Source organism: Dunckerocampus dactyliophorus, chromosome 4 (genome assembly GCF_027744805.1).
Source record: "Dunckerocampus dactyliophorus isolate RoL2022-P2 chromosome 4, RoL_Ddac_1.1, whole genome shotgun sequence".
Taxonomy (NCBI): domain Eukaryota; kingdom Metazoa; phylum Chordata; class Actinopteri; order Syngnathiformes; family Syngnathidae; genus Dunckerocampus; species Dunckerocampus dactyliophorus.
In genome coordinates, this window is record NC_072822.1 from 10,370,690 (window position 1) to 10,442,778 (window position 72,089).

The following is a 72,089-nucleotide window of genomic DNA, read 5'->3' on the forward strand; positions in this document are numbered from 1 at the left end:
CTTATTGCAGTAATGTAGCGACCAAAGTGGTCTGCGTGCCTCTGCCCTGGCTGCTAAATACAACACGTTATCTTATCAGTTACTTGGCCTTAATACGAAGAGACAAATCATCACAGAAGTTGCCCATGTCTGCCTTAGAGGTGCCAGCGTATTTACTTTTACTTCATGGCTTCACGTTTCAACAATGTTAGACAGACAGCATATTTCAGATTTAGAGACATGATTTCATCCCATTTCCAATGGTTTTCAAACGCATCACAGTGCCGATTGAAGATCTGCTCTGCTGAGACAAGGACACCTGTTGAAGGGGCCCACTGGGCCAAATATCCAGCAACATGTCCGATTCTCTGATTAACATTCCTGGCCGGGACTCATTTAGTAAATCTGTCAGCAGGTGGACGGAGGTGAAACATGCAGGAGATGCACTAGCACGATAATTGGAGGGAATTCTCACTGTGTCCTTCATCGCCTCTAATAATGAGACAGATGAGCACAACCTGGTAGTTTCCCTCCTCTTATCCATGAGAACCAATGGGACAACAAGTTCCACTGGTGGAGGTTTAAAAGGGAGTAAAAAGGATTTTTTTCCCCTTTGCAAGGACTCCGGGTTCAGAATCCTGTGAAAGCAACAGCTGTTGTTTCCTTTTCTCCAAACAAAGACCGAGGACCCACTGGAAGCTGATACTCAACTGAGGGGCGTTTGTAAAGTGAAACGGCCACAGAGGAATGACTCAGTTCTTCTCTAAGCCATGACAATTTGTCGCCTCAGGCACAGATAGTCAGACGAGAAGAGATCCTTTTTAGTGCGCTGCAAAGACCTGAGAGCCTGGTGCGGGCGAATCATGCCTTCAGCAAGGTGCTGCAACAAGAATCTCCTTATGGGTTTTGTCGACACTTCCCAATTGCTGTGGAGGAAGTCGTATATCTCCTCCCCAGCCAATGCCAGTCGCATTTTAAAAAGTAAACCCTGCATTAAGTGTTTGGTTTTGAAAATCTGTCGCTGATTTCCTGGTCCGTAAATCGTCTCGTCGTAAAAAATAAACACAGGAGTGTACTGAGAGTTGAGAGTAGTGTCGCAAATCATCCCACAACGCTGACCGGACTGACGCCGATTGTTCAGTTGAAATAGTCAAAAGACTATCCCTGTCTGCTGCCATGCGAGCAGCCGTAGGTTCACACAGCGATCTAAATATTTGCATCCGCCGCTTGACATGTGCCTTTATATATGACTGTCTTGATGGTTTTGTGGCTGAAAAGACAATAGAGAATATTCCCTGGGGTGTTTCCTTAAATTACACATTAGGCTGAAAAAATGTAAACAGAGGTATAAGTCGATTTTTAAGGAATTTTTCATAGCCTGCCGAATAAGCAGATCTTCAACCTTTATTGTGCCAAAAGACAACCTTTTCGACCCATTTAAAGCAGGGGTCCCCAACCACAGGGCAGTGGGAAGCTTTCAGGCGCGATCATAAAAAAAAACACTTTAAAAAAATACATTTGTAAATAACTACATCAAATTTTATGTGAATGCATATAAAAAAGTAATATGCAGTTAGAAATCTCACAGTTCTTGCATGTTTATGGTGTCTTGTTTCATTGTGTTTCGGCGAGCGGTGACCAGTCCCACACGCTGCACAGATAGACTACTATACTGTATTTTTCTCGTTTTTCTTTCACCTCATATTTGCTCCCAAATGTTGATACTATATGGGAATGCATCAAGGTAAGGTTTGATGACATTATGGAGCACTAGCGTGCAGTGTTCTGCTGGTTTGACAGGGCACTAGGAGCTCTTTAAGATATACTGGTGTCTGATCATGTAGTGCTTTTCTAAATTTTACAGGTAAACAGTGCAGTGAGGCTAATACGGGTGAAATGTGATCTCTTTGTCTGGTTCCGGTTAAGACTCGTACAGCATTGTGGACCAACTGAAGGTTTTTACCTATTAACAGAGAGTTACAATAATCCAACCTGGACGTCACAAAAGCATGAAGAAGTTTTTCGGCATCTGGTAGTGGCACAAATTTTCGGATTTTTTCAAATGTTTCGTAAATTAAAGAATGCATCAAACAGCGAGTTATAATCTTCTCTCTGAAAAAACCCCCCCAAAAAACTCCATGTTGGTACTCGTGGATTGTGGGTCTGTATTTATTTATTGCTTTTAATTTGATGTCGCTTCTGTCTTAGTTTTACACAATACAGAATAAATAAATAGCATTACGTCGCTATAACGTCAGATAATGTCCGATGAATTGTTAAATGATGGACTGAAACACTTCAGTGACATCGCCAGCCTACTGACACTAGGCAATTCAAACTGTGCTGGATATGGGTGCGATTCCCCTTCCCTCTCCTGGCCCCCGCTGCATCTCTGTTCTGTTTGCTTGTGCTATCTCTTCTATACTGCTGTATTTCTGCAATTTTCCTAACTTTGTGGATTATTTTCAGTTTTCAAGTGAGGTGTTCTGCTTCTTTGTATTGTGCAAGGTGGTGGTTACCACTAACAACATGCACAAGGGGCAATCACATCATTATTACTTGCGAGTGAGTGAGATGGGTTTTGACTTGGTGGATTATTTTGAATATTCCCATTTATTTCTATTATAAAATGTGGCAATTATTGGAAATCTTCCGACCTTTGCCCTCTTATACGGCGCTTCTGATAATGTGATCACTCCTTCCGCCGGTTATTAATGACAAACATCATCTTGCATGATAGAAACAGAATGCCTCCAAATAAGCCAAAGAGTAAGTTCTTGTATAATGAAGTGATGGCACACAAAAGGATTAAAGCCCAAATGCTGGAGAGCAGTGTGAGTTGAATATTTAGTTTTAATCTAATTTGCACTGAATTGGCTTTGAACATACCATACATTATTCACAGCATGTCAGTATGATCAGTTAATATTATTTGACTGGCAAATTACATATCTTTTTTCCGTCTGGGAGTCAAGGTTCGGTCGCTGAGAAGAAGCAGATGCCTCCTGAGGGGCTTGCCTGCTGATGCTGACCCTGAACGGTCTACCTGATCCACACCAGGAGCCTCAGGAGTCCCGCAGCGTGTCTCCTTTACTTTAATCCCCCCCCAAAATGATATATAAAATGCATTCCAACTGTTTTTACACATACCTGTATGTAGGCCCACATAACCCACTTACAGTAGCAATAAAACAACATACAATATATAGATAATGTATATCAGACGGAAGCTTTGTTAACAATTCGATCGGTTAGTAAATAAACAGATGGAAAGGCGACTCCTAGACTCTTATCTCACATAACTCTTAGCCAAAGCCAGTTTTTAATAGGTTTAAGGTTCGGGTTGGCTAACATTAGGGAAATTAGCCTTTATCATATCGTTATAATGAACTACTCTACACTGGCAACATATTAGGCATACTCATTCCAGTACTACTTTACTCACATGAACTACAACTTGTTTAAGAATGGAAACATAGAAAAGTAAAGTCAAGTTGAAAATAGGTCATATATAAAGTATATACTGTCTATACAATATACAGTCGTCCGTCGCTACATCACGGTTCAAACATCGCTCCCTCGCACTATCACAGTTTTTTAAATATTAATTGATGAATAAAGAATCGCTATTTCATGGTTGACTGTGGCCTATTCGTAGTCAAAAAACATTGAAAGACTAGTCAGATGCAATATTCTGGTCATTACTCGGCGGTTACATGGTGAGACATTACCTGCATTAAGTCAGCCATAGATGAAGAGTCCGACATGACAAAGTCAAAGTTCTCCTCCCATTCCGTGTGGCAGCAGTACCTTTTTGGCTTCTTACATTGTCTCTCCTCACTCTCCACTCAGTTTCATACCTATTCTTAATTTTAGAATAAATACATTGGAGGCTAGTTAGGATGGATGATAGGTTGATGTTGATCTGTTTTTTTCAAATATTACTACAGCAAGAAACTTTCCCAATGCTAAGAGTGAGTTATTATGTCATATTATTGCTTATCATGTCTACTATATTAGGTAATAGGAGTGTAAAGGTGACTGTAGGAGTGTTATTTAATGTCTGTAGGTGCTCTAATAATGTCAAAAAAACATTTTTAGAAGGTCCTAAAAAGGTTTTCTATGCTCTAAAATTCTATCTATTAATATTGAATCCTACTTTGCGGAAATTCACCTATTGCTGTCGGGTCTGGAACCAATTAACCGTGATAAACCAGGATGGCTGTATGTTACTTCTGCAAGATGCGTGTGTTCAACAAGATGCTGAGATGATTCTTGTATGGTTTTGAAGCTGTTTCTATCCAAGCTTAGCTAAAATAAGGAAAGATAAGTGTCAACTGTGTACAATCTTTAAAATGTGTCATACTGTAGGACACAAACATGGCCATGGATTTTTTTGACTGAACACCACGTGTTCTCCATCTCTGTGCTACTTTCTGCTGACGAAAAAAAAAAAAAAAAAACAGCCTCCTTCATTCCACAATTTCAGTCTGTTCACTTTCACTCCTGCTCGTCCTGTGGTACCCTCCCCCCCCAAAACACACATACACACAGACACCTTCTCTGTTTCTTGTTCTAGTCATTACCAAAGCCCTGTTTTATGGTGCCTCTTCGGTTTCTACGCCTATAAAACTCCAACAAGCAAAGATAGCGCAGTTTTGCACTATTATTCTAATTTGAAATTGCTGTGCATCTAAGTCATCTATTTAATTTGAAAATATTTATCATATATTTTTTGAATATTATGAATTATTTTTCAATTTTTTTGATTTAATATGCATTTTTAAAAATAATTTACTAATTTTGTTCCCGAAAGGATTTCCATAGTTGCCTTTGCATTCTAATTTTTGTTTGTGCATTAATTTAATCAACTCAATTCTCCCCTCTCTCCCAAAAAAGAGAGAAGAGAAGCAGGGACATGTGAAAACCTTGCTGCTCTATTGTGAACGCAAACACAAAGAAGGCTTTATTGATGACCCTGAATCAGCGGCCTTGCTCTGGGCTGCTTCTCTAAACTGGACCATTGTGCGGCCCTTTTCCAGCCAAAAATAGGGATTATTCATTATGTGCTTTTAGCTCTCATGTCAGATGCATCATGTTTTTGTGCCACTGAAAGTCACAGTTTAGGAAAGAAAAGATACAAAAGTCATTCACAATTGTACAACTCTTCTATTATATGTCGTCCATCTTCTCCAATGTACCTGTAAAAAAAAAGTGCACGTTTCCCTTGCACTTGTGAGACTTCAAAACAGACACATGCTCTCTGCTCTCAAAAGGTGAAGTGCAGCCGGCGGACGGCTTTAGGATATGTTTGCTCTTGGGATTTCACTTGAAGATGTTTACAAATGCCACCGCAGGGGGAACACAACAGGAAGAAAACGTGACCTCAGCCTGGTCCACTGAATGGACTCCAGTTTACAGCAGCTCAACGGCTAATCTGCTGGATACATAGATTACTTACCATCACCCTAAAGGACACTTTTCTTTGAAATAAACATACTTTTTAGTAGCTACTTGGTTATAGTCGGGCAAATATTGCAGATGACATAAATGCTACTACTATTAACTACTGTAAAGCTTCATACGTTTTCTGCATTCCATATTTACTACAAAGTCACAGTCATCACTCGCTTATGGCGGTTAACTGGTTCCAGACCCCACAGCGATAAGTGAATTTCCACAAAGTAAGATTCATTATTTAATAAATAAATACAAATAAAAATTAAATAAGACTTGTGGTTTTGTGTGTTGCTGTAAATGAAGCAGACAGGAAGTGATGTCAGGGGTTCAGAGGTGAGTTGAGCTTTGTGTGATCGGCCGCAACAGTAGCCCGTGTTTTTATTATAATTGATATTTACATCTACAATTCTATCTGCCTTAAAGGCCGGACAGGACAGGGGACTTCATTCTCATCATATTGTGACATTATTCACATAATATTATCATTTTTTCCCCATCTAATTTGACAAAAATTACAACTTGTAACTTGTGTTTCAAACGTTTTTTTTCTCCATGTCTGCTGTTGTTTTTTATTTATTTTTCTAACTATTGAAGCTTTTTTCTTGTAAAAGAATAGAAAAAAAGAAAAAAGGAAAAAAAAGAGAAAAAAATATGTGTAATTTGCTTAAAAATGCATATTTTTTGACTAACTGCAGGCTGTATTCAACCATGAAAAACAACCTGCTTTAATAATTTACTTTATTATCGAGTGAAACTGCAAAATTGGTCTGTCTGATGTCTGTCTGACTTTTGAGTATGCCAGCTCTCCCTGTCCTTTCTGTGCTCTATGGTACAACAGAGCCCTGTGCCCAAGTAAAAAAAAAAAAAGCGAACATGACAAACATCAACATTAGTGTGCCTAAAATTGTATTTCAGTTTTCAGTCATTTCAATGAAAAACACACTGTTTGGGTGATTTAGTACGTTGTCACTGGTAGACAAATTGAAAGTGAAAAAAAGATTATCAAGTAAAAGTGGGTATTGCATTATTTCACAAAAGTGAATATCCATCCGTCTTATCCTCACTGGGGTCGCGGGTATGCTGGAGCCTATCCCAGCTGACATCAGCCAAGAGGCGAAAGGTGGGGTACACTTTGAACCGGTCGGCAACCAATGGCAGGGCACATATAGACAAACAACCATTCACACTCACATTCATGCCTATGGACAATTTAGAGTCTCCAATTAACCTAACATGCATGTTTTTGGAATGTGGGAGGAAACCGGAAACCCAAAAGTGAGTATATCCACCACATTTCAGCAACTATTTTATTACTTTATATCTTCTCAAGGGGCAATACAATAGAAATTAAAGTCTGATATACTTAGAGTAGTCAGTGTACAGCTGGTATAGCAGTACCATTACAGTATAGTCTAAATAGTTGTGGATTATTCAGATATAAACATGCCCTAAAAGGGAGTACCATAGTTTTCCTAGCCTCCCTAGGTGGTTGGTACAACCACCAGTTTTGTTCACATAAAACCACCACTGTTGAGAAGAATGGTTTCATGTGTGATGTCATAGAATAGCGAAGCATTAACCCAACAGATAAGAAATGCTATTAAACATTTAAAAGGGATGAGAGTCCAAATAACACACAATCTCCAGTGAAACTTAACTCAGCTGTGTGTTGCGATTCAAAGCGTCTTCTGTCCCACGCCTGCCTTTTCATTAATTACTTTGAAGGCTCCCGTTTGTGTTTGGAGTTAACAAAGCCGCCTGAGCTCACACACACCATGGCCAACATATTTATGACCTACAGTCTGTGCAAGAGGCCGGGCCTGCATGAGCCCACGCTCCTGCCTGCTCTGCACTCACACAGGCAGCATAAAGGAGGAAATGAATGTGTGAGGGATGAATGCGTGGCCCTGGGGGTCAGCTTAATGGAGTGCGACCCTCAGCCCCTATTGACTTCCACAGCCAAACTATTAACTCCCCGCAACTCCCGAGCTACGGCCTCATTATTCATTTGAGGCGGGGTGAAAGACCATTCCGCATTTACATATTTAAGTTTGGCAACTGCTGCTGTCACGGAAGAGTTTGAACATCATCATGACATCATTGGAGTTAGCTTCAGCAACTGACTTGACTGTCAAAAATATTAAATACAATGTCAGTGACACCTTCAGTGGAAAAAAACACAACTTGTACTGCAAAAACTCAAATTTAAATAAATGAAATGGAAGTCAAGTGAATATAACAACGTATTTTTTCTTATCAGGCACTTTTAATGATAGAACATTCTTGATATTATTCTCATAATTCTCATAATATGTACTTAAATCCCAGATATACTTCTTAAAATAAGCAAAGAAATATGACTTGCCAAAATGTTTGAAACAAGTCAAATGGCAAATTTTCTTTCTGTTTTTTGCACATTATTGTGCTTATTTTAAGGAATATGATTCAGATTTTAGTGCCCATTATTTAAAATAAGCAAATTGGTCTGGCGTAAAAAAAAAAAAAAATCTTGTTAGTTAAAAACAAGACACTTTTACCTCCATTCAGATACTTAATTTTGCCTAAATTTATGTTTGCAGTGCGGAAATGCCGACAAAGACAAAAAAAGCTGTTTACATTAAAAAAACAAAAAACAAAACAAAACCCTGTTTTGCTCATTTTCCTATAAAGTACCACAATGTTGTTTTGGAACGTAAACATGCACTTTTAGATAAAACTTGGGAGGACACACAGTGAGACACAAAGTGACATCACCAACTACTGGCCTGGCATGCAATGGCTATGCCACATTGTGCTGCCCATGGCAGGAATATGCCACAATCACAACATTTTGTGTGAAAACGTGATAGGCTCCCTTACTCATAAATGGAATATTTTCATATTTACACCATAGAAAAACTGTCTACATTCTAAATACGATTTCAACATTATTAGAGCCCTCTAGACATGAGCTAATACCCCTATAGTCACCTTTACACTCGTATTACCAAATATAGCAGACATAAGTATCATCAGTACATAAGCTATTTAAGACATAAATAAGACTAATTCTTATGTGTGTTACTATAAATGTGTTCCCTAGGGGAAGTGAGTAAGAGGCGGTCAGGGGTTCAGAGTTGAGTTTCAGCTCTGAGTGGCCCGTGTTTTAATTATTATTTTTATTATTTATTGGGGATTATTGTGTCTGTCTGTAAGATCATTATTGCAGCAAACCTGCAATAAAAGCCTGTTGTTCTGGCAATCAAGTCCGGTCCTTGCGCGTCTCACCGAACATTACAGTTACATTACTGACACCGAGTGACACGTGTAGAATGTTACATTTCATCTTGGAATGCGTCTTTTGAAAGCCTTATACAGTATTTCAATTTTTTTCATATAGACATTTTTAATCTAAAACTGTGATAAAGTGAAATTGCAAAATACGAAGCGCTAAGTGGCAAGGGATGGCTGTATTGTGGAATTGTGACCAAGTATTCTTTCCCAAGCATTTGAGCTGTGTGACTCACCTAGAGTCGGAGAACATGGACTATTATTAATGTTTATCAGACACTATATTAGGGACTGCCTTGCCATCATTCCAACTACTACTATGATTTATTTATTTATTTATTTATTTATTTGTATTATTTACTTGTATTAATGTCTCTTCTGTTGTTGTTGCTTAATTTATTGGTATATATGTTTATGTGTTTATGTTTCTTATGTTCTTATTCTTTCTTGTGTTTTCCTTCTTTTCTTGGGAGAATGAACAGAATAAGATTTTCATTGCATGGTATAACTGCTGTTTTACTATGCACATGACAATAAAACTCTCTTGAATCTTGAATCTTGAATCTTGATAACGATAAACATTGTGAACTGAATGTGAATACAGCTCTTGTATTTGATCTGACTGAATTAAGCAGGTGTGTGCATGGAACACAACACATGATTCAGTCATGTTGTTTAGTCCCACTTCCTCCTTCTTAAACTTTCCTCTAATTTGTCAACTTATGTAAGCCTGGGTGAGTGGGTGGGGGGGAGTGGTGCCTATATGCTTTGTGGGCATATTGTGTATATAAGGCAGATTAGCATAGATACTCAAGAAGGTTGTTATTGTAATAACAATGTACAACGCACGTTAATATGAGACATGAGGTCCGGAACTCAATCTGAGCACTGCTGTCACAATATCGACATAAATCTCCATTTTATGACCATCCCCTTTCATTTTTGGGCGTAAACCCATAGTTAAAATTCATCCGAAAAGTGCTATTAAGAGTTTATGGACTGGGTGAAATGTCTAAATTTATTAACTTAATTCAAAAACTGAAAGATGGCGACTCTAAATTGTCCATAGGTATGAATGTGAGTGTGAATGGTCGTTTGTCTATAGGTGCTCTGCGATTGGCTGGCCACCAGTGCAGGGTGTACCCCGCCTCTCACCCGAAGTCAGCTGGGATAAACGGCATTGAAAATGGATTGATGGAAACTTCAGACTTATGTTTGTCTGTTTTGCACGACCTGTGATGTTTCGAGGTTTTAGCCAATGATCCATAAAAAAGATGGAACCCACTTTTGCCACAATTGGCGCTGTTTAAAATAGCTTTGCTCAAACTGTAATGTGATATTCATACATATTTTAATGGCCTCTGGAGACAGAGTCAAGGTCGTTAAGAAATTCCACAGCCTTCAATGATGTGTGTGTCATCAATAACAAGCGAGAGGGGTATGTTTCTTTAAGACAAGCCCATAAATGGTGGCCCGGTCAGCACCTCCTTCAGTGGGAATGAGCTGGCTGCAGTTCCCAGTTTTCCTTGGCGGGTCAAGCCTGCCATTGAAGTGTGAATGGGCTGCCATGGCAGATTACACCGCACAGCTGTCCCCCTACCGTGAAAATTAAGTTATGCCCCGTGTCAGCAAGTTTTGTGTTTTCCTCTCTTTCTCTCATCCCTGCACCCCCACTGCCATTATCTCCTCCACCCCCCTCCCCTCTTATTCCTTCAAAAGTGGAGGCCTCTCACAAGGGTTAGGGTTAGGCTAGGCTATAGGATGCAGGGTTGGGTTATGGGCTGGGAGGGAGGAAAAAAACAAACCACTAATGCAACACATGATGACATTTAAGCAGGCACAAACTTCTAGTGATGCACAAATACAACACAAGGCTTCAAACAGAGTTGGCCCTGACTTGGTGTGCATCTTGGATTGCTGCTCGGCGTGTGGCATCTGACTCATCTTTTGTTTATCTGTGGGTGTAGCTGCTTGCCTTGTGGTCACAGTGAAAGGAAAACACTGCACTCCTCCTCTATAGTGACGTACAGTACAGTCGCTATGAACATCGCTCCCTCAATCTATTGCGATTTATTTAAAAAGAAATTAATAAACAATCACTTTTTTGTGCTTTACTATGGCCTGTTTTTAGTCAAAAAATATTGAAAGGCAAGTTATATGCAGTATTGTGGTCACTAGACGTCAGTAATGTTACATTGATGAGACATGACATTATATTACATTACCTTCACACCGCACGTAGCCAGCCAAGGCATGTACGACATGATAGAGTGAAAACGTTTTTCTTCCATTCGGTGTGGAACTGGTCATTTTTTTACTTCTTAATTTGTCCTTCTTCTCAGTTTGGAACACTTTTTAAGTTTAGAATAAGTAAATTAGAGAGGCTAACTAGTTAGCTGACTAGTTAGTCAGTTAGTTAGTTGACTATGGGGAGTTATTTCATTTTTACAGAGATCTAATAATGTTAAAAACTGTATTTCGAGAGTCATAAACAGGTGTTCTATGCTCTAACTACAAAAGTATTCAGTTTAAGATTAAATCCTACATCGCTTATCATGGTTGGATCTGGAACCAATTGATTGTGCTAAACACCCAGACATTAGTGTCTTATTATTGCTGGCTACACACAAGAGTTCACCTGTGTGTTGATTCAAATTATGTCAATATGTAGTGTTAGCACCACTGTTATCCAGTGCTGCCTTAATCCTCTTGGGCATGGAATTCAGCAAAGCTGCCTCTTCAAATCCTCCATGATGACATCACTGCGCTGGTTGGTACTGTGCGCTCTTCCACCTTCCTTCTTTCCACTTGAGGATGCCCCACAGGTGGAGACATACATGGCCACTCCATGACCTGTATCTTCTTCAGCAAGGCGCGTGTGATCTTGGAGGTGTGTTTCGGCTTGGAAAACTGCCATGCAGCCCAGTTTCCCAAGGCATGAGATCATGCTCTGCTTCGCAGTGTCACAGTACATGTTGGAATTCATTTTTCCCTCAGCTCTCCAGTGCCGGCAGCACTCATGCAGCCTTAGTCCATGACGCTACCACCACCATGCTTTACTTATGAGGCAAAACACAAATACTTTTGTCAGCTATTTAGACAACATTGTCTGTTACTACCCTAAAGTATATCCAAGTTTCGTTTTTATAATATTGTCCCTTGAGATGACATACTGGAATAAAAATGGCTGCTGAAATGTGAGGGGTGTACTCATGTGAATAAATGATGTTTTAACAATAAAACAACTTGAACAACATTAGATTTCTTTTTTTTTTTTTTTTTAATCTGAGAACTTTTTTTAGACAATGAAAAGCAGAGTGCTACCCTTTGAGACAACCCTTTAGGCCCCAGTAACATTTTCAACAGGGAATATTAGAAATGGCTGCCAGCACCAGTCAGGTAGCAAAGCATTCCGCTAGTGACAGTGGGATTAGTGCTGCAGGTTTTTCTCTCAGGACCCGAGGAGTGGGCCTGCAGCTTGGGTAACTGGATTACAGGCCTTTTGCTCATTTCAAAGGGTTGTGAACCCAGCAGTGGTCTTGCGTGATGAAATCAAAGTGGCAGCTGAAATAGAATGGAGAAAAACAAGGCTTTCTAGAAAGTCCTCTGGCAACTAATGAGAGCAATGCAGAATCAAGTGATCTTTGCATCGTCCTTTTTTGGATAGCCATTCAGCTCAGAGGGCAGTCTTGAAAGCAGGGGGGATGAGGAGTGCATCCTCTGTAGAAATTAAATAAATCAAATTACAACCACAAGTGAAAATCACTGGGAAACATGAAGAAACACACTTATTTACAAGCACCCTTCAGCAAATGTGAGCTATCGCGAAAAGCACACAGGGGGTCAAGTTGGAGCCCATTCCAGTGGATTTCCAAATCCTTTCAAATGAACTTTCCATCTCAGTGCCTTCTCCTCCTCCTTCTCAGCCATTCCAACTGTCCAACCTTTTCCACATCACTTTCTGTACGTGCTCTCACTGAGCCACAGCCCTAAAACCGCCTGTGAGAAAGAAATATGGTCAGGGGAACACTTCAAGTGGGGAGTAGTCTAGTGTTCTGTGGGTAACACAGTGGAAGTTGTAGGGTCGAACACATTCTGTTGCAGGATGCTGGCTCCGATTTGTTTCCCATAGAAAATAATGAAGATAAGAAGGATCCATTCCAGGGTTAAACTGTCACTCACATAACTGTACAGTCAAGTTTGAAGTAAGAATAAGTTTACCATTATCAGTAATAAGACAGAAAATAGGCATGTCAGAGCAAAACAACATTTAACCGCCCGTGCCTCTACAGAATTACCCGACAAAGACGGGTATTGCCTGAACTATGTGTGGTTTCCCACAGCTTCATGCAGTCAGATAAGTAGATGCGTAACAACGTCAGCCCCATCGTCTGGTCTGACGTACTGTATACAATGCTTGATGGACGGCGATAACTGCTTCCAACACAACAGGATGGGAGATGTGACTTTCAGGGACTAAACTATATTCACACATAAGCCATCAAAGCAATGCAATGCAAATCAACTTAATTCATAGCTCATAGACAATTTTGAGCTTCATACCTCAGCTGACCAAAAATACGCCTTTCATTATCAATCATCTGCGCTAAGCAGTGACTGGCTTTCCTCTGCATCACATCGTGTCTCCAATACAAAGTGAATGGAAAAGGTAAGGTCTAACTTTGAAAGACAACTCTGGTTGTCTTTCAAAGTTTGGGTGAATGTGTAACTTTCAAATCATTATGAAGTGGAGATACAGGGTTTTTATTGTACAATATGCAAGCCATACTGTGTACAGTCATGGCCGAAAGTGTTGACAATGACACAAATAAACATTCTCACAAAGTCCACTGCCTCAGCTTTTATGATGGCAATTTGCATACACTGCAGAATGTTATGAAGAATGATAGGATTAATGGTAATTCATTGCAAATTACCTCTTGGTCATTAAAATAAACTTAATCTCAAAAAACATTTCTATTGCATTTCAGCTGTGCCACAAAAGGACCAGCTGACATCATGTTAGTGATTCTCTGGTAGTGAGAGTGTCAACAAGAACAAAGGCTGGAGGTGACTCTGTCATCCAGACTGAGTGAGAATAACAGACTAGAAGCTTTAAAAAGGGGGGGCTGTGCTTGAAATCTTGTGTTTTTCCTCTGTTAACCATGGGTACCTGCAAGGAAACACATGCAGTCATCATTGCGAAGCACAAAAAGAGCTTCACAGGCAAGAAGTAGGATGGCACCTTAAACCAACCATTGATCAGATCATTAAGAACTTCAAGGAGAGAGGTTCAGTTGTTGTGAACAAGGCTTCAGGGCACCCAAGAAAGTCCAGCAAGCATCTGGACTGTCTCAAAAAGCTGTTGTAGCTCCAGCATCGGGGTACCACCAGTGCAGTGCTGGCTCAGGAATGGTAGCGGGCAGGTGTGAGTGCATCTTCTGCACGGTGAGGGGAAGATGGCCTGGTGTCAAGAAGGGTGCAGAGAAGCCACTTCTCTCCAGGAAAAACATCAGGGACTGACTAGCATTCTGCAAAAGATACAAGTATTGGAATAGTGAAGACGCTGATGAATCCCGTTTCTGATTGTTTGGGGCATCCAGAAAAAAGCTTGTCCAGAGAAGAAAAGGCTCCTGTGTCATGCCAACAGTAAAGCATCCTGAACTCATTCATGTATGGGATTGCCTCTCAGCCAAGGGAGTGGGCTCACTCACAATTTTGCCTTAGAACAATGGCATGGATAAAGAATGGTACCAAAATAACCTCCAAAAGCAACTCCTCCCAACCATCCAAGAACAGTTTAGTGACGAACAATGCCTTTTCCAAATGCAAAAGTGATAAATAAGTGGTTTAGGGAACAGCATAGCAACATAGTAACATCTGACAACAACTTCTAAAAAGACTGAAGGAGCATACTCTGTGAAAAACAATATTTCATTCACCAAACATTTGGCTATGACTGTATGCAGGGTTCATCTTAAGAGAACAAACTGAAACACCTTGGACTTTTTAGGGGAGGGGGAGCAACAAGTTCCTGCTGAGATCACATTCCATGTCAGTTTTTCATTTACCTCAATAAGAAGGGTGAAAAAAAACCCACCACCCCAACAGATGCCAAGACTTAAGTGAAAACACTGCAGGGAAAAGTGGGGCTAAGGTTAAATATTCCATGCAATAGCATATCCCGATGAGTAATAAAGTCGATGTAATTATTTTTCCCCTTGTCCTCAGGCAAACTTATTGAGCCGGGATCAACATGAAAACATGAATTTCAGCTCGGACTTGCTTTGACAAAATGGACGTGGGGATTATTAAAGTTCTTTATTAGAAGCAGGACTGCATGTGGCTTCCAACCGCAACATCGGTGGCGAGAGACCACTGTGGTTTAGTAAACACTGTCCTGCCATAGTAGGCTGGAGGTAAGGGGGGTTGAGGAGATCTGCGTGGGGGTGAAGTGTGGGTCGTTTTGTTCGAGGCCAAAAAGAGAAGTGAACGGCGCAAACTGAAGCAAAGTTGATATCAAAGATATTTCACATCGGCGCAAAGAGCTGGAACACAAACAGAGAAACATTAAATGAAACCAGTCCACCAAGTGCTTTTTAAAGCATATATTTGTGTTTTTTTCTGACTGAATCACTCTCCCACAATCATAACAGACCTTGCCAAGATAGTAATCAGGCTGATAAACTTGGCAAAGGAGGTTAGGTTTATGTTTAGTTGTTTGCAGGACGGCAAACAAAAAGAAAATACTTTCAAATTGCAATTTATTTTATCGTCCATTTAGCAACTTGATTAAGTACTGCATGGAGGGGCGCTAACTTTCGAATGTGCCGAAAAGTATTATAGCCCCCCCCTCTTCCTCCTACATTGCAAGCCACGCCCCACGTAACAAATTATGTTTGTTGTCAGCTAATAATAGCAATTTCACGTTTGAAGTTTAGCTACTAACGTCAGCTATCATTCAATATGCAGTCGTCCCTCGCCACATTGCGGTTCGAATTTTGCATATATGAATTCATAAATGATGCTGTTTCGTGGTTAAATACGGCCTATTAATTTTAAAAATCTGCATATTTAAGCAAATTGTACATAATTTTTACCTAAATCAAACATTATTGGAGGTTGAAATGATCTCACAACAGGCACAATAATAATAACATAATAATAACGCAGGCTACTGTGTACGGCCGTAACTCAGGTTAAGCTAAAACTCAACTCGGAACCCCGATGTCACTTCCTGTCCTCCACATATCTGGAACACATTTACTGCGACACACTCGAGCATGAGTTTTATTTATGTCTTATTTTGGTTAATATGAATGGAAAGGTGAAAATAAAATAGTATTATACTGAAATGTCATTATTATATATTATTTTTTTAATGTAAAAAAAAAAACCTGGTAATGTTCTACCATCATTTTTGTGAGGGTGCATTCCCCTTAATTTCTCAGAGAATTAATGAAGGAATTATATTATTATTATGTTGAGGTGAATCTATTAAAATCTATAATATATAATATCATATATGAATGAAGATACTACAGCTAACCTGAGCTTTAATGGACATTGTAATGTAACCATATGTGTTACAATTATTATGTTGTGCGTCTACTTTAAAACACACAAATATTTCTAAATTGTGGCTTCCAGTCCTACAATCCGTCCTTCCAGTCACATACAATTGACTTTCAAATGGCGCATAAAAAAACAACTGTACCAAACTACGTCAATTAAAGCTGAAATTCTCCACTTCAGTCACATTTAGTTTTTAATTTAAAATCCAAAGTGATGGTGTATAAAAATTATTGAAATTCTGTCAATGCTACGACATTTGCAGACCTAACTGTATATTCATTTTGACAATTCTTCAGGACAGGACAAGTGCCAGACCAGTTTGGGGAGATTTTCTTTCCCCACATTCATCCATTTGCACCCTGCGCATTATTATGTGCATGCTGTGCTTTTTCTAAGTGCCGAAACTGCCTGAGCGAGTGTGAGAGAGCAACAGAAAGGCAAGGAGGAGGAGGTGGTAGAGGGGAGGACATGCTGGGTTCCTGAGCCTTTCTTCTACTGGAAAGCTGCACGGCAGACTGCACACTGATACTACCACGACAACACTGCTGGCTGTTTTGGTACTTTTTGAGAGCAATTCAGTCTATGATAAATTTGGTTGGATAATAACACACACCGGTGATGGAAACCTGCTTTTTCTAGCTTAGTTTTTCTTGCACCTCATGGAGGCAGAAGGAGCAATTACTCATGGAAAAGATCATTTCACAAAAGCACCTCTTGTCAGGACTTTCCCATGTTTTCTTCCCGGGGCTGGAAGCCCGGCGGCCCGAGCAGCAGCAGCAGCAGCGGCAGCAGCAGCAGAAAGATTGTTCCCACATGATTCCCTGTCGCTCGCCTCTCCAGAGGTGTCAAGCCAGCCTGAAAGAATGAAGTGCCTCCCCATTGTCCTGCTCAACTATTATGTGCTTAACATTTCCATGACAAAGACGCCACTCGACTTCTCCTCCATCCATTCAGCTGGAGGGCCCTCGTCCCCCCGCGCCTCTTCTAAATAAAACATTTTGCAGCAAATCATTGACCAAGGACAGACGTTAACACAATTGTACACATGCAACATGCAAATACACAACAAATGCATGCTTTGTACGATTAGTAAAGTAGAACATAACCATTCAGGAAGAAGACTATAACTCCACTCTGCAAATAGAATCCTTTAAAATATAAGACCCGAGTTCAGACACCTTAAAAATGACGTTCCCTGTTAAAAACACACACTGACAGTTTGTCAAGGTTGACACCTGAGTGCAAGCAGAGGGCCAAGAGGGTGTTTTGTTGATTTATGGTGACAGTTGCGTTTGACAACAGCCAGCTAAATCAAGACATAGTAGGTCACGAGGCTATCAGTCGACAAAAAGGGAGTGCAAACATATGATAAGAATGATCATTATTGTCTCACACATCAAACATGCAAACTACATCTCAAAAAAGTGCTATCCGATTCATTTGTTGGGTTGTTTCCAAAATTCTGTGTTTGCTGACACCGTGTCCTAATGTCCTATAGTTACTTACACCGCAGTCTAAACTATGCAAAATCTGCACCTCTAAGTCTTTAAATCACTCTCCAAAAACAAGTCACAGTCAAGGGTGATATATTCAAGTTTTCCTTTTATGCCTTCTATAAAAGTATATCATTAAGGCAAACCATACAGTGGATTTAGACATTTCTTTCTATAGGCTACACACAGTGAATAAATCAGCACATAGCCGGCACCATATAAGATTCTCTGAAGGAAAAAAAACTATATTGGCTATAGACATATATACAATGTACAGTACAAGAGAATACGCACAACAAATACCTTCCCTTTAAAGCTGGAATTTTCAGTCTTTTATTCACCGCATTTGGATATGACTGCATGAAATAAATTATCCTCTTTAGCCTTTCTGTTATTTACAAGTTTTTAAATTCCAGCATTAAATACTTGTAAATCCTATGCCTCCCAGGAAAGGCTGTCATATAAAAATATTTAATATCTTATAGAAAAAGATTGGCAGTGCACAGCATTGTTCAAACACTGCTCTGGCTCCATCACATCTTGGCTATATCAGGCTCTGTGAAAGTACAACAGTCTAATTTAGCTTATCGTGTGCAAGCCAAGCATCTGGTGAGTGTGGCTGCTTTTGGTAAGAGAGCAGACATCTCCCAAAAAGTAGCCCCTCTGCTGCCATTTGCATAGAAAATAATGCACTCATTCAAATGTTCATGCAGTCTTGGTTAAAAAGTGGTGCTTAAATGAGGGGCAATAGAGCCAACATGGATGCCAGCATGGTCAAAACATAGTGGACCTCCAGAGGAGAGGTTCCATTTTCAGGCTCTTCCCTGTAGTAGGGGTCCGAGTCGTCCTCATCATCCTCCGAGTCAAAGCTGTCGTGAGAGCCGCTGCTCTCCTCCCTCTCCGGGGTGTCAAAGCAGAGCGTCTTCATGCTGCTCTTGACAAACTCACAGATGGCCCTCTCGGTGCCATCGCACATGCAAGTGTCCAGCTGCTGACCCTTAGGGATTTTGCGCATGTTGGCGATGACGTTGCGGCAGGCATTGGTGCAAACAGCCCCGCTGAAAAGTTTCCCACAGTGGTGCAAGTAGTCGCGCATGGTAGAGCTGCACTGCTGGTCCCGCTCGCACCGACGCCGAGCCTCCGTGCAGCCGGTGCTGGTAGTCCGGGGTAAGCAGGGCTCGATGGCCCGCTTGGTGCGCGTACACTCGAGGTCGTGGCCGCAGCTGCAGTCCTCCAAAGCGGGTCCGTTTCGGGTCATGTTAAGCTGCACCAAAGAGGAGATGCAGTGGCTGGGGCACTTCTTCCTGTCGCCGTTTAACACCGGCCCACAGGCGCGTATGTAGTGATCGTAAGCGTAATTGCACTCGGGCTCCGTTTGGCAGTTCATGATGGCCTGCCAGCATATAAGCCTCCGGCCGTGGGACGGCGAGGCTGCTGATAAGCACGTTAGCAGCAGAAGCACACACGTTAGTGGGCAAAGTGCTCCACAGAAGGTCCGTGCTAGCGAGCAGAAGGTTGTCATGGTGGGTCTTGTGAGACGCTTAAACTCACAGCAGATTCATATGGCTAACTTCAACAGCACTTCCATGGAGACTCAAAAAAGTTAATCCGAAAATGTGGGCCTGTGCGAGGTGGGGGCGTTCAACAGGCTGCCGTGGAATCCCGGCTCCGTGAACCCATCATCAGCGTGCATTTCTCACCCATTTACCGACACACTGAAACGCCACAACTTGTGTGTGTGTGTGTTTTAAGGAGAAATCATTCCATCTCCAGCCCGTAAATCCCCCCGCCACCTCCACCTCGGTCCGAACAAAAAAAGCAAATCCAAAGAGACATCCAAGTCAGTGGATCGATCATTCAAGAGCACAGAGGAGTGCAAAGAAACACTGCAAAGGTTCGGAGGAGAAAACAACCAGACTTGAGGCTTTGCAAAAGTGTTCCACCGCTCACTCGCCTTTGGGCATTTTTGTTTCTGAGCTCCCCGGCCCCTCTCCACTCATGATCCCGCAGCAGCTCATTGGTTGGCCCCATTGTTGTGACTTTGACGTGTGGAGGGCGGGAGTATGGGGAGGAAGATTGTGGGGAGGAACATGAGGTAAGGGGTGGGAGGTGGTGTGGAGGGGCGTAAAGACCGACAAAACTCGGAGCTGAGGTCAGAACTCTTAATTGATTGTCTGGACATCTCCACTCACTGGACATTACATTAGGATCACCTGCAACAACACAATGAGCTCTAATCAAGAGATGTAGCAACAAAAACTGTCTTTACAAAGGATAATAAGACTCAGCTTTGATTGGCATGTCAGACATTCATTTCACAACATGTTACAACAGTGGTTGTAATTTTTAGTGGTGGGCAGATTAGTGCTGCATCAGACTGAGAGCTGTCTAATATTACAACACTCTTAAGTAGCTAACCTGTGCATCTTTGCGGCAGGCAGTTTTTTCATAGAAAACCCAACTTGTTCACCCCAAATTGGGAATCATTTAAAAATATATGATAATGAAGCATAAAATGTACTGCATAATAATACAGCACACACGTATGTAACAAAATGGCGTAGGTGTAAGATGGCAGTTCCCCGTGGGGCTACAGCAGCCCTCGCTCTCTTACAATCCGGCCTCAAAACCCGCAGCGATATGAATGCGATGTATATTCAGTTAATATATGAGCGTGAATTGTTACTGAAATGACATCAGGCCAGCAGTGTGGCTTATTTAGACGAGGCAATGGAGGAACGCCTGCAGTATTTCCTGTAGAGCGGCGTAGACGCTTTAGAGGGAGATGGAGGCAGGGCTAAAAGCTGCACTGTATTTGCGATTCCATCTGTTCTCCAGTTGATCATCTTTCATTATCATTCATTACTGGTGAGTACCAATACAGTTTATGATTTATTTATTTATTTTTGTTATTTTTTTCCTTTGCTTTTCTTTTCTTTTTGACATTTTACGATTTAAAATGCATTTAATACACGTGTGGGGCATATTATAGGGCTTAGAGTGTCAAAAATAGGCAGTTTTATGGATGATTCCATTATTCACGGTTTTACCTGCGTCAAAACGACAGCACACGCAACACCGACACCGACCTCTAAAGCCCCCGGCGTCGAATGACACGCACCTCCAGAAAGATGTAACTTTGTGTCGTGGCAATGCGGACTGTAAGAACTGTGATTGGTCATCTTTTAAGACATCATTTCCTGTGTGTATATGACTTGTGGAAAGGGGGTACCTAACTGCTTTGGTGTTGTCTGTAAAAACGTTCCAAAGAGTCCAATAATAAGCCCTTTGGGGTACATTAGAGAATAGCTTGTACCTAATAGGGCAGAAATGTTGCCATGGCATAACCCTATTTCTGACACACAATAATAAACATCATTATTACGGTACCTGTTTGACAGTGTCAATCAAAACCAATCATTGTAAAGGTAGACCCTTTGATACACTATCTCACAAAAATAAGTGCAGTGATTTAAAACGTCACAGCACATGGTGGAATTCGTGTTCCCCTTCATTGAACTGCAGCTCCTTGTCATGGTCTGGGGCTGCATGAGCCCCAGACCATGACACTAACACCACCATGCTTGATACATTGTCTTATTACTTGTGTTGCCAGCTATTTAGACAATATTGGCGTGTGTGTTAAGTTATTTACAGTAGATGGTAAATCTATTCTGCTGTACAAGCGGGACACTGACTACTCTAGAGCAGTGGTCCCCGACCCGGTACCGGGCCGTGAGTCATTTGGTACCAGGCCGCACAGAAAGAAAAAAAAAATTACATTATTTCATTTTTTAAATGTTTTATTTTGAAAAGTGGCCGGATTGTCTCTGTTACATCTGTCTCACTTGACGCATGTCCATGCTGCGTGTGCTAACTTTATCTCATGCCGCACAGATAGACTACTAGTGTATTTTTACCATTTTTCTTTCACCTCATATTTGGTGTCAAATGCTGATACTATGTGGGAATGCATAAAGGTAAGTTTGGATGACTTTTTGAGTGCTAATGTGCACATTTGTCTCAAGTTAATTCATGCTAGCACACTGCCTTTTCCCACACACGTCAAACAGGGATGTAATAATCTCTCTGGAAAAACTTGGCTGGAACTTGAACTGGTGGATGGTGGGTCGGCATTCATTTTGTGCTTTTAATTTGATGTTAATCATGTCTTAGTTTTACACAATACATAATAAATAAGATTACATTAGATCGCTATAATGTACGAACTGCCACCCCTCCCCCCGGTCCGCGGGAGATTTGTGGGAACACAAGCCGGTCCGTGGGTCAAAAAAGGTTGGGGACCACTGCTCTAGTTTCATTTCTATAGTATTGTCCCAGGAGAAGATATACAGTATCAGAAATGGTAGCTACAATGTGGGGGCGTACTTACTCTTGTCATGTCTTGTTTTGTATGTCATTAGTATTGTGCAGGTGTACCTAATATTGTGGTCAGCGGTGTAAGTTTAGTATGAGATGGGAATGCCTCAATAAAGTCAACATTGTCTTCAGTAAAGCAATGGGTAATTGACAATGACAACAGATGTCCCGCTGTCCACTGCGCTCTTCAGCTGCTGCCCCAATTATGGTTTAATCATCCACATCCGATTAGCTTCTCATTCACAGAGCTGACATTAATAGTGGTGCGACATTGATTTCGGTGTATATGAATTCCTAGGAGCATACATTATGGCTTTGATGTTGTTTCTTATTGACACATTGTAAGTTGCAAACCCGTGAAAATAATAATATCACTGACGGGCTGTAGCGGCGATGCCTTCCATTTAACATGTACTGTATCCTTGTTTATTTGCTCTGACAAAAGATCAATCAAATCTGACAAGCGTTTGTTTTAGAAAGTGTCTTGATTTCACAGTCGCTCTGAAAAAGCCCAACATTGTCACCATCTACATGAAAAATGAGTGTGTAGTGTGTATGTACGTATATGTTTGCGTGTCCATAGGATGTAAGGAAAACGATAGCCCACATGTTGACACACGAGCCGGAGGAGGCAGTTTAGCCGTGGCTTGATGTGGATGAGGGAGTCACGGAAAGAGAACATCGAGGGCACAAAGTCTGTTTGTGTTTCTGATCTCTGGAATGTACCTTCAGGCCACGGAGCTGAGCTCCCCGTTGCAAACAATGCACTCAATGTCAGTTACGGCTGGATTGTTGCGATGCTGCTGGCGTTCCTCCAAGGTCCCAACTCGTCCGAAATGATGGATACTCGGGAACTCAATACCTTGCGAGTCCCTCCAGCACAACAAAGAATGGAACCTCGGGCAGAAGATTTCTAAACATCAACACGGCCACCCTTTCAAGTGCTTTTAACAAAGAGAGTGGGGACTCCACTCAAGTGACTTCAATTTATTCATTCATACATTTAAACCCATATATCACATACAACAACGTGACATTAAGGAGTGGGAAAGGAGGACACAAACATTAGCAACAGTAGCACATCAATGTGAGCTACGATGCTAACATTACGCTCACATTTTAACAGCAACATCATGCTCGGTTAACCTATTGGCTGAAGAGAAACAAAAGGACCAAACTTAGCGCCTACATCTGTTGCTGACTGACAGAAAATTTGCAGAGCTCTATGCTTTATTTTAAGACGTGTAGCGAAACCTGCTTTTTTGCAAATCTGTCCACAGCACAGGACATTCCTGTACAGTAGACCAGGGGTGTCTAAACTAGCGGGCCACATACTGAAAAGTGAAAGGATGCAAGGGCCACTTTGATATTTTGTAAACCAACACAGAGATATGCTAAGAAGCTATATATAGCTCAAGAAAAAATGCATTTCAACTTTGTAGTATAGGTGGAATGCTGCTAAAAATGAAGTTTTTTCCATAATAATACGAGTTTATTCTTTTAAAAATGCAACTTTTGTTCTTCATTCAATTATGACATTTTTTCTTAATATTTTGACTTTATTCCCGTAAAATTACAGCTGGTTTTTTTCCATTTCTGCGTTTTTTTTTCAACTATTTCATTTCAGCCTTCCTCTTGTAAATTTTTTCTTTTTATCTTTTAACAAGAATGTATTTTTTTTATTTCAACATTGTTACTAAAATGATATTTTTCCTCATTTGAGAAGTTTATTCTCATAAAAAATTGAAACTTTTTTCTCATTAGAAAACTAGTTTTTAGAAAACTTGTTTTTTCTTAAGTTTCCTTGTTAAATTCCATTTTTAGACTGTGCTGCGGGCCAATACAATCACAGCCGCGGGCCGAACGAAACATCAGAGGGTCCCATTCTTGTGCAGCTCGCTGAAGTTCATTGGCCATTCTCACCCTGGTTGCCAAGCGATCAAGTGTTAGTCCATCCTCCTCGTCTTTATCAACACTTGTGTCCTCTTCTTCCTCTTCTCCCTCATCCCCACTTGGTGGATTCGTCATCCCTGCCTCGTCTGCATCAGTCAGCAGTTGTGAGTGGGCATCAATCAGGGCATGAATGTCATCAGGAGTCATATCATTAAAGCATTAAAGTCATGTCGTCGCCATTGTGAGTTTTGTCGGGGAAAAAACTTGCAAACATACAGCACTAAAGAGCCACACTGCTAGCGATCGAACAATTATGTAAATTAGGCAGTCTCTACAGTCCCTACAGTCCCTTAGCCAATCGGGATACAGAACACAATGCGTGTTCTCCATTAGCGAATCAGGACGCAGAACACAGTGCGCATTCATACGCTGCAAAAAAAAAACGTGTAACAGCGAGGCTGCATAAAGTGAACCGCGTTGTAGCGAGGGAACACTGTATACTACTTTTCAAAAGTAAACACCTTTTGTGAAAGTGTACTCCTGTAAAAATCATAACATTTCTATTCAAGTTGAATGGTTTGACATTTATATACATTTATATACTGGTTGAAAATAGTCCTGTGAAAAATTCATCGTAAAGTTGATAAAAACTTCATATAAAAGAATTAATGGAGAAGTTCAGACATTTCATCCAAAAGAACTCTGGTTAGCACACTGGTTAGCACACTCATTTAAACCCTGCCTCTTAAACACATCGGTGCCGTGAATCATTAGGAAACGGAATCGAAATGAGGTATGTGAATCGGAATTGTTCAAATTCAAACGGTACCCAACCCTAATCAGCAGAAGTGTGTACTCCAACAGTAGAGCTGGGCACGGTTTGCATTTTCCGTGTTTCCATCTGAATAGCATGCTTTTGTTGGTGGCTGAAACAGTAGGATGGGACTAGAAATGCTGCTGTCCATTGATTGGTTGAAAAAGAAGTGTTAAGGAAGGAAAACGTCAAAGGACAACATCATTTAAAAACATAGTTACAGTACAGTAGTGGTAGAAATGCAGTTCTGATTAAGGCTATGTCCACATGAATAAGGACCTTTAAAAAACTGATATTTTTCCATGCCTTTCGGCCACATGCAAACGCAGGTTTTTGTACTTAAAAAATGACCTTTTGGTGAAGATTTTAGGAAACTCCGGCTTCAGCTCGGAGGACGCGGCTGCTGCTGTTTTGCTCTGTAAAAGTAAAACTGCCACGACGCTCCCGACAACGACAGCGTTTTGGAACAAGACCCGATCGTACCTCTCGCTGATGAGACAACTTCGACAAGTCGTTATTTTGGAAGAATGTTTGCATGGCTAGGACATTGTGACTGAGCTGCTTCACTGAAAGCCTCCCTGTGATATATGCCTGTTTTGGAGGGAATTTGCCAGACACACAGAACTGTTTCAGCAATGATAGTGTCACAGCTGATGGAGTTCTGTCTTTACCAATAAAATGAACTACACTTCACAGCATGGTCGTCACAACCAACGTCTGCTCCATTTTAATAAAGAACATATGTTTCATACAGCTTCGGTTTTCTATTGGACAAATTTTGCTGAGAAGTGTAAAATAAACTACTGAAAAGTAACTTCCCTAGCAGTTCACACGTATCTTCTCCTGCAAATCACCATGTTTGCCGTTGTGCCGTCTACGAAAAAGACGTCATTGACGCTTCTGGCTAAAATGACCTTAACAGTCCATGGCTTCAGCACCGCCATTGCTTTGGCATGTGCATAACAGCCTGTGCATGTGTATTCTTGTGGACAGAACACCACTGTATGGATGAAGATATTTATCACACCGTAGAGGCGCAAACGTACGTTTTTGAAAATATCGTGTGGACATAGCCTAAGAGTTATCAAACTGAACTGGACTGCTTGGTGGCTAAAGAGTGCTGAAAAGTGTGACAGTGCGGTTTAGATATTTCAGCATCTTTTATAATGGAATTGCAGCAACATGTGCACTGTACTAAAGGGTACTGCATGATGGAAACAGGGTTTTTGAGGAGAAACAGCCTCTTAGCTACAAATCTTTCAGACCTAACCTTAAAGGGAGGACTGAGACGATGGAATCTTCCAGTACTTTGGTCCTTGCCAACAGCTGTCTGAATAAACCAGATGTGCTGCCCTAACCTTTAAAGGGATAGTTCGGATTCTTTTGACATGAAGTTGTATGACATCCCCATCAGCAGTGTAGTCCATTAAGCGCGACGTACCCCCCACTCGGTCTCCTAAGTCCAGTTCTGGTCGGATTTCGGTGATGAAGAACGTAGTTCCGCTTAGTTTCTGGGGCCATTTAAGTAAAGAGTTTGGCTTCTCAAAACAATATGCGTTCAAAAGAGTAATACATTTGCGTCACAAAAACGCCTCCTCAAAAAAATCAGACCTCACAAAACGCTCAGCGTTATATTTGTCTCATTCACGTGGATGTGATGAAGACACTCGCATCTTCTTCCTCTGTGCAACACGTACATAAACAAGATGGCCGCGGCGCTCCGTCACGGAAGAAGATGTGTGTGTGTCCATCACATACACGCACAGGTGGCAGTGCGCAGGGATACGCCCGGAAACAAATGTAGCGCCAAGCGTTTAGTGAGGAGTGATTTTTTTGAGGAGGCATTTTTGTGATGCGAATGTATTACCCTTTTGAACGCATACTGATTTCAGAAGCCAAACTATTTACTTAAATGACCCAGCAACTAAGCGGAACTACGTTCTTCATCACTGAAATCCCACCAGAAAAGGACTTAGGAGAGCCAGTGGGGGGTAAGTCGCTCCTAATGAACTACACTGCTGATGGGGATGTCCTACAACTTCATGTCAAAAAATACAAACTATCCTATCATCATTGAAGAAATGTTTGAGCATAGAGCAAGCAAAGCATAGAGTTTATCAACTATCACGATGTCACTATGTGGAAATATCAAAAATACAGGAAATGACTTTGCAGGAACCATCCATTCAAATGACTTCCTCCTAGGGATTTCAAAGCAGTAATAATGGCAAGTGATAAGTTATTTGGAACAGAACCAAGCAAGATTAAGCATTCATTTCCTTCCTCATGTCTGCCTGTTAATTTGCCCCTGCGTGTTCCGTCCTCCTTCTGGAGATTTCCGCTGATCTGTTCGGCTTGGAACTCCCGAACGATACATAAGAGATTAGAAGTTGCTATGTGTTAGATGGGGAAGGCTACAGTTGATACACACAGATGACTTTGCATGCAACAAACATAGTGACTCGCACAGTCTATGTCTGAAGTTTAAAAGTATCCCTTCTTCATAATCCTACTAAATGAGTTTAGTGTTAAACGAAGTGTTATGAGGGTGGTGTGTGTGGAGGGGGTGTTCTTAATCAGTTTGATTAAAGTCATCCATCATGTCAAATAGGCACCAGCCCTGCTGACCCTTATTAACACACTCCACTGAACTGAACATTGTTGTGCAAGCATAGCTTAAGGTGCCCCAAAACAACACATCGGATGCACATACTAATCTATGAATTCATTTGAAACAATAAGTCTCCTGATTCATAACCAAAATAAAAGCTCACTCAAAACCAAAATGCATGCTTGTAGGTAGGAATGGACGATATGGCAATATTGTAGTATACATTGCAGCCTCTTGCCATAACGATATACATTTTGGGTCCCAACTCTAGGTTCGAAGTAAATGTTACATTGCATCTGCCCATAAGCCAACAATCCTGCTCAACTTAGCAACATTTTGTAGAGACGCCTCATCTGCATTCCAATCAGTAGAATATTCTGGAAAAATGTCCAACTTTACTTCTTCACTTTTGGCTGTGAGTTTTTTTCCACTGGCAGTATGCCAGGTGTACAGAGGGAGTACTTATTGAACTGGAATAATATCCAGGTAACTTCTGTTTCTCCATGACAGACCTCTGCAGTCTGTTTTCGGGCCTCAGGGTCACACAACCAGCTGTTGCCACCATTAGCCTCTACCACCAACTAATGACCTCTGACACAGAAATGCTGACTGGAAAATTGATAGTACACAAGCTAGAAAACACTAAATAAGAGGCAGATTCAAGTGAAGAATGCCAAGGCATAGTCCTTCCATGGAGCAACCAGCCGTCATATATCCACTTGAAAGGAATTCAACACAGTGAATCCCACAGTATACACACTAGTCCGACTGGCTGTGCTCCAAGCCCAAAAGTACCAGCGTAAGAGATCAGACCCAGAACAGGCGCACAAGTCCAAAACAAATGGGCCCAAACGACCCCCACTAGATCTCCCCCCTCCAGCCAACCTTTGGCATGGCAGTGGGCTATAGAGACGTCAAGTTGTGCTCGAGGGAATGTGAAACCCAAGCATGTTCCCCCATTTGGCACGTTCCGCCAGGCTCCAAATGCAGTTATGAGGCCACTTCATAGGAGTGTAAACTGTGTATTTAAAAAGCCGTCATTGTGGGACTAACATTGGCCCTGAAGTAGGTTGTTAGAATAACTCAATGACACAATGGTTTCTTTTCTAAATAAACAGATGTGGGTAGGCTGTTAAAACCGTCGTCTTTTTTCCTGCTTCTCCCCTCCTCCATCCCATCTGTAAGTGCCCTCACTCACACACACACTCTTAAATACACACACACACACACACACACTCTGTCCACATGTCTAAGAAAGGCAAAGAGCTGTTCTTCCTGCAGCTGTTCACTACAGACGGGCCTCTATCCCAGCCTCCCCAGTGCAGCGATACTACTCGTCTGCTCAGGCCGATTAATGATGTGTCCATTTTTTTTAACTCTTCCAAGACCCCTAGTGTTCCCCACGCACCAAGTGCTTATGCCCTCTTTAGTCCATAACCCTGCCCTTTGGAGGGAATGAACTCACCACAATCCTGCTGGCAATGGATTATCAAGTCTAAATGTCAAAAGATGACTGTGCTCCTTCAAAATGACTAGGTTCTGTCCATAATTGTAATATAGAGCGTTCCCTCCTTTATCGCGGGGTATATGTTCCTAAAATAGCCCACAATAAGTGAAATCCAGAAGTAGCTTACTTTATTTGTTTACAGTTATTATATATGTTTTAAGGCTGTCAAACCCCTCACGATGCACTTTATACGCTTTTCTCGCACAGGCAGTAACATTTTCTCACATTTTAAACACTCTCAAAGTGCAAATTTCATTTGAATTTTAATGATAAATCTACGAGGTTGGACACAATAACTTATTAAGAGACTCACGCTTATTCACTCCTCTGACCGTGCTTCGTCCTGGCGCCGTTCGGCTGTAGCGTTTTTGTATCCTTGTTAAAACATATTGCTCCTGCCGTCGTCTTCCTCCTCGTCGTACTCCTTGAACTGTTGATTCATTTAGCCGATTAGCTGTGTCTTCTTCATCTTATATTTTTTATTGGTGGGTAGCAAGCGGCTCACGCAGTTAGCCAGTTTCCTAGCGACGCTACGATGGAGATTGATTGACAATGGTCTACAGCCAATCAGGACGCAGAACACAATGGGCAGCTTCTCCCTTAGCCAATAAGGAGTGTTGTGACTCTACATTTAGATTGCTCTTGTCTACTGTGGGTTCCTAATATGCTCTACAGGCAGGTGAACACACTGAGACAAGGTGGAGCCACACGTCTTCAACATGAGTATACAACACCCTCTACTGGTAGCAGTAGTAAATACAATAACATACACATACAACAGAGCACGGATAGATTGCTGGAATACACCACAAGAACGCAGAAGACAATGTCTTCATACGCTGTTAAAAATATATATATGTTAAACTTCACTTAAAAAATCCACAAACAGCAAATCCGCAAAATGTGAACCGCAATGTGGCAAGGGAACACAGCATAGTACAAAGTTCTGTTGTTGGCCAACGGAAAAGAGTTTATTGCAATAACAATGCAAGAGATTTTTGTAAGATAGTGATCATATTTTTTGGCTCTACCACTAGACCTTTGTGTTCCATAACCCTTAGGATTTTTTAAGACGGTTAAAATGACTGTCCAACCTCAGCAGCAATGGCGCGCTGCGAGAGGCCTTGCTTATCCGCGTTCAAACAGAGAAAGCTTTCTGACATTCGCCACGAATGCGTGCACACACACAAACTTAATTAAGTAAAATGAATATATTGTATCTTGAATGTCTTCAGAAATTAATTCTTGTTGTACTGGTTTGCAGTGACTAAATCCTAAATGCAAAGTCAGCAAGTCTTGTCACATCGGCCTTATTTATAGTCAAAATGCACTAATTGAATTTGTCAAATTTAATAGATTGTTACGTTGCTAAAATGACATTTTATTTGGTTAAACTGTGCATATGATTTGTAAGATCTTGAAAATTTCAAGACTATGACTTGGGACTTGATTCTATCTGTCTTGTCTTGACTTGAGATTTGACTCGACCCTTGGGATTGAAGACTTGAGACTTGCAAAACACCTTCTTTCTCCCACCTCTGGCTGATGAACAGCCTATTTCAGTTTAATTGCTTACTCAATTTTTTTTGTCTCACTCCCATTTCTTCTTTTGTCAACTCTTGCAATTTTTCATCATAAATTTTGATCAGGAATGTAAAGCTGCTGAATGCTGACTACTCGGATGCAGTGTGGAGTTAATGAAAAGTACATCAGGAGGTTTCCTACCACCATAGCCGCCATTTTTTTTTTCCAGAAATGAACGCCTCCAGCGATTATCTGCTTTTGACCACGCACCCGGCAACAAAAGGAGACTCTGCGATTAATTGAATAGAGGTGTTAATTGGAGAATTTACGGTAAAAAAGATACTCTTATGATTCTGTTATTTACATAGTGATAACAGTTCCATCGCGTCCAACAAATGGAGTTCACCAAGTAACATTGGACTAACCGTAGGGATGGCTGACAAAGTAAAGTAGGACGTTCAGACAATTTTTTCACAATGGATATCTAGTGCCTATTTCTTGTCAGTGCACTCACTGAATAATCTGACGCTCACCATGACGTGTTTGGACAAACAAAACCAAATGTGGTCCTTCACGATTATATTGAACATTTGTTAACAGTTAAACCATGGCAGAGGTCTGCGCTTTACTCGGGTCTATCATAGTTTTGTCTGTTCCTGCTTGTCCACTGCTTCTTCTCAACAAAAATGATAGCATTCCAAAAATATAGAGGTAGCTTTCCCATGAGAAATATCAGATATCATGTTAAAGTTCTAAAGCCGCTTGTAGGACGTTTCTTCGATTAAGAGGAAAGTTCATGGGGTTCTCTAATGTTTCTGAACCCAAACAAAATGTGAGCATGTCTTGAAGAACAATCAAGATACGGAAGGTAAGACAGGAAGAATGCCTTTAAAAGTCAGCCACTAGTTGCCGGTCTCCCCAGCAGACATTTTGCGGGGGCCCATTCCCGGCAGTGCTGATAAGGCTGCCTGCTGACTAAATAAAAAGCACATGTCTAACATCACATCAGAGATGCATCAATCCTCTATGAACTTTTGACTCTGGGTGGATTACTGTGACCAATCCACATGTTGCATACTCATAGAACATAAATCACCTGACAATGACAGGTGTTTATCAGTAATCATAATCAGATTAGGTGGGATGATGATGCCTGGCATTTTCAGGATGTGTTGCTTAATGATTATAGTCAGACTTTCCTATTTTTGGGTAGTACACCAGCTTTGCGAATGCTCATCTTAAATGCTGATCTTTTACCACAACATTCCCCAGCAGTGTCTGTTTTCAGCCGATAACCGCCAGGCAATAACTCTGCTGAGGCCCCAGATGGCTTTGGACAGATTCATGGCAACCAACACCCCAGGTCAAGCGCAGGTAATCCATCAGGGCGCCAGGCTAATTCAGCACTGTCAGGTAGGAGCAAAAGAAGTCACTTCAAGTCACGAGGTTACAACTCCATTGCCCAAATTTATGGCCTCTTCCCAGCGGGGTACCTCCATCACCAAGGCTGGACTGAGCACACTCGGTACACACTCAGTCAGAACGCGGATGAACAAAGCGAGAAGATAATTCCTCCCCGCCTGTAGATAAATAAAGGTTTGATTCTAAGAGAGTGTAGTCAGCTTACATGATGGGATTCTTCTATAAACTCCCAGGAGGAAAAAGTTTTCACTCCGTTATATGACGTGATGTTCAAATCACAGGAGCGAATGACAAAAATAAACAAGTCGACTCCCTCATTGTAACGTACTCAGCCTGTTCCACTCCTAACATGGCAGCGAGAGAGAGGATGACTCCACTCCGTGGAGTGTGTGTCGGCCTGTTGCTCGGCATAACAGTTTGTAAACACTTTTATTATAAGGAAACTGGCAGCAGTTTAAATCTGGAGAAGCGCCTGCAAATCCCACCAGTGTCAATATAAGGATTCCAACAGCACATTTGGTGAAATCCTCTTCAGTATGTTAGAACTTTGCTCAGATGTTATGGTTGTGTAAACAGGCATAAAGTCAAGCGGAATTCACGGCAAACATTATCAAATGCTTCAAATGATCAAACTGAGCTACAGGAAGAGGAAGCTTAGGGAAGAGATGCATCAGGCTTAGTTATTTTTCACATAATTACTGCCCAAGTCACGCACATTTCCCAGTGGTTTAGCCCTTAATCAACATTTGCTAAGCGTGTGAGTGAAGGTTTTTTCAATGGACTTGTCTAGTTGAAATAATGAACAAATAAGGTTCACACTCCCAAAGCAGGGGTTTTCAAAGGGTGGCACAGTGACACAATGAGTCTCCTCTAAAGGGCTATCAAAATGGCAAAGTATTTTGTTGTTTCAGCCTCTCATCCACACAGGAACGGCTTTCTGGGTGATCTGAAATGGTATTTCTTGAAAACGGCTTCCAGAGCGGGAAAATTTGAAAACGCCGGGTCTCCGTTTCTGTATGGACTATCAGTCCACTAAAAACGATGACATCACCGACCCCCCGCCACCTCGACGCCGTCACGTGACCAGAAGTGAGCTTTTACGACAAGCCAACATAGCCTCATATATATATCGTTCTTTCTTCTTCTATGTTTTGGAGTGTCACGTGGTTCCATTTGAGTGCCTGTTCACAGCGCCGCACGTTGGTGTCCCTTGTTTTCACCCAGTGATTCCCGTCTGGATAGTGTGGAAGCGACTTTGTTTCAACCCGCCAAAAAAAAATCCCTTGTGTGGGCAGCGCCTGCCTAAGAGAATATAATACAGTAGGGAACTGATTTTTGTTAGCATATTGTATTTTTTTAAGCTTTCTGTTCAACCTAGACTCTGTATGCACTCTGACTGTAGGAAGTAAAAAGCAATACATTAAAATTAGGAGTGTGACAAAATAAAGATATCGTAAACTATCACGATATTTTGTCTTCTCACACGATGCTTTTTTTCCCCCCCGCTTTCATCAGTCCTCCTTAGCGAGTTGAGTTATCGTCGTCATCCAGGAGGCGCTCTTTGCGCAAGCGCATAAAAATCGGGCTTGGCCCAAGTCACAGAAGAAAAACAATCAAACAACGGCGCTGATATGGTGGATTCGCGCAGTGAAGTTACACTGAAAGATGCACCAGCATTGCTGAAATCAAAAGTATGAACTCACTTTGGCTAGTGTAGATGAGACAAAACTGGATTTGCAGTATGTAAGAAGTCTCAGGAAAATACAACACACAAAACAAGCACAACCACCTCTTTCGCCACTGCAATGAACTTGTGGAGAAAACAGTGTCAAGTCAGAGAAATGTGGATTTTTCTATTCAAATACATTTTTGTGATGTTGCTACTTAATAGAGTTGATCTACTTGCTGTTGTGTTCTGTGAGTATGTATCAAATACAGTAGTGTCACTGTTTGCCAGACACCTACAAACGAAATCCTATTTACTGATATGTTGTACTAAAACAATGTCATTGTTTTTGCACTATTGCTGTTTGTCCTCTGGTTAAATTATGCTGCAAAATATAAACTATTGCATTTTTTTTGTTGTTTAAAACACACGGATATCTCGTAGGTTATTTAGAGCAATATATCCGTAATCACAGTATCGCCATATTGGGATATTATCAGTGTGTGAGCCAGGTTTCATATAGTCCGGCGTTTTCAAGGAGTCTCAGGTTTTGTTAATAATCATTCAACCATGGTGAAAATCAAGGCTTTTTTGATTAAAGATCTTTATTTCTTGTCATTTATTTATTGATAAACACAAAACTGAACTACAGATGTCCCTCCCAATATTGTGGTTCGTTTATCGCTCCCTCGCTATATCGTGGTTTTTAAGTTTTGTGGTTGACTATGGTTTATTATTAGTCAAAACATATAAGTGATATATAGGATTCTGGTCACAAGGTAATGTCATGACACAAAACATTGATAACATTACCTCACATGACATTACCCCAACACTGCATGAAGTCATGAAGTCAGCCATGGCATGATAGAGTGTAAAAAGATCTCCTCCCATGCCGTCTGGCAGTGGTAAGATTTTGGCTTCTTAAGTTTAAAAGAAATCAATTTGAGGCTAACTGGTTAGCTTGCTAGCTAGCGGCCGTCTTGAGTCCCTGCAGCATAAGAGTTGCAATGTGGTGTAAAGAAAGAATAATAGGCGTGTAAAGGTGGCTATAGAGGTGTCATTTCATGTCTACAGGGCTCTAATAACCGTATTTAGAAAATCATAAACAGGTTTTCTATGCTCCTACTACAAAAATATTCAATTTATTAACATTAAGTCCTATATCGCGGAAATTCATTCAATGCGGTAGGGTCTAGAACCAAGTAACCGCTATAAACGAGGGACGACTGGATTGCCCATATCCCAAAAAGGGACCCAACCAGGTATTTCAAATTAAGCCAACAAATCCTCAGAACTGCCTATCAAGACTTTAAAAAGTCAAACTGCACATAAAACTACTTTTGGAACAAAACACACTGGAGGAATGTGTTTAGTCTTGCTCGAAAAGTTGGAAACTGCTCACAGTTGTTCTCTGAAACAAGAGAAGATGAAAAAAATGCACTTAAAACTATAGGATAAGGACATCATTTCTAACCTACATTATAGAGCAGGGGTCCTCCATTACATTTGTCCAAGGGCAAATAATGGGCAAATAAAAACAATACTACATGTATATATATATATATATATATATATACATGTAGTATTGTTTTTGTAGTATGTATCATGTATCATGTAGTATATATATGTAGTATTGTTTTTAGCCTTTGTCAGACTCATATTGCCTGCCTGTACTGCAGGAAGCCACTGAAGCCACTGAGTCTTGCATTGGTCCAAATGCACCACCTCACCTGTCAATAATCAGGGGTAATTGGGGGATGGTCTGCGTAAAAGTTGTGATGTTTTGTCTGAAAGTGCTTCCGCAGGAAATATTCCTTCAAAACACCTATTACTTTGTTCCAAAGTAAAGACATTGGCTTCCCCACTGTATTATTGGTAAATGCATATATTATAGTCCAAGCACTGTTAAAAGTCTAATTGTCAGTGCTTTTCTTTTTTTTTTTACAGTCAATAGGGCCATATTTGTTTAAATGCAAGACGTCTGCTTCTTCTACTCTTGCTTTTTTGAGGTGCACATATCTCGCTGTTGCCCCCTGCAGAGCAGAGGACTTACTGCATGAACGAGCACTTCTACAGTTAGTCTGTGCCACCTATTGAGGACGGCTGTTAAGTCCAAGTAAACTAGCTAATTAAAACAGCGTCTGCAGGGGTGCGCAAACTTTTTGACTCGTGGGCCGCAATGAGTTAAAAAAATTGGCCGGGGGGCCAGACTATATATTTGATACATGCACACTTTTTTACGCTCATAATTCTGACAGTTCACTTGGAATTACAGTGTCATACAATCTGCAATATGTGCCTTTTTTCAGGAGCACTTTAAACATCAGACCACATCAAACAACAATTGAATTTTACATGTTTTCTCTACTGAATTAAGGATGTAATATACAATGTGAACTATGAACGCTAAAACATTGACTATTAAAAAATATGTGAACGTCCCTCCTTTTTTTACTTTCCGGACAGTGCAGTGTGAGTATTTTTTGACTTGTGTTTGTTTGGCACCATGGGTGAGGTAGTTGTTTGGATCGCTGTATGTGAAAAGCTATTTAAACCATCAAAAGGTTGTCTTAGATTGACTGACTCTGACTACTTGCAAGTCATGTTGCCACCTTGTAGGTTTAAGGTTTAAATCCTTTGGAAGCAACTGGCGGGCCGGATTCAAACTCTTCGCGGGCCGCATGTGGCCACCGGGCCGTAGATTGCCCACCCCTGGTCTAGCTGGTTAGTAGTTACCTGTAAAATGTTGTCTCTGTTGTAGTTTGGTTGGTAATTTGGTAATTCTGCAGCAATATTCATCCATTAGACATAGCCTAACCACAACCATGAAAACTATTAATGTAATGGAAAAAGAAAAACAAGAAGTATGTCCAAATATGAAGAAAACAAAGAGCTGCGTAGCTGTGGCATTTCTTAAAGGAATGCACCGATCCATCTTTCCATCTGACTTCATGCGCACAATGTTCCACTTGAGGGCAGGTGAGTCCGATGGTCAAACGTTTACGACCTCATTCCCCACCATCCTCTTGTTACTTAACACCATTCAGCCTCTGGCCGTCCTCTCAGCTGACAGGAATGCAGGTGCGGATGTGCAGTGGCATGCATTAGAAGAACCTTTTTTATGATGCGTGGGGGGATGGGGGGGCTGCTAAATTGTTCACCTTCCCAAACTTAACTAGAATCTTTTGGCAGCAACTGTTGAGATGAATTCCCTAAATTCAAACATACCATAAATGCAGCAATTAGCACCTCTACTCAATTAACCGCAGAGTCTCCTATAGTCGCTGTGTGTGTGGTCTACAAAAGCAAATAACTGTTGGGATGTGGAATTGAGGGCCAGGTTAAAAAACATGGGCACTGACAGCTGTGGCTGGAGGCAACCTCCTGATTTTGTTTTTTTTAAATTAACCTCCTTACTGCTTTTACAACATTGGCTTTGTTGCTGCTGTGTTGTGCAAAATACTTTGAAACACACGTCAAGCATAAAGCCATGGGGGGTATCCAGCAAACATCAAAGGCTTAACTTTGCTTTTTCTTTGGCTTTTTTGAGATTTTTCTGCAACATATGATCAAATAGATGGACCTGCCTCAACAAGGGGCTTCTGAGTCAATGCCGGTACACCTTTCTTTGACTGTTAAGAATGTTAAAATGTTATTTTAAAATAATATTGTCAATGAAGGCGTTGTAATAACAGATATTGGCTTTCTTGCCAATATACCGATATTGTCCAACACTTCATTGCCAGTACCTATATCAGGTCACAGCTTGTGTAATGAATGAACACATTACGTTTCTTTCACTGTGATGCCACTGGATGCATTTCACAAATAAACACTGCTTGTGAAAAATAAAAGTAACATGCAATGTAAGTTATAGAAAAAGTGCCACATATATTCTTGCATTTTGTCTCAACAAAAGAGGTTTAAAAACTCATGACGAATAGTCAACTAAAATAACATGTATATGTTCTACTGTCAACAGGTAAGACAGGTTAGTCTTAATAAATTTATACTAATTAAATTAGCTGGAAACTATACAAGCTGCATTTTTCCATGTGGCACAAACATCCACATAAGAACTAAGTACAAGTTTGACCCAGGAGCAGATTAAATCCAATTCCAATTATTCCAATGGGGAAAAATTGTTTCAAATTCCTAACAAATCAGAAGTTAACGTCCCAGAACAGATTGTATTCGACATTAACGTATGCAATGAAGACTCAGGGTAGGTTTACAGAACATCACCACAGTCAAAATATGACCTGTTTTTCTTTACTTTCTTGAAAATTTTAAATGAAAACACTGTAGTAGGCACACCAGGCCAGTAGTTGGGGATGTAACTTCACAGAAACATACATTTTGAGACATGTTTTCAATTGATTTTTAGGCAACCACAACAAGTCAGTTTTAGGCCCTGTCCACTCGGGAACATTCTTGTTTTGTTTTTTTGGGGCGGGTTGTAAAACGTCGCATCCACACTGTGCCAGATTAGTAAATTGTTGCATCCAGATGGGATCAAATACAGTAACTGAGCGAAAACGATGTAATACACAAGGCACACCTACGTGTGGCGCTGTGAACACATACGCAGACAGAACCACGTGACACACCAGACCGTAGAAGAAGAAAGAAAGCATGCGCTTAAGTCTATCATCCTCCGCGTTCTAAGGCTCGTCTAAGTGGAATTACAGGTGCGTCATTTTGGGAGTATAAGACAAGAAAATGCTAGGAGAATGTCGACTGTGGTGAGTCATGATGCTCAAAATATTCAGATGTTATGTTGGCTTGTCCCTTTTGGGGCGGTGACGGATTCGCTAGTCCATACAAAAACGGCGAGCCGGCGTTTTCAGATTTTCCCACTCTGGAAGTCGTATTCAAAATATACAGTTTCGGGTCACCCAGAACGCCGTTCCCTTGTGGATGATAGGTTGAAACTATAAAATACTTTGCCGTTTTGACCCGAAAACGTTTTCGTGCGGATAGCCCCTTGTACTTGTTTAAACAGCTACTCGCATTTGATCAAAACGGGGCAGCTAAGCTTCCCCTCAATTACATACCATATCAATCAGCAAGGGGAGAAAAAACACGAGGGGACATTTGGCATAATGGTGGTAATTTCCTGGACCCGGCCGTGCACCCTGCTCGCCTCTATGTATGGAGCCTTGCAGTCTGGACCATCATAGACAAACACAAATTCTCTCATCAGTCCAGCACAAGGCAGACCTCTGATTCATTTGTGCCCCAACAATCTAGTCCTTCTTCTGCGGAGACATACTTTCTGTCACAATCAGTTCAAGCGTGAATGAAGATAAAGCAGCAGAGCATCAGTCAGCATGGGGCTATCACAAAGTCTCATACACAGATGACTGGATAATAGCAACTTGAAGACGATTCCCTCCAGACAGAATCCTCAGGAGCCCTAATGATACGCTTTTAGCTTCAAAGTTAGATGCGAGGGATTAAGAAAGAGGCCTTCTGTGTCTCTGGTGACTGCAGCCAGTTGGTCCGCAAATGGAGACGACTGCAGCCAAAGTTGCGTAGAGCCATTAAAGTAACGGGGGCAGTTTCCTCCCATTAGATATCTGCGGTGACATTTGGGTCAAAAATGACTGGCACTCATGAGTAGAGTTGATAAAACTAGGAAAGAAGAGAGGGGCGGCAGCTGCTCCCTCAAGCTTCAGTTCATAAAGTCATGAGCGGTGGTGCCTCTAAACCTGGCTTTTGTCAGTGTGGGGTTTTCAAAGGCACCTTGTCACAAGCAATGACACCAATCACAGGGGCCATAAGTTTGCATGGTGCTAGTTTACTATTACAGGAGCTAGTAAAGCTAACCTCATAAACGTAAAAAAAAGTGGCATTTATGGGACTTTTTGCATCCATGGCAATTTGAATGGTGCTTTCAATAAATCAACTCATTGAAAATGTGTAATTTTAGGGTTTGGGATTCAATTTTGATGTGAGATTGTTACAGGTGGTGACCAGTCTAAAGCTACATCCACACTCGTGGTTCAGTACTCTGCAAGATTAAAAAAAAAGATACTTGGTGCACACTATGGTGCAGTTCCCATTCAACACTAATATTTTTTGTCACAGGACCAAAAGCTGTGTAAGGACTTTATGGCAGCTTTCGTGACATAACTCAGATATTCCACTCCAAAATGTCATCTGCTTGGTTGACTATGTAGTTTATTTTATATTCTGCTGTATTTACCAGCTTAGATTTCGCTCTAAAATATACTATACTATACTATAATATACTTTTAAAGAGTGCCGTTGTCACATACACAGGCGGAGAAGGCAGAGCAGAGAGTCAGCACTATTTTCTCTTACATAGTTGTCTTTTCTGAATGCTTTTTGCTGTCATTTTAACAGTGGTCCTTGTCTTTGTTCCTTGTAGTGTTCATATTTGATGTCAAGTGAACAGAACTACTCCAGAGGTCAAGCCAGTGGACGAAGACTCTCAAGAAATGTCTGCTTTTCTGGTGCACACCAGGGTTTGTATGATCATGTTCACACATGACCAAGTGTAACCGTACGAGCAGAGCAAATGCTACTCTATTGGAATGCATATACAACTCCATATAATATGAGATCATTGCAATTACTGATCATATTCAGCGTAATAACGTCTCTCGAATGTTATCACAGCCTGAATAGACGAGATGAAACCCTTTAGCAATACTATCCAGCACGGCTCATTGGAATGGCGGTGTTATAATGAGGCCTTTGAAATATCTCAAACCAGACATGAATCAGCTTTAAGCTTTGTTTCATTTGGAGAATTTTAAAACAGGGTTATAGTCTTAAAGTCTTTGTGTTTCTGTTTGTGTTTGCAATCATTAATTAATTAATGAATTTCTGAAAAACGCGATATAGTAAGGCAGCGATAATGATATTGCGAGGGACTGTGTATCCACTTTTTACATGTACACTGTAACGCTGCACTTGTCCAACGTAATATATGCCATATATGACATACAACAACGCAACATTAAGGAGTGGGGCAGGGCAAATACTTAGAAGTGTTATTTTAAGATACGTAGCGAAGCCTTTTCTTCCCTTACAAGGCTGTCCTCCGTGAAGTGGTGGGAGTATACACATGATGACATAATCTAGCTAGAAATTAATCAGAGAGGTTTCACACTCATGATGTCATTAAAATTCAGAACTTCAATAGCGGACGTTTTCCCAATAATGACAGAGATGATAGACTTTTCTCGGTTATGGTGCTCATAAAGAGGCTCTAGGAACACATTACTGTTATAACATTATTAAAAAGTATATTTTGCATAATAGGGAGCATTTAAGGAATTCCATGGAGAGCTATATTTAGATTATTATCACAACATTGGATCCATCCTTGATATTGTCTGTATGGAAACCATCATTTGTTCCCTCAGCCAAACGCAGGGCATTTCCCAACAGTTGGAAAAGGTCAGTGTGATTAAGTCTTAAATGTCTTGATATCAATCTCTTATCATAAAAGCAATTTCTAAAGGCTGGCTAAGCCTCTTCACAGAAGAAGAGAGGCACCCGGACTTGGCTTTGAACTTCAGATAACAAGTCTCCTTATGGTGTGTGTGTGTGCGCGCACACATGCCCGCTTGCGTGCATGTGTGTGTGTATGTGTCAGCATACAGCGCTCTAAGGTTGAACTCTAGCTATTCCAGGACACTGGTCCAATTTACTGGATTTTGAAGCTATTTCTACCGGAGGAAATAATGAACATAGAAATGATCGGTTTCAGGGGCAAACTGTTGCCATGATGACAACATAGCAGTCGGACTCCAACATTTTTAATGACCAGACAACATGAATTACAGTATGATACTAATAAGTGTGAATGAGCGATACCAACTTAACGTTGAAAAAGTACAGTGTTTGACAGGTGAGCGCACCCCTCACATTTCAGCAACCATTTTGTGATCTCTTCAATAGCCTATTGTGGAAATAAAACTTGGGTATACTTTAAAGTAGTCAGTGTACAGCTTGTATACCGGTATAGATTTACACTGAAAATGACTCAACATGCAGCCATTATTGTCTAAACAGCTGGCAACACGTGGGAGAACAAAGACAATTGTGTCCAAGCATGACAGTGGTAGCATCATGCTCAGGGGCTGCATGAGTGCCGCTGGCACTGGAGGTCTGCGGTTCATTGAGGGATGGTTAATTTCTAGAGTACTGTTCCTTGAGAAGATATGAAATAGTTGATGAAATGTGGGCTGTACTCACCAATTTTATGGCATCTAGAGGACAAACAAGTCTGAAGAGTCCAAATAATGACGTGATTTTACAATCACTCAGTTCTCGGGTGGATTTTTCGGACAAGCAAGTCCTAATAGACACATCATTCTGTTCTTTCCTTCCTCCTCGTCCTCCCCTACCTGACAGGAGCAGCTGCACCTCATGACAGACAGGCCATGTCATCTCCAGAAATTCCATCAGTGCTGCCCTCCTGTTTTTTTTTTTTTTTTTCCTGTCAGCACCCAATGTGATGTTCTAATTTTACCAAGGCTGTGCACACACACACACACACACACACACACACACACACATGCTCCATTATATCACTAAGTAAACAAAAGTAGGAATAAGCAAACAAAATCAGAATTAGCATAAATAACTTGGGAATTATCAACCTGATGGAGGCAGAAAGGTAGTCAAAATCCTCCTAGCTTATTACACTTAAAACCCAATGCATGGCCATGCACGAGCTCATGTGAGCCCCCAAGGTGTCTTCTTTGGGGCCATCAAATGAGCTGCACAGCATTCTGGATAAATGGAGCAGGGACGTGCTGGAAAGAAACTCGAGCCTTCTTGCCATTCTGGGCAGAGTCCAGCAGCAGCAGCCTCATGCTCAGCGTCAATGACAAAAGCAGAGAGGCTGCAAGCACTGATGCATAAAACATGAGCTTGAGAAAGTTTGCACAAGTGAGTCAATTATAACTCCAACATGTAGTAATGTGGGGCTCAGTGAAAGCTTGGTAAACCACACAGACACTAAAGTAGGTTGCTATTCCTTCAAGCGTGCTACCGTGAACGCAGATCTCCATTACGCAAATATCAGCGCTCCTGCAGAGAGGACGCGTGTCATAAAGCGTGTAACAATCACGTAGTGAACGACAACTTTGTTAGGACATGTTAACGCTAAGACAAACACGTTTAAACAGGCATCAAGTGTAACTTCTGCGAGTCCACAAACATACAGTGTTTCTGTATAAATTCAGGCCAGTTGTTTTGCTTGAAACCATATGGGACTCATTTGCGAGGGAACTTCTGGCATGGGTTCCAGGCTTGGGTTTTGATGTTCTTGATAGGCACGGCGCACATTACGGCCGGCATAAAACTATTCCAAGATAATTGCGGCCCTGTCGCCATAATGGTGTGGAAAAGCTGACACCTTCAGAGTTCATTTCTCACATGAGAAAAATAGTTTTTCTAATAGTTCCATGCGTGAAGCAACATAGTTTGTCTTAAAAGTTGTCTTTTTATGGCCAGATATTCCAGTAAATGAGAGACGAAAAAAAGCTTAAAACTATTTGTGCCTATTGAGTTACAGTTACACTTAAAAGGGAGTTTAACAGGCAGGATTTGTGTCTGCTTCACTCCAGCTTGGATCAAACTGGACGAGAGGCCTTTTGAGGGAAAACTTTGGCTCCAGCAGTGCCTTAATAGTAAAGTAACTGCAAATGCATTTTCCCACAAATAAATAACCAAAAAATAACAAAAAAGCAAGGCCTAAAGTACAGCCAATGACCATAGATTACATGTATTTAAGGTCATCATTCATATAATGCAGTACTGCGACACGTGTGCAATGCATTTATTGTTAACTTTGCTATGATTACGATCAGACAACATGGTCTTGCAAAAAAACACATGAGTAAAATGAAATGGATTGAACTGGAACAGTACCTTCATTATTATGCTTTCCAGTTTTTTCCTCTCTAAAAACCAAATGACTTTCCGAGTCTTGCCTCCGGCTGCAGGTCACAACTACCTTAAGTGCTTTCTTGGCACACTGAGAGAAAACCTACCAAGTGCAATCTTGTGTTTTTCTCTGGAAACCCAACCTTGAATAACAGGATTTGTTGCAGCCTTGAAAAGAAGACAACAGTCTCCAAGCTCAAGTATTTGATTTTTCTTTGTTATCGCCCAAAAAAGTATCTGCCTAGACATTCTTACTTGTCTCATGTGTAGCAGAACTGGAAAAGCCAGCATTACGTCCACAATTTTCCATGTCAAGATCCGTATAAACGGCACCGGCACAGAATGGAAAGTCGTAACAGCGGCGGGATAATACCTGTGTGTAAGGGAACTTGTCATTGCCAGTTGTGTTAAAAGCAGTTGTTGCTTTCTGGTGAGTATTTTGTTCCTCAGAGCAGAAACTGATGTCACCTCATGATGTGATGGCAAAGCCAAAAAACACTGGATCTTATGTTACTGCTCTGATGCTGTCATTCTTTGTGGAATTAAGTTTCGTTAATATTCTTACTCTGCTAAAAAAAAAAGAAAGCCCTCCTTTCGGTTTACAGTAATCCCTTGTTTATCGTTAATTGGTTCCAGACCCAAAGTTTTGTTAGAGCATAGAAAACCTGTTTACGACCTTCTAAATATTGTTTTTAACATTATTAGAGCCCTCTAGATATGAACTAACACCAAATAAGCCATTTGAGACATAAATAAGACATGTGCAAGTGTAAGTGTAAGTGTGTTCCGAGGTTAGGGGAGTAGAGTGGCGAGCAGACAGGAAGCGACGTTGGGGATTCAAAGTTCAGTTTCAGAGCTTGGCGTGGGTTACGGTTGAAACAGAAACCCATGTTTTCATGAGGGATTTTTGTGAGGGATTATTGTGTCTGTCTGGTGCTTGTGTGTCTCACCCAACATTACAGCTACATTACGTTACTTATATTACACGTCATGTAGAATATTACATAGCAATACAGTGCCTTTGAATGTGTGAAGCGTGAAGTGGTGATGGATTACTGTAATTAAATTAAAGGTAATCATTTTAGAAAACTGTAGAAGTTGTTTATGCAATCCTCACACAAAGCACAAATTATGTATCTGGTTAAAAGTTAGGAGAGTTATAAGTTGCATTTGTTCACGTTTTACTCCAGTCCTGTAGAGGCGGTATTGTACGTTAAAAACCCTTTAATTAAAAAAAGAGGCAGAATTGTTGACCTTCGTTTCAACACCAAGACAAAAAAACATGTCCTCCTCTTTGAACATGTGAAGCAGCTCCTGACTCTTTCAACCTTGTAAGTTCAATCTACCAGCAGCTGCACACCCGCATGAGTCTGCTGCCATTAGACACCCCCTGCCTGCATCCACCACTGAGGCAGACGTGTAGGGTAGGCTGAAGATACAGGTTAGGTTTCATCTACACATCACAAGAGGGCCAACAGATAATGACACTTTCTCAAATACACCGAGCCCAAAATACTACTTTGTAGGATGTTTACTGACACTTTGGACAATACGTGGCTAGAAATGTAAAATAAACTACTGTAGTTTGCCTGCCAGACCTTTTAACATGGCATTACAGTCCAAAGTATGTTAGGTGGCCAATTTTCATTCAAATATGACTAAAGCAGGTCTTCCATCCTGATGTGGTTGTTACCACATGCACGGGCTCCGTAATTTTTGGGAAATGTGTTGGCCGTGGTCAGCACGTATAGGAAGTAGGGTATCAGAGGGGTTGCAAGTGAGTCGTACTTATGGTGCAAGTGATTCGTGACACCACGTGCTTGCCGCTCGGCCACCGTTGGTAGCTTTTAGATCGTGAGTGCGGTGTGCGACTTGTGCGTTCTAGGTGCGCTCCATGTAAGGCTGTCATACGTTTCACTCACTGGGGACGTACGAGTGTGGGCATCGTACGAGGCTCTTGCAGCCCATTCACTTCGATTGCAAGATGGGCGTGCTGGCTTCCTAAGGCACCTATGGCTATCGTGAACGGGAGGACCGGTGTATACAGCGGGAAGAGCCACCCGCCGTGACCAGGCAAGGTGCATTAATGTCGGATATGCTATGTGAGCAGTCGCCGTGCGTCCACGGAGGTCCGGAGAACCAGAGTGTACAGCTGGAGTCACCTGACGAGGGTGGAGGCGCTGCCGTGGCCGAGCAAAGTACACAATGTCCTTTTAAATTTGCGACCTGCTGCGTGCAAGGTTCTCCTGCGTGCACTCAGAAAATAATTTTCTTCCTACGGGCTTTGCGTGCTGTCTGCGGATTTGAAAATCCGTGCGGGCCAAGTGCGTGTCTCTTGCGATTTTCCCCATTTTTGCACGTAACCAGCACGTAAGAGCACGTACGTCGGGATGTAAGGCCCGCTTTAGCCACGCAAAATTGTGTGATACTGTATGTTAGGATATCACACAAGCTCCAGTTCAGCCAGTGTCAAGGATAAACACCTGAGTTATTTTTCTTGCACTTACTATGATACTGATTGCAACAGAAGGATCGACTTCAGCAAGGAAGAAAACAGACAAAAAAAAACAGACATAAAATAGACTAATTAGAGACACCTCTTTCAGATATCATTATATACAGTATGTAAAAATAAGTTATTGCTTAGTCTATATCCTGCATTCCTTTATATATTGTGCAATGTTTATGCCTGTATTTATTTGTTCACCGTAATCGTTCGTTTATCTTTTTTTTTTTTTTTTACATTTGTAAGAATGTTAAAAGGTTACTTAAAACATTACCCCTTACTGTGCAGTTTGACACTGGAATTTCTATTTCAATTTTTTCCAATGGGAGCATTTAATTAAAAACGATGGTTCTGTCGGACCTTAGATGTTCCACTGTTTGTTTAAACGTGTAGAAGTGAGTTAAAACTGTTTGTGTAGAGTTTTTCATCATCATCATTTGATGTCTTTCTTAAAGCTCAATCCTGCAAGTGAAAGAAGATACCTTCTCTTCTGCTAGTGACAGCTGGTCAGTGAGATAGTTTGTGTGTGTATTTGAGGATGCAGCTGCAGCGTGGCAACATGATGGTATGAGTGCACAGCACCAGATGGAGGCTTCAGAGCGCACGGGAACTTGATAGCCATTCAGAAGTACCCACATGTGTCATAAAACAAATAATAACAAACACCTAATATTTCCTGCATGCTGGTAACATTACAGTATAGTGACTATGATGATTTATGCTTGCATTCTAGTTTGCTCATAATGGTCCTATGTCTTCTGCAAAAAAAAAAAAAAAAAAGAAGACTACACTTCACATTGCTCAAGGCGCCAGCTGATTATGCAGCTCAGAGGTTGGAATCCAGATTTTAGTCCAAAGACAGCAGGCTGAAAATGACTTAAGAGCTTTGGCATCCCAACTAATGGAAACCTAATATTAGGAATGGCCCCTCTGTCCCTCGGCTTTTAGCGAGTAACCTCCAGGAACACAGTCTAATGATGCTAGTAAATTAGCTTCTCTATGAATGCTGAATGGAATGTATGCTGTATGCCAACCTGAGAAGGAGGCGGGGGGACGAATTAAACTGTCGTTACTGGAAATTCCACCATTATTTATATCGACTGGTGAGTCAAACTGAGTGATAGATGGCTCGTATTTTACACACTGAATGGTTAGACAATCTTTTCACGACACTGCTGATCAGTTGCACAACATATGGGGGATACATACAAGGGGACGTATTGCATACACGCCTGAATGGAAACTAAAAATGCAATGTACAGTAATCCCTCGTTTATCACAGATAATGGCTTCCAGACACCACCGTGAACAGTGAATTTCCACAAAGTAGGATTTCTTCTTTATAAATGTAATATTTTTGTAGTTATAGGCATAGAAAACCTGTTTACGATCTTCTAAATATGTTTTTTTAACATCATTATAGCCATCTAGACATGAAAGAACACCCATATAGTCACATTTACTTTCGTATTACCCAATATATTAGATATAATCAGAGGAAATGTTTAAACGTGTAGGGGAGCAGAATCGATGGCGGACAGGAAGTGACGTTGGGGCTTCAGAGTTGAGTTTTAACTTGTTGTTGGCTTTGGCCGCGACAGTGACCCGTGTTATTAGCATTATTATTATGTTACAATTATTGTGCCTGTTGTGAGATCATTTAAACCTGCAATAAATGGCGGTTGTTCAAGCCTGGCGCTTAACTTAACAATAACTGACACCTAGTGACCAATGTAGAATACTACACGCACAACTTGTTGGTCTTGATGGCTTAGACTGGATTTGAAGTTTAGTTCATTTAGCTATTTTTTTGGAAAATGTTTAATTTGAGCAAAAACACACACAATTTACTTAATTATGCATATTTGCACATACATTGCATCATGCATAAAGCAAACAATAACCTGCTACCCAAAAATGGTATACTTTCTTCTCAAAAAGAGAGGAGAAATATGACCTTAGGGAAAAATTAAGCCTAAAACATTTCCATGGGCGAATAACACTGAAAACCTTCAGCATATCAGCATGTGGAATCAAATTATGGAACGGACTGAGAACGAAAAGAACTCAAACAACGCGCTAAAATGAGCCATTTGAAGAAACAGTACACGCAGCTAATGGTTACAAAGTAAAGGAAGAAGAGTCCTGAACCACTGTGCACATACAATGCTACGTACTTCTCATTCCTTGGGACTACGAGGAGTGTTACATTGTCTGTACTCACTCAACAGCGAACTATGTTTCTGTCAGCTATTAACTTTTTATCAATAATTATTATATATTTATTATTATTTGTTATCAATGTTACATACGTTATCAATACATCACAACCCTTAACTCCTATTGTAACACATTTTGACACTGCCTTATCATTTTCTTATGGAATTTCAATTTGGTTTCTATTTAAAAATTGGTATATGGTACATGTTGAATACAGGACGTGCACAAACAAATTATTAGCAATTGATGTGAAATGGAACGGAGGTAGGATTAAATAAGATTTGCTTACTTGCTCCTTTTTGGACATGTGGAACTGTGAACTGTAACATGTGATTTATTCCACAGCAACCCGCGTGCATGTTCAAAATAAAATTAAACCACTATCATTACCGTGATAGAGTGAGGGAGCGATGTTTGAACCGTGTTTGAACTACAATTTAGCTGTAGTGTTAATGTAAAGAGATACCTCCGTGATTAACTTGTTTTTAACAGTCCAGTTGCGATCGATTCAGGGCGCTGAGAATAGGTATTTTTGTTTTATTAAACAGCAGTTCTGTTTTTTTTTTTTTTTTTTTTATTCCGTTATTTTCACTGGCAAAGCAGTTAAGAATGTTAAAATGTTGCATAAAACATTGCATTTACAGTGAAAGAAAGGTTTCTGATGGCAATTGTTTGACCCTGGAACATATTAATGAAATTCCCCCATTATTTCCTAAGGTGTAAAAATTGATCCTAAAACAAAACCAGAGGTTTGACATTAGGTCTCATTTTACCACAAAAATAAACACTGGCTTGCTTCTTGATTCTTCATGTTTCTCCAGAGCCAAGTTGTTGTTAGACCATCCTGATTAACTTAATGTATAATAAAAATCTCAGTGAAGACGAGCTGGACCCCATGAGGCCGAAGCCCCAGAAGCTTGTAGGAATGTCATCCGTCTTCTGCCAAGCTCTCCGAGATTGCTTCGAGCTTTCTCATGTTTATCTTGCGTGACAGCTCTGGGAAAAATAAAAATAACACACACTCCGCTGAAATCCTGTGTGAAATGTGTTTTTTTGTGGAAGATTGATCACAATTCTGGGCCCAGCATCGTTTGCTTCACATTAATGTTGATTAAAAAGACATTTCGATGATAATGAAGTCATATGCTGCAGCAATCTGATTAATATGGGACTTCCTGTTCACTAAAATGAGAGTAAATCATTATAACATGCATTCATGTGAAAAGCCATATTTATTGTTAGAGATAGTCTTTTCTCTACCTTTTACAAAATGTTAACATGCTCAGCAGTGAAGAAATGATCAGTAATTGCGGAGACATGGTGAGTTTTGCGTCTGTAAACGTATCAAGCCATTACAAACTGTTTAGCGTATCAAAATGCGGTGCTTTCAGCAGAAGTCCTGCACAACAACGTGGACAGCCATCTTTGATTCCGAGCCTGGACATGAGTTACAGCTGCCCTAATGTGGCCGTTTCCATTTTATCACTCCAATTATAGTTAAAAACATGACGCCTGTATAAGTGCCCGTTTGAATGGCCATAGGGGAGAGGAGTGCGATGGCGGAGGAAAAATGTGCCCTCGACATTGAGAGGTAAAAAAGGTCTATGAAGAGCCTATCCCCTCAGCAGGAGATGTTTTATTAGCACTGTTTAAAGGGCCAGCTTATTAAACATCAAGCAGCAGGCGGCTCGTGGCCTCAGGATCTGCGGCACGGCGACATCGCTGGCTATTTTCACCCTCTTCACGGCTTTATTTGACATGCTAGTGTGTGGACAGGCTTGTTTCAAGACACAATAATCACTTTTAACTTGAGCTCCAACTCCAGATTCCCACCTGCGAGGGGGAGCTAGGATTCGGGTGGTCCTGCAGCTTCTTTTGGTGTCATGTTGGTGTCGGTGTTTCTGCTCATGAAATCCACAGAAAGTCTAAATTTGAATGAAGGGTTCATATACAGCAGAACACGAATAGCATGTGAAGGAATAAATTAGTTATTTACATGCTATACACACACACACACACACACATACACTTGATAAAATAAATACGTATATTGTTTTTGACCACCATAAATCTGCATGCTAACTATTATAGTCTGCAATTGTAAATGGTCTGATTTAAAGTATCGCACACAATCACACATACAGTCAACGTCACAGGAGGACGCTAATGGTATTCATCAGCGGAGAACCCCTGATGGAACCAGGATGAACCAGAACAGGATGTGTACTGTGTTGCCATGGTAACCCCAAGCCAAATGGAGATATCAAAGACCCCCTTTTTCTTGACCTAATGGGGCGGTGGTGGGGTGGGGCGCAGGGTTATAGTATAGGAATCCTTAGAAGCTAGAAGCTGTCAGACGTTTTGAGAGGGACCGTGAGAGGACAGGATGTCTCCCTTTCCGGGGACGGCCACACTTCTGTCATATATAGGATCATTGGCTAGAATTTTTGCAGCGGATTCCGAAAAACAGCAGAGCACTCCTGTCATATAGAGGATCTTTGCAGCAGATTTCTTAAAATAGCAGAGGACTCCTGTGATATAGAAAATCTTTGACAAGCATTTTTGCAGCAGAATCCAGAAAACAGAAAAGCACTTCTATCATAAATAGGATCTTTAACGGCTTTTATGCAATAGAGCCTTAACAGCACAGCGTTATATGGAAGCTCTTTGGTTAGCGTTGACATAGTGCATCTGTTTTAATTTATGACACTATTACTTTATCCTTGACTAACATGCGGTAAAGCCAATGTTTTCAGATATTACAGAGCCTTGCATTAACAGTTGAACAAAATAAGAATAATAGTGAAGTAGGGTTGGCCCATATGGACCGTAGCATGTATCACGATATCTTTGGCATGTATCACGACATGACGATATAATTAAATTCAGCGGAGTCTCATATAAAAAGCTAGAAACCTTAACCCATATAATTTAAATACACTTGTCTCAAATTGTAAAGCGCATTTATTGGTTTATTGGTAACAAACTGTGCAATACATCAAGTGCATTTAGTGTCTACCAAACTGAACATTTTGTGTTTTCGACTAGGTGTAGAGTGCAGACTTGCTCGCTGAGTCTGACTCACGCTTCATGACACACTCTTCGTACTCAACTCTGTGTCTGCGCTTGAGCAGGTCGAACAAAATTGTCACGTTCCAACCTTTTGCCGTCACCGTGGCTTTGCAAACGTTGCATATTACGGTCTCTTGCTCCACATCTGCTCTATCGGAACCAAACCACTTCCATATTACAAAAGTATCTCCCGTTTAGCAACAATTTAGTCTCCACTTCTTCCCTGCTTTCAGCCATGCTCATTTTCTCTCTTTTGTTGTCTCCACCGCTGGACTATGCTTAGGGCCCCATTTTTCACAAATTCCGTTTTAGTTTTTTCCAAATTCAGTTTTTTACATTTGTATATTTAGATTTCTATATTTATTGATGCAGTACATGAATGGACAACTTTGCTCAGTAATTGAGAAATGGATGTAGCCTGGCTAACTTTTGTAATGGGCTGTCAGCCTCTGCACACATTGCTACAAAATCTTCAACAAACTGTGTTGCCCGTGCTTGTGGTTAAGGAAGATGTGGTCACCCATGCAGTTCTAACTGCACATGTAAGACATTTTTTATGACACTCTTATTTTGTTTACACAGTTAGACGACATGGGGCAAACGGCGCTCTTATTTCGCAGGCCGAAAGTGTGTTCTCTGTGTGTTGAGAATAGATAGATGCTTCATTCATCTCCAAGAGACAAACCTGTAGGTTGAGCTGGTCGTCTTTCTTTCACGCAGAACCTGCAGGTCGTCTTCGGGCGTTGTGAAACACTCCTCACATCAAAGCGGTAAAACACAACACAGAAAATATACTCATCCAGCCCAAGTCGTGCACACACACAACCGCGCTAGCATGCTAAACTAAGCTAACCCCGAGCTTCCATTCACGATCCATAAGAGGAGGTTCCGCCAACTTTCGCCGGTGTTTATCGCCATTTCAACATGTTTAGTTGGGGTGGAGGCGGTTTAGTGTTTGTAATGATGTGTGCAGAGTAAATACATCCCCACACGAACGTTCCTACTCCTCACGATGACAGCATTTCATTCACATTGTCAATTTTCACAAGATTCCGCGTTTAACAGTAAATTCCGCTTTTATTGGCCAATTTCACGATTCCGTTAACGTGGAAATCATAGAGCCCTACATGCTGTTTGTCTAAAGGGGCGCAGGAAAAACACATAATTTATTATAAGTCCTTTTCTTATCATTGGTAGAGTCGATGCCGGTATACCGGTATACAAAAAATATCGCCCAACCCTATCGTGAAGGAAGCAGTCCGGCTCCCAGCCATTAGCTTTCAGAAGAAGGCTAGCTTTGCTGAAAGTAGACTTGTCACACTATCGCACAGCTTTGCAGTAATCTGAACACACTTGATTTATCTTTGTTGTCATCATAAATCCACCTGCAAAGTTTAAATAAAGTTGGCTTGGAAGGCTCGCAACGATGCTGTGCCACACTCATTTGCAAACAGTGAGCACGGAGGGGTGGTCTTCTATGTTTATCGCGGCCTACCACGTCCTTGTCTGTCTTAACTCCACGTTGTCAGTGTGGGTGTTCCTCATTCAGGGACGGGACCTTTTTGGCAGAGACACTCATGCGACCTTGAGTTTCTACACACGCAGCCAAGGTTATTTTGGTGAGGTAGAACTTTTAGCCGTGAATGTAATGGTAAACTTTCTCTCCCTACTGTTCTTGCCTGTGTATCACGTCATGTAAAACATTGTGTTTGTTGTACTTCTCTGTATGACATGTTGACATTGGTTATGATTGGTTATGAACATGCATACAGGTTACATTGGAATACTTCATGTTACAAATCACAATTTTGCATGTCTGAAAAGGAGTAGGAAGAAGCAGAGCTTATTTAATCCTACCCGCTATTTGTTTCACATCAATGGCTACTATTGACATGAAAAACGGTAATTTAGCATCTGGTTAGCAAGAAAGGAATTCATTTGAAACTGTTACATTCTGCATGACATTATAAGATAAGAATTCCAGGTACCACAAGGCCTATTGGATTTATAGTCTTGTTTTATGTTGCTTTTGTTTTATTTCCTGTCAGGCTCTCATTATGTATTATCCTGTTTGGCCCAATGGCAGCAAGTTTACCTTCCGTACTAAGCAGCTGTGTGGAATTAGTAATCAGCACTATTCAAGTTGAGCTGCAGCATTCGCTAGGTGCTGGATGTGTGATGCATGTGTTTGCCCGAATACTACGTGACTTTCGGTTACGTTATCGTCGCTTATCTGGATTGTGTGGACTTTTACATTTGCTCGTTGCTTCCCGTAGCATCCTTGTAAGCTTTTCTTGCTGTGCGCAAATCTTTGGTGAGTCTCCGCACCACCAGTTTCTTCAGCAGGTGTTTTAATTGATGAGCTGCTTCTCTCAAATTGAAGGAGGTGTTGATCATTAAAATCACCTGCTTTAGTGACCGACTGGAAAGAAAACCTGCATTGTCTCGGCCCTCCATGGCACGACTTTCACACCCCTGCTACACACGGTGCCAGATGTGCTTCCTAGCCGGCCTGCTTTCTTATTTTGTTTCATACTTTAATTTTGTGTGGTGACGCTTCTAGTGCGCTTCCTTTTTGTGACACTCAAGACCCTTATTGACTGCACCTGCAAAGATGTCATCGCATTCTGGGGTAGCGCATGACGCTCACAGACCCAAACGTAACAAACACCGGCTCCGATAGCGTATGAACCCAATTATAAGACGGTATTTATTTCCCTAGAAAACAGTCTGAAAAAGACGTGTCGACTTATATTACTTACATACACACCAACAGGTGGTGCCAAACGACTTCTCGGCAATTAAGCTTTTCTTCCTGTCACTCACATCCAGCAGTGACCTAGAGAGATGCAGCTGCGACCCACAGACCTGCTGGAAAAAAAGCATCTCCAAGGTTGTCAGAAAATTAGCAAACAACAGAGGAGGCGTCATGATACTAATTTTAAGGTAATGGTAATCAAATTAAAAAATATACCTTTTTTTTTCAATTTACCAGTTATTTCATTGATACCGAGAACATGGATTTATAAAAAGCCTCTTTCATTTTGACTTTTCTCATATGTTGTCTACGCTATAATTGTAGCTGTAATTGTTGTGTGGCTTTAGGATAAAAACAACAAACATTTGGAGATACATGAATTTCAATGGACAGCAATGATGCCTGCAGCAACATTAGTCTTATGTAATGGAATAAATTATATTTCTAATATTTTGAGTATTTTTGCTGTTGTTATGATCTGACTACAGCATTTTACGTGGCAAAATAGCAAAACGAAATTTTTTAATGCATTTCTGAAAATCTTCAAGAAAACAATCTCTGTTGAAAGGGACCAATGAAAATGCTTTGCAGTAGTGTCAAGAAACACTAATGCATACATGGAAATTAGGGGTGCACAGATTACAATTTTCTGGCTGATCATCGTACTTTAAAAAGCCCGACGTGCCGCTTCCGATTTTGGCCTGGCTTTTTGCTCCGGCTGGCTTCAGATTGAGCCTTCGTTCAACTGCTATCTGTCAGTCTGGTAGAGCAAAAGAGCACAGTGGCTGATTTTCAGACTTTTGTGGAGGTACTGTAGGTGAGATCAGTTTCATATGTAAAGAACAGACGATTGCTGATCCCCCAAAATTAAGAAAATCGGCAACGATCGATCGGTGCACGCTTAATGGAAATGCTATCATTTTCGTCGCTTTTTTTTTTTTCCAACCCTAAATGCCATATGCCATATTCACTTCCAGTTGTAAACAGACGCTAACTCAAAGCAAATGTAAAATGTATGAACATCCCTGTGTTTGTGTTGTGACAATTGTTACGTAACTTGGACCTCACAAAAGCTGAGCTGTGTGTGTTTACGCGTCGACATTAACACCAGGTGGGTTCGTGCTCCAGCTGATTGTTTATTCTCATTTGGGAGGCGACCACCTCCTTCGAGCGACACCAGTCCCAGCCAGAGAGAGACACCATACGAGAGTGTTCTCTTACTGTAAATATTTTCTTAGCTGTGGATATGTCCGCCGCTCTTACGGGCTTTTTTTGAAGGTGTGAGCTCACACAAGACTTAGACAGCTGTGATTCATGCTTAAAAGTACATTAGGTGACTATAGAGAATTCCCCAGCAATGTTATTGTACCCAGGGCAGCTTTGGGAAGGTTCAACCTCCTGATTTGATTCTTTGACTTTGAAAGTTGGGTAGTGACCTAAATATAAGACAGTATTTTTTTTCCCAGAGGAAAAAAAAGTCTAAAAAGATGGTTGGTCTTATATTTTGTGTAGAGATTTCTGCATGCAAACCAGCAGGGGGTGCCCAATAACTTTTCCCCGAATGAGTCAGTGCTTTTCTTCCTGTCACTCACACACACCAACACACCAATGACTTGGAAAATGGGCCATCATTGTTCACTAATGTCGGTCCAGCCATTCGTTTTCTGACCCTCATTAGGGTCACGAGTAAGCTGGAGCCTATCCCAGCTGACTTTCGGCATGAGGCAGCGTACACCATGGCCTGGTCACCGGCCAATCACAGGACACATACAGTATAGACAAACAACCTTTCACGCGCACATTCAAACCTATGGAAAATTACGAGTTTCCAATTAACCTAACATGCATATTTTTGAACTGAGGGAGGAAGTCGGAGTACCCGGAGTAAACGCATGCACACACAGCCTTGCAAAATCCAGACAGATGCCCTAATGGAGATTCAAACTCTCAATCTCCTGAATGTGTGGCCAACATGCTAACCACTAGGCCACCGCGCGGCCCTACTAATGTCAGTAATGGGCGAAAATGTTTTCCTGTCAAAAACTCTCAATATTGAATATTTAGGTCTTGGGTGTAAGCCAGGGGCATATTAGCATATTAGCTAGTGATGCTATTATTTACTTCGGTGTACTATAAACCAGCACTTAAGTTCGCGATTCGTTTCTACCTTTGGTCTTTCCGCCTGACAAAAGCGTCTCTCAGCATTCGCATTAATTCTATTTTTTTGTTATTATTTTAGAGAATGTTTTATTTGTGAAGGAAAATATGATGTTGCAGGATTGGAATGTCTCCTCTTTGTACTGCCAAAGCTGAGCTGGAACCATTTAGCAGGGAACCTGTACTAATAATTTGCAAAAGGGGAACCCACATCTGGATGGACGTCTAAGGCGTGAGTGTTGAAAGTGGGCCACCGATCGCTGCCATTTGCAGCCTGAGAATGAGGCCTAATGTTCAACAAAAATCTTAACTACAGGAAATAGGCCTGTTATCATAATACTGCCATGTGCCTTGGCAGACGACCAGACAAAAAATTGCTTCATGTTTACAATTTTTGAGCTGAGACCAAAAGTTTATGGATGGATAAATCACAAATCTGTAGCAAAAAAAAAGGCTGCCGTCATGGAGGTGTTTATTTTGGTTAGCAGTTCCAAAAAGTGCAGCAGCTAGATAGAACAAGGAGGCATAAAAGGCAGGTTTATTTACACTGCTGTCAGCTTTGTTAGAGGGTGTAGATGGTAATCCGAAGAGTTTGACTCTATGAGCTACTGGAAAGCACTCAGATGCTTCACTAACTTTGAGTAGATCCTTTTAGAAACATCATTTCAACTTTGGTTTGTAAATTAAAATACTAATTCAATACAATGAGGATTTTGACTATTCGGCCATACTTTATCAAATACAAAATGCCGTATCTGCAACTAGTACCAGCTTTTAGGCTTTCGTGTTGTTCCTGACTTTACACATGTTATTTATATATAGGGTGAACAGTTAATAAATATACAATATGAATGTTTAACCAGAGTCTATCAATGAAATTTTGTCAAATGCCTATCCTTAGGATGTCAGACAAAAAGTACCCCGTAATTTAGGGTTTATTTAAAAGAGCTTCATATTTTTATGACTTAATCACAACAAAAATACTACGCGCTTTGTGCAATCCTTTTAAATTACAATATGTTTTGAAATTAGGATACAGTTTCCAATAAAACACCAGAGGATGCCTGTGAGTTGCCCACTACAGGTATGTTTACTCTGAAGGTTTGGCACTAGTATCGGTGGACGCGCCGTTGCAACAGTTTGCAAGAAAATAGTCCATTTCAGAACATAATATAGCAATAATCTTTCAATTAATAAACTAATAGCAATAGTCAGAAGCAAAATGCTGACCTGATATGACACATTTTTGCGTACAAACTCATAAGGTAAAAGACAATGTGGGTATTGTCTTTGGAGTTACACAAACACGCTGTAAAGACCGCTGGGGCGGGTTATAATTAATGTCTGAGACCAACCAAAAACAGATGTAATTCTCTTAATAAAGACGCCACCGTGCAGCTTGCACCCATGTATTACTGCACAGCTATTTGCTCGAGGCACCGCTACATGTTTTATTTCTTTTAACGAGGATTTCAGGGCTCAGGTTCCTCTCATATTTTGGCAATAAAAAAACAAGTAAAGTCGGTTAAGGTGGACTGTCAGTTCTTGGGGAAAAAACGGATTCACTGGGTTTAGTAACAAGTAACAGTACCTTCGTCCATATCAGAAATTATGTTTCGAGTTTGGATTGTTTGTACTACAGCTATTATTCATTAAAATGCCATTAAAAACCCTTCAAAATACAACGGCATTAAGGTACGGTAATGATGAGTATATTACATCATTGAAGAATCGTAATTACATGACTGAACATAAAGTATGTCACAAACGTGAGTACACCCCTCACATTTCATCTTCTCAAGGGACAATGCTATGGAAATACACTTGGATATACCGGAGAGTAGTCAGTGTACAGCTTGTACTATAGCTGTACTATCTTTTGCTGAAAATGAGTAACACACAGCCATTATTGTCTAAATAGCTTCTACACACACTTCCAAGATGCTGAGGGAGCTGAAGGTGATGGAGGGGCCAACACCTGTGAGGCTTTGTTTGAGGACACAATTACTTCACAGGTGGGTACAACGGGAATAATCAAGCAGCTTCCCAGCAGTTTTCAGTCATCGTGACTAACTTTCCTAACATATAATTCACTTTTTAAGGGCAGTGTAATGATAGAGGTTTACAGATATTTCAAAGACAGTACAATTATGAGGTACTGTGACTAAGTCTTCCATGAGGTCATGCTGTGAGTGGACTGCAGGTGGACCAAAATCAAAAGTTTGAACTTGAACAAAAGTGTGTTTGTTCCATGGCAACAAGACACAGGTCTTTTCAAGGCAAATCAGTAAGTTTCTGCATCCATTCCAACCTAAAGTAGGGGGCTGTGGCTGAATCTCCTGACTCCTGTTGACGTTCATTTCCCCCCTCAAACCTCCTCCTCCTCTTCGTCTCAATGAATTCCAGATGTTTTGCAGACGAAAGTGAATTTTAATGGGGGAGGGGTGTCGGTATAGTTTTCCTTTTCGTAGTGTATGTCTAATGTATGTATGTGTGCTTTACAGAAAGGACTGCATGCATGGCAGGGCTCCAAGAGCTCCATATTGAAACAGCATGTGCTTCAAGTCATAAACAAGTCGAGCTAGTTTGAATGAAGAATATATTCAAAGGGAGTATCTACAGTTGAAATGCTTGCACCAAAGAGCAAGTCCACACATACTTTTAAGATCAAGGCAGCATGGAAAGGATTCCAAGTGTAATGAAGTCATAACTTGCACATCTTAGGCACAGAAAATCAAATAGTAGGTCAGGTAAACAAGCAGCAGAGGTGTCTTGGATCCAGTCACCGTGTGTGGTCCGCCTTACTGATATAACCCAAGGTTATGGAGTCATAACTGCAGGAAATATACTGATCTCTATTTTTAATAAATATCAAATCCTCCTTGCCTGAGGGCCAGATGAAAAGACTTTGACAGAGTGTTCCTCTTGGCGGCCAATAAAGCGACAGCCTACCCCGGATGCCAGATCCTCAGACGCCTGGGAGTCACATGCAAATATGCTTGACATACAATTATTATCCTACACTTTCTGAAGGGCCTTCATTCCCAGTATGGAAAGAGGCTAAAAGGTTCGGGGAATCTGTTTCGACTCATGGGAACAAGTGTGCACTTGAAAAAAAATCAGAATTTCTACCTCAGACGACAAAGTTTGTACGCAAAAGCCATGTACTGATTTCAAGAAAACATTGTGGAGGAGTGAGGCAAGAAACCATCAATATTTGTCACATTTCAAAGATTCATTTTTCACGTTTGTTAACAAGATCGCTTTTTGCTATTTCTCTAAAAACTGTAAAATTCTACATTTGTCTGTGGAGGAGATTATTCACTTTTGGTGTCGATTCAGATACATTTGTTTGTGTTGACTTTTCGGTTAACTAAATATGCATGCCGCGACCGACCACAATATATCCCAGAAGGCATCCCACATAATAGTTCATGATAATACATATGTACCATAAAAGTTCAAGTAAAAATTACAGTCAGTTCGATTTTAACCGTTTACTGTAGGGCTGCTCCGATCGACCGGCCACCGATCGTTATCAGACGTTTTCTGCAAAAAGTCACGTGATCGGCATATGCCGATAAAATGCCGGCAATGCTGATCAAAAAGCCGATAACCTGTGGCTGGCACTATTGCAGCCCGCAGCGACCCTTTCATACAGTGTAGTGGCTTGACCAAACTAACGTCTTTATGGTTCCTTTTTTCATATCTCATAGCATATACAGTATGATATAACATATCAGGTAGCAGCAGGAATTCTAGGTCCCATGACAAAAATCATGTTGACCCCCCCCAAATTAATGAATTACAAATTTTATTCGTAATTAGCTATTTTTGGGCACCCTGGCAGTCAAGGGACCTTGGAATTGTCCTGACTTTTCCCCTTTATACGGCACCCCTGGCCAATAGCACTCACCATAAATACATTGAAAAATGTATAATTAATCCATGCGATCGGTTTTCTCAGTCCTGGATGATCGGTATTGGAATCGGCAGCATAAAACCCTGATCGGAGCATCCCTAGTTTACTGTCTTTTGAATAGGGATGCACGGTTTTGCAAAAAATGTCAATCACGATTCTCTGGGATGATCTTTCTTCATACACATGCAAACACACCATATTGCAGGCCTGCAACGTGCCTACACAACAAATCACATTTTAAAAATTATTCTCATTATTATTATTAGACTCCTCACTGTCTTGTTCTGCTTGAAAGAAACTTCCAATGATCTTTTGGTCGTTCTTCATGGGAGACGCCGCACTGACACTTTACAGAGGACTTTCTTGATGGAGATGAAAAGAAAAAAGAATGAAAAAATAATCCATCAAGTCAAAAACACGCTTGCTCACTCGACGGTGCATAGTAAGCATCCAGAATCAGTCTGACCTCTAGCTGCAAATGCTGGCTTCACAGGCTTCTTTTTTCCCTCCCCTCAAACTCACTCAGGCGGAATCGCACACTCATTGTTTGCTTTGCTTCCTGTTAGCGGCACACGTCTGCTACCGCGCATGACACTGGCAACAGATGTGTGCCGGGTGCAGAATAAATAAACCGGCCCAAGATGATGCTGTCCGCAGAAGCTAAATATTGACTTAACGACCTGTAATCAGATTCACTCACATGACAGAATGGAAATAAACATCAACATCGGCTCACGTGCCGAAGGGCACAGGAACACTTGGTGGGAGGTGTGGGGGGGGGGGTTTGACAACTTGACTGTGACGCTATAGACAAGAAAGTGGCAACTATAAAGTCTTTTAACGCAAGCTCAGCAAAAACTAAATTGTTTTGACTAAAACCAATTTTGCAAATAACAGTACCTGGCAACGATACAATCTTTTGGCTCGTCTTCTACACAAGACACAAAACATTAAACGTGCATTCTTTGGGGTTCTATAAATTACAGATCTAAAAAATAAAAACCCCTTCATGTGACTAGAACTCTGGAACTTGAGGATTAAACAGTGGTTGTAAATCAGGAGCATCTGGGGAGCAGTAAATCTGTTGTTCTATCTTTGGGTTCATCCCTCTCGAGGTCCAGGTTAGCAGAACAAGAAGCACTTACAGTGCAGATAGAAGGAGGTCTTTGAAACCTTCACGCACCATGGACCCTCTTAGGGCGCGTTTATTCGACAATGGCAGTGGTAAAACTGTCCACAATAACAAGGGCCTGCAGAAACACTGGAATATGCATACCAGGCCAGCGGCAAAATTACACACATGCGCACCACCTGCTTGTCCTCCTGGATGAAACCCTCTTTTGAATACCCTTTGCGCAAAAGTGCGATGAACAAATACAAACGCTACAACAGCATTAGTGTTTTGACTGTGACTGTGTTGTTAAGCTGCATCCACATGTCGGCTTTTGTCAAAGTAGGAGCTTGTAATCGTCAAAACCATTTATTCCACAGTCATCCAGACTATCAGTCCTCCTGTCAAGGCCGCACATTTCTGGCCTCACTACACAAAAGAGGAGACGGACGCACATACACTTGAATAATCTCTTCGCCTTTGGTATCCTGATCAAATTGCTAATTGCTGCTGACTTGTAGAAGATCAAGAAGGCAGCTAAGTGAGAACATTCTGGTAACATCCTTTTTTTCCCCCCTATAATGCAAAATTGACTTTTTAATGATGTTCTGACACTTTTGGGAAAAGAGGTGCTCAAGCAGTCGCTTTTGAAGTTCCAGGTTTTCATGATGTCAAAGAAAAACCTCCTTCCTCAAGGACAGCCTGTCTCGTGTATACAGAGGATGGCTTTTTAAAAGAGCAGGCTTTGCTACACATCTTAAAATAAAGCCTACAGCTCATTTTGGGGGGCGGGGGGGGGGGGGGGGGGGTTCAGTGAATAGGCTAGCCTCGTATGATGTTGCAGTTAAATGTATAATGTTAGCATGCTGACTCACACAACTATTCTATGTTGCGTATGCTTCTGTCCTCCTGTCTCACGTCTTAATGTTACGTCTTAGTATGTGATATCTGGCATCTATTACGCTGGACAAGTGCAGAATTACAGTGCCTATGTAAAAAGCTGACCAAGTACACAACAGCACACTCATTAGCATTAAAGCTACACACACACAATGCCGTGTTCCCGGTAGGGCTGACCAAAAGCTGTAGAAATGCCAGCATTAAGGCTAGATTTCAGCCAACACGCTTGAAATAAACTATCACAGGACCTCTGTGGCTTACATATGGGCCCTTTACAAAAGGCTAACAGCTGATAATGAGCTGCAAAAAGAAAACTATGTGAAGCGACCTCGCTGCTTCCAAATGAGGCAAATGTTGTGTCATTTCATGGGCCTCGATGCCTCAACGCATTTATCACTTCCAGCTGCTAAAAGACTGATTAACACCAACGTGGCACATCATCTGCGTCGGTGAGAGGGAAAAGGTCGTAAATATTCTACAGCTCTTGGGTCGTTTCCTTAGTGACACTTTTTTCAAATATGCCTGGTGTCTTCACAGACGTTTCACTGGCTTACATATCAGGCACTATCAAGTGCAGAATGCTATATTCTATATGTTCCATCTCATCTAAAAGGACAGTCAGCCAGTTGTTGATGACTATGAAAAATAAATATGCTATGAAAATGCCAGAGCCGCGTTTAAGCTCTCTTTCAGGGAGAGGATGAGGGACAGCAAAGTGTTCGGTATGTTCCTTTTCTCCGGGGTCCTAAAGAAAATGCCAACAAGAGTTTCCATTGTGAGAAAACAGACATCCTTTGTGTGCGCCGCCATTGAATTCAGTCCCTGCAACCCTGTGCTCTCCACCCTCTAAATCATAGAATATTCCTGAACAACAATGACAAGTGCAGGATAGGGTTTCCCCCTGTCAGACATTTCTGTCAGAGAGTCTTAAAGTTTCGTCTCGCCCCACCCCCCTTTAACATGAAGCCCGGCATACTGACTGATGGTTCCTCTGGTAATTTCATGGGGTTGTGTAAAATCCATCACATGTTTAAGTATGATGACACTGGCATTTAGTTTGGGATGCCACAGACATCCAATAATTCAATAAAAGCAGTGCACAAGTCAAATTATGAAATTATACGACTGCTGTATTGGTGAAATACATATAGAAATAGCCTCGCCCCCAATGTCTGTGCATTCCTTGCCATTTCCTGTCTCCTTCCCCTCGCTCCGTGCACCGCCCTTCTTCCCCTCTCCCCCCTCCTTGCCTTTTATTGGCTGCCAGTTGCACGTCATGTGGTTCTGCGGGATCCTCCCATGTAAACAGGCATGTTTCACCACCAGCCAACTGCCAAAACCCCTCAATTTGTCACTTCCCCGAGACAGTTAGTGTTTTGCGGCTTGCAAGGTGCAAGCATAAAAAAGGTACCGAGAGAGGAAACCTCAGGCAAAGTATGAACCACCAGCACGCCTCTGCGGGCTTTGTCTGTTCACACTTCGGATGAAATTTGGACATACGCTTCAGGCTTCAGCGTATTAAAAGACAGAGTCGTGGTGTTGCTCGCAATGCAGGCCAGTGGTCACCAGCAGGCTGCGTATGCTTGGCAGAACTTGGCATGTGTCCGCACCGGGCCACAAAGCCACCATTCATTGGAAGCACATGGCCGAGGAAGGTTACTGTGCGGAGAGATGTGTTTTGCAATCTGGCACAACAGATGCTTCAGCTCACAAGTCATGGCGATGCCATAAGGAGGCAGGAGTATCATGGCAACATCAATACACATGAACACATTCTGACTAGGGGTGTAATGGTAAATGTACTGTATTCATCATCGGGTTTTTCATTTCAGAATAGTCTAAATTCATAATCGGACAAAGACGAGTGGATGAGTGGATAGGAGGCATAGGCGAAATGGCTTCAAATCCATATGATGATATACAATGCAGCCTCATGCGATAACAGTATCACGATATATTCTTCGGCATACAAAGTGGAATAAAACCATTTCAGAACAGATTACGTAGGCCCTCAGGAAAGCCAAACTGTTTATCGGTGTGAGAGGCAGGGTACACCATGGACTGGTCACCAGCAACCATTCACATCTACGGACAATTTCAAGTCTACAATTAATGTTTCTGGTATGTGGGAGGAACCCGGGGAAAACCCGTACACGCACGGGGAACACATGCAAACTCCACACAGAGATACCCAAATGGAGATTAGCACCCTCGAGCTCCAACACGCTAACCAATAGGCCACCGTGCAGCCCTGTTCATTTGATAGTATGTTTTTAAAGAAAGAAACGTAGTATGTAGCTTTGAGAACATTTATTGTGCAAAACTGCAATTCCACAAGATAATGAGTGCATGTTATGCTGCTTGCTGTAATGCCGTGTTGAACAAACAAACATAGAGGGCATTGGACCAACATTTTGCACAAATCTGCGCACAAATTATACGGCATTAGATGATTTATGACCATCGATGTCTTTATGCTGGGGTCACTGGGTAATTGTTGGTGACAATTAGCGAAGATCTAGCAATTATCCATCCATCTATTTCCTATGCTGGGGTATGCTGGAGCCTATCCCAGCTGACTTCGGGCGAGAGGCAGGGTACACGCTGGACCGGTCGCCAGCCAACCGCAGGATCTGGCAATTCATCAATGATTGAATGACTTTCCAGCTCATGGTACGTACATGCATAAAGCGCCATGCTGCCTTGAGATCATGTTCAGCTAAAGCTCATTCAGAAGGCTTGGAGATGTGGTTTTTGCGAGTGTTACTCAGGAGGCAAGAAGTTCATCTGAAAAATACATTCAGATGGGATTTAGCTGACGAAGACATCCAGCTGCCTTTGTCGTCTGTGCACGTGCATATGCATGTGCACGAACCCCACACGCCTACACACTTCTCCCATTACTTGTCTGTTGTCTTTGCACGTCTCATGTGGGCCAGATGCGCGCACACACACACACACACACACACACACACACACGCACGCACACATACAGAGTTACAGAGACATCCTGATTACTAAGCAGGAGGAGACAACTGGAAAAGTAATGGAGGCGGTACAGGCTGGTGGGAGGAATGTGGATAGAGATATGCGGGTGTCTGACGGTTCACGCCTGCAAGGTGAGGGAGCGCAGGGGCCTGGGGGCAGGGGGTAAGGATGAACATGGGAAGGGAAAGGGACGGGGGCAAGCTGAAGGTGGCTTCCTTCGGCTGTCCACCATGGGGTCAGCCACAACACGTCCAATGACTTTCTTTACTTCCATTTTCTCTGTCACTCTTTACGCCCTTGCATCGCCACTTTTTTTCAGTCTTGCTACGCGCTTCAAGATGGTATCTCTGGCATTGATGGTATTCTTGTACACACAAAAGGGTGAAAATGTGTCAAAACATGCATCCCTACCGTGTGCTATTATTTTTTTGACAAATACAACACATGGTTGTGCTGTGATTGAAATTTCCGACACAGCTCAATGTGAATTCCCTGTAACGCTTGTCCGAATCGCCACAAATTGTGGTACCCACCCTTACAGGACTGACAAGCATAGGTCTGTAAAATTTGAGCAAGATTGGTTGAAAACCCTGGCCACCATCAAGGAAAACGTCTGTGCGGGGGCAAGGGTGGGATGAAATGCCCGTAAGTCATTGATCGTTTGTCTAATGATTATAAAACTTTAAGGATATCCTTGTATGCTAGCATGTCTTACAAAGAATAGATTTACTAATAAAATCCTTGACTATGAGAATGCGGTACACCATTTTTTAGATTGGTTGATGAAACAGTTATGACTGCGCTGCACATATTCTGCCTGGAAACAAGTGACGGGCAACTTGAGCAAAAGTTTGTATATCTGTGCCTGCTAGATCGTTAACATTTCAATTGTAGAGTTTTGTGATGGAAATGGGAATTGAGATTTCCAACATTGCTAAAGGGGTAGGATTAAATTAGCTCTGCTTCTTCCTACTCCTTTTCAGACATGTTGAACTGTGCAAGTGTAAACACGTGATGTACTTTAAAAGTACTGTAGGCGGCAGGTCCCTGCAGCTGCCTCTTCCTGCTTTGAGTATGGAAGACGTAACACACCCACGCACATTCGTTTTTTGTCAGCTAATGATCACGATTTGATAATGCCAACGATCAGGCAATCATTCCCAATTGTCGGTTGTTTCTCTGAGACTTCTTGAATTTTAATGCATTTTAATTTGTAATTGTGAAAAACAGACATTTGTAACCACTATATGCTATCCGGCGGTGGTTTTCTTATATTTTTTGGTTCAAAAGATGTCATTTTGAGCGAGCTGCAGTCGCTTTAACGTAACTTTGGTTGGCATGAAAAAACAAACCATTACCATCAGCAAAACTGGAATTTAAAAAGTACATCCGACATACAGCACAGTCTAATGCATTCTACTTTGCCTCGCTCTCTTTTCACAGAGGCCCCCTGGTGCAGGGGATGGAGGGGGTGGGGGTCAGAGGCCATGAGTCCCTGCCAGATATCCGTAGAATGTTGGACGGGGTGGACAAATGAAGGCACAGCTGCGCTCGTATGAGAGCTCCCGGTCGCTCAAGAATGTGAAGTTACAAGGTTGCTCACTAACGCACACACGACTCTGTTTGCTTAGTCTCTGACACAGAAAGACAACTGAGCAAGAGATGGAGAGGAGGCAGGAGGAGAGTTAAGCAGATACATGCGCAGATAGATACAGTAGATAGATAGATAGATAGATAGAGTAGATAGATAGATAGATAGATAGATAGATAGATAGATAGATAGATAGATAGATAGATAGATAGATAGATAGATAGATAGATACAGTAGATAGATAGATGGATGGATGGATGGATGGATGGATGGATGGATGGATGGATGGATGGATAGATAGATAGATAGATAGATAGATAGATAGATAGATAGATAGATAGATAGATAGATAGATAGATAGATAGATAGATAGATAGATAGGTAGATAGATAGATAGATAGATAGATAGATAGATAGATAGATAGATAGATAGATAGATAGATAGATAGATAGATAGATAGATACAGGGATTTGCAGCAAAGTGTAACAATGTTCAAAAAACAGCACTCATGCAGTTTAAGCAGCTGTCCAAGCTGAAACTGCCCCAGTAAAGTTCATTTATAAAGGAAGGGGGGGTCTCTTTTGAAGTAGAGTCACTGGGTCAGTGAGGCAACACCGTCGTGAGCTGAGGAAGATTTACGAGCTCATCTTCCTCACAGCTGTTTTCACGCTCCCTGCCGGGGACAGGCCAGAGCTGATAGAAGCGTAAGGACGGAAATACCAAGGATGCTTCCATTGAAATTTTAACTAGGAATAAAGCAATAGGAATAATAGAAATGTTAGCATGTCGTGGAGAGCCACCGCAGTGTGAGGAAAGACACACAGGGAAAGCGCTTCAGTTTCAGTCCATCATCTTAGATGACGGAAGATCCGGCACATCAATGAGTGTCCCGTGAGTTCACTTCAAAACCTGGAAGTCACCAACATTTCTTATAACGCCAGAACACTCTTGTCATGTAAAGGATCTTTGACTAGCATCGCTGACAACAGCAGGGCGCTTCTGTTTAGGGGTGGCCAGACATCCTCTTTTTCCAGTTCATGGCCCGTTTTCACTTTCTGTCCTGTCCATTCTGGGGTTTTTTCCCCAAAAAGTGATGAAAATGCCCTCGCTTTCATTGTTTTTCATTGGGCCATTAAATGAAATTGACTGGCATTACGACAGTGTTCCCTCGTTTATCGCGGGGGATAGGGTCACAAAATAAACCTCAATAAGTGAAATCCGTGAAGTAGCCAACTTCAGTTTTTAAAATTACAGTATTAAATATGTTTTAAGGCTGTAAAACCCCTCATCATACACTTTATACACTTTTCTCACATTTCTCTCTTGTTTAAACACTCTCAAAAAAGTTCAAACCATTGTTTGAATTTGAATGATCAACCCTAATGATCAACACAAAAAAGCCACTGTGACCACGCCTTTTCCGCTGTACTGTAGCGTTTTTGTATCCTTGTTAAAACATATTGCTGCAGACGAACCGAAGATTCATTTACAAGCCAGCAAGCAAGCAAGCTAGCGATGACACATGAGACATGCCAGGACGGCATGAAGGAGATTGATTGACAATGGTCTACAGCCAATCAGGACGCAGGAAAAAAATGGGCGGTGGAATTTTTCTAATACAGATGAGACATTATTTCTCTTTCAGACATTTTAAAGTTATTTTTGCACCACTGAAACTTATCAAAGGGATATTTTGGGCATACTGAATGCTGGCATGCTGAACCATGTTGTAGTGCTTTACTTTACTGTTCTCTTTACTTGTCTTGCTTGCTTGCTGCTGTAACAAGTAAATTTCCCCGCTGTGGGATCAATAAAGTACATACAACAACTACAACAACTGAAACACGTCTGGATTCTGAAATCTGGATTCTTGGTTTGTAGATAGTGTTTTGTAATATAGTGATTTTCTATCTATAGAGGAGGCATACTTCCACATCTCTGAGTACACTTCAAGTGTCACTTTACTAGTATCTCATTGCCAGGCGTTCTGCAATCCCAATATGGTCACCCTACTCCTGTCATACAGAGGATCTTTGACCAGCGTTTTTTGGAGTATTTTCTTTTAAAAACACCCAAGTCCTCCTTCCATATCGAGAATTTGTTGTGTTTTTTGCAGTGTGTCCTTAAAAACACCAGATAGTTCCTGTCATCTAGAGCAGTGGTTCCCAAACTTTTGACAGTGGCGTACCCCTTCAGACTTTTCACCTGAAGCCATGTGCCCCCTACTCCTGCACACTGAAAACACACATCTTTGGATCTTAATTAACTTGAAATATTGAACACAATAAATTGGTATTAATTTTATATTAATTTTGGGTCAAAATTGTGTATTTTGCATGGTCACATTTTGGATAACGTTTCACATGAGCACTAATAGATAAGTAATCATCCAACATATCGTTTACAAATATTGAGCATGGTTAATTGGTAAATATATTTTCAAGTAATTCTGGGTTAAAATGTGTATTTTGCATAGTTATATTTTGAAAAAGTTTCACATAGCACTGATAAATAGATAAGTAACCATCCTACATATCTTTTATTCCAGTCTGATGTTGGCGTTCTTCTGTTTGAATGGCTTGAATTTGAGCATCACTTTTTTGTCCACTGATGATGGCTAGGGTTTAAATCTGCATAATCATTTATTACCAAATCGAAGGAGAAAGTTTAACAATCACAATAAAGCAGTATCTGAAGTACAAAAATACATACAATCAAAGATAAAACCTAGAACCTAGGATCTAGAGGATCTTTGACGTAAGTTTTCCAGGACAGTAGATCCTGGAAAACAGCAGGACGCTACTGCCACGTAGAGGATCTTTGACGAGCAGAAACATGTTGCGTCTATTTTAAAACGTCAAGAATAATAGCGAAGTAAGAAGTCTGATCCCGTGGCCCCCAGAATAATTTAAACAGCCCTATCTTAGACGATTTTCCCCCCATTAAGTACTCGTTCCTATTCTGAATATGTGACAAGCTTGGCTCCTGCACTACTACAAGTAGAAGCTGAGCTTCAGACCCAATTAGGAAGGTAACCAGCGCCCTCTGTCGGCAGATAGTGGGTACGCAGGTTCGAACTCATTTTAACAGTTTAAACAGTGAGGGCTGTGTATTTCAGATATTGTAGTTCTGAAGATTGAATCAATACAAGGCATTCAACAACAATTCAGAGGGCTTTCTATAACCTAATGGAACTGGAATAATCACAACTATGAATGTAATAGTGGGGCAACAATATATATCGTATCAAATTATGTATAAAGCTTTATAATCTTACCTATATTTTTTTTTGGGGGGGGGGTGCAAAAGAAAGAGAAAAATGCTTCACCAAATCCAGTTTGCAGAGTCTCGGAATCAATCATGGAAATGTTTTAAACCCATAAATGGAACCTCCTTCTTCCTGTGAAGGTGGTCGATATTTCACGTTAACAGCTGCCTGACGAACGCTTCCATCCCCGCCGCTCTCCGCTCCCCTCTGCAGCCAAAGCGACTATGAAGGTTTTAAGGGCGCCATTACCTCAGTGAGACATATTCTTACTGCAGGGAAACTAAATGATTGCCACATTTGAGTTGCTCAAGCTCAAACTGCGCTGCTGAGAGTTGAACATCTATCTTCATCCATCCAGGGAGCTGGAGGAGTCGTTAACTTTATACGGCCTGGCTAACCTTCATCAACCTTCGGCCACGCACACACACACACACACACACACACACACACACACACACACACACACAAAACCATTTCTCTAACTGTAAATTCAAGTGATGACCTTGCAGCAAACATCCACCACTTGCATTGCAGATCTTCCCAGTACAAGCTAATGGTAAGTAAGTACATTTAAAAATATAAATAAAATACATTGGACTTGTAAACCGAATGCTCCTTAAGTTGCAGATTATAAAGTCCAACCAAAATTTCAGGGAAATATTTGCCTCAAAAGTCGCATGTCGGCAAATCTCGCAAGAAAAAGCAGGCTTTACCAAACTTTCTGTCAAAATTGTGATGACCACCGGAAATTGAAATTATATGGCAACATTGGGAAGCAGTGCTCGCACTAAGTCAATTGAATGTCCAAAGGGTGTATGAAAAGTTTTTAGCATCAGAAAAACAAAAACGGATAAGGGATTTTTGATTATTTATTTTTCAACATAGTCCCCCTCAAGGGCTGAACACTCCAACGGCGCTGAGGCGCTTTTGTAGAAGAACTCTTTTGTTTGGGACTCCAGGAACCCCTCAACTGCAGCTATGACATCATCATCACAGGCAAAATGGCGACCAGCCAAGGCTTTTTTCATTTGGGGGGAAAAGACAGAAGTCGGAGGGGGCCAGGTCTGGCGAATAAGGTGGACGGGGAACAAGTTCGAATCGGCAATCGTGAATTGTTGCCATGGCAGCCACTGAGCACCCTGAGCCGCTGCACGAATTTCTGTTTTCTCCATTTTTCGCTGAATCCTTGACCCTTGCTTATTCAAAAATCTGCAAAAAATATAAGAAGCATGTTAGAATCTTAACATTTGGCCGGAATATTTACAAAAGGTTGAACTTTCAAAAAAATCCTAGGTTTGACCATGCATCAACGCTTCTTAGACACGATGCTTAGAACGTTTCATACCCCCCTCGTGCATCACAGCTGTGTTCAGGGATAATGTGAAGTGACTCGCAATCATCTCCCTTTGTGTCTTCCATCACCGTGTTGACCTTGAAAAGAAGACAACCCTGAATAGAAGACGACCTGTTTTTTCAAGGCCTGTTTATGGAAATTTCTCTTTTTTGTATCATGTTTTCAGTACCAGTGAAATAACATAAATTATAATAAAAATGATATTATACGGTATTTCTTAGCTGCTTAGGTGTTTGATGACTCAGCTTCGTTGATCATCATTATGTTAAAATTAGCATAACTCCTCCACTGTTGTTTGCCAACTTGCCAACAACCTTTGAGGCACTTTTTTACTCCAGTGGGTCGTGGCTGCATCTCTCTAGAGCTCTGGTGTGAGTGACAGGAAGAAAAGCTCAGCGGAGAAGTCATTAGGTGCCACCTATTGGTTTGCACGTATACATCACTAGACCCCAAACATAACACGACGTGACTTTTGCCAGACTTTTTCATAGGAGGAAAAGCATTTGGGTCAATGCAGTAAATTGTTTTGTCTAATTTTAATTTCATTTGACGTATTACGGGCCGCACGGTGGTCTAGTGGTTAGCATGTTGGCCACACAGTCACAGTCAGGAGATCGGGATGACCTGGGTTTGATTCTCCCTTGGACATCTCTGCGTGGCGTTTGCATGTTCTCCCCGTACGTGCGTGGGTTTTCTCCAGGTACTCCGGTT

General features: G+C 41.3%; 1 protein-coding gene across 1 annotated transcript; it reads right to left on the reverse strand.

The window, feature by feature from the left end:
- Positions 1-16,607: 16,607 nt before the first annotated feature.
- Positions 16,608-19,822, reverse strand: gas1a (growth arrest-specific 1a). The gene has a single exon (XM_054773578.1). The coding sequence runs from the start codon at positions 19,297-19,299 to the stop codon at positions 18,511-18,513; it is 789 nt and encodes a 262-aa protein (XP_054629553.1). The 5' UTR covers positions 19,300-19,822; the 3' UTR covers positions 16,608-18,510.
- Between the last annotated feature and the right edge of the window lie 52,267 nt (positions 19,823-72,089).

Excerpts from the sequence above, each read along its gene's own strand:
- gas1a (XM_054773578.1), bottom strand. The coding sequence starts at position 19,299 with ATGACAACCTTCTGCTCGCTAGCACGGACCTTCTGTGGAGCACTTTGC.